Raw genomic sequence first — 72089 nt, forward strand, 5'->3', positions numbered from 1 at the left:
TGAGAGCCCATGGATCCCTGGAGATTTGCCCCCCTGCATGCTCTGCAGAGCAGCAAGCTGTTGGTCCAGGGTCTGGGGGTCTCCGAGGTCAGGGGTCTCCTCAGCACAGGTTCTCTGGAGTCCACCACAGAGGGTGTCAAACAGGGCCAGGTCCTCCTGGTACTGGCTCTTGTAGAGCTCAGTGTAGAAATCAGCTGCTGCCCCCCGGATCTCCTCAGACTCTGTTAGATCCTCTCCTGTAGCCGACTTCAAGCAGTAAAAGAAGCGGCTCTGCCCGGTTCTTTTCTCTGGACCAAAGAAGGAGCTGGACGGACCAGTTGGTCCAGCTGCTTTCTCTTCTTTATGTTGTTTCTCCATTTATGCTGAGTGTGGCGACTCTGAAACTAGAGGTCATTATGGAGGAGAAGAACACCACCCACCACTACATGGCTTCATCATCTCCTCTTTGAAGGTGGTGCTTTCAGTATGAGCTTCTTCAGCCTGAACACCTCCTGGTCAGAGAACCAGGACTCTGGGTTCTCCTGATGAACCGTTCTCTGTCCGGGAAGAACTCCTCCACAACAACGCCTTTTTTATTTTTGTTTTCAGCAAAAACTCTCTCATTTCCATCACTCTGTACTTGTCATTCACCATCTCCTCCTCAGAGGAGTCACTGCTCCACCCTCCTCCACCCTCTTCAGCTAAGCTTTGATCAGCCTCAGCCTCCTGAGAACTTGCTATTTCCTTTTTATTTTGAGTCACCTTCTTTGCCGTAGGGCCTCTCTCCTCCACCTGCTTTCGTTTATCTCTGAGTACCCTCTTGTTACTCACTTCCTCCTCAACCTCCATCTCTGCCTCCACCTCCACCCTCATACCAGCCTTTACAGTTTCCCCTGCCTCTTCTTGACCTTTAGTGAGACTACTGACTCTCTAAGTCAAGCCCAGCTGCTCCACCCACGACCTCCTTCTGAGAGTCTAGCCCAGCTGCTCCACCCACGACCTCCTCCTGAGAGTGAGAAAGCTCCCCTTCCTCACCACCCATCCCCCCTCCACCCCAAACACTTCCATCTGCCTCCTCTCCACCTCCAACACCTCCACCAGCCTCCTCTCTCCCTCCTTCCCCTCCACCACTCCTCTCCACCGCTGCCTCCCCCACTATCTTCTCCCAGCTGTTCTGTCCCTCAGTCCTCTCCTCTGGCCCCTTTCTTCCTATGCTGACCCACTCCCCTCCTCCTGCACCTCCTTCTGTCCCACTGGCCCCCTCCTCAGGACAGGACCTCCTCTGGTGTCCCTCCTGTCCACACCCAAAGCACCTCATATTGTCAGTGGTGGGAAACAGGACATAGTCAAAGCCGTCCACTGTCACCTTGAAGGACAGGTTTAACCCCTGCCTGCTTTCCTACATCACCATCAGGAGCTGTCTCCTGTGAGAGATGATGTATCTGTCCTCAGGCTCTTTACAACCTTGAGGACAGCTTCCTCACAGGAGACACCACCTTTCCATATCTAGATAGCAGCTCCACCAGGGTTCCATCCTCCACCAAAGGTGGAACGTTCCCCACCAGAACTTGTTTAGCTGGTGTGCTCAGAGGCATCACCTCCACCAGCGTGTCCCTCATCACCTCCACCAGTGTGTCCCTCATCACCTCCCCCAGTGTGTCCCTCATCACCTCCACCAGTTTGTCCCTCATCACCTCCACCAGTTTGTCCCTCATCACCTCCCCCAGTGTGTCCCTCATCACCTCCACCAGTTTGTCCCTCATCACCTCCACCAGTGTGTCCCTCATCACATCCATCAGTGTGTCCCTCATCACCTCCACCAGTGTGTCCCTCATCACATCCATCAGTGTGTCCCTCATCACCTCCACCAGTGTGTCCTTCATCACCTCCACCAGTTTGTCCCTCACCACCACCCCAGCTGAGACCAAAGCGTTAGCCTTCTCCACCTCCCTCACAAACATCACCACGGCTCCATTCATTCTTACAGCAGACACAACATTCTACACCGCTAGTACGACGTTAACTACACCACAGCCTCACCAAACCAGACAAACACACACCTTCACACACTCACACCACAAACTATCACACCACAAACTATCACACCACTATCACACCATGAACTATCACACCACGAACGATCACACCACAAACTATCACACCACAAATTATCACACAACAAACGATCACACCATTAACTATCACACCACGAACGATCACACCATGAACTATCACACCACAAACTATCACACCACAAACTATCACACTACAAACTATCACACTACAAACTATCACACTACAAACTATCACACCACGAACGATCACACCACGGACTATCACACCATTAACTATCACACCACGGACTATCACACCATGAACTATCACACAACAAACGATCACACCACAAACTATCACACCACGAACTATCACACCACGAACGATCACACCACAAACTATCACACCACGAACTATCACACCACGAACTATCACACCACTATCACACCATGAACTATCACACCACTAACTATCACACCATGAACTATCACACCACAAACTATCACACCACAAACTATCACACCATGAACTATCACACCACTATCACACCACAAACTATCGCACCACTATCACACCATGAACTATCACACCACGAACGATCACACCACAAACTATCACACCACAAACTATCACACAACAAACGATCACACCATTAACTATCACACCACGAACTATCACACCACAAACTATCACACCACAAACTATCACAGCACAAACTATCACACCATGAACTATCACACCACTATCACACCACAAACTATCACACCACTATCACACCATGAACTATCACACCACAAACTATCACACCACTATCACACCATGAACTATCACACCACAAACTATCACACCACTATCACACCATGAACTATCACACCACTAACTATCACACCATGAACTATCACACAACAAACTATCACACCACAAACTATCACACCATGAACTATCACACCACAAACTATCCCACCACTATCACACCATGAACTATCACACCATGAACTATCACACCACAAACTATCACACCTCACAAACAGTCCATAATTCAATATACTTTTCTTTTTGAAGATGTTCCTCTTGCTGCTGAAGCCTGGTGGTGAGTGAAGTGTGAGTGGAAGAGTGGAGGAACGTCTTCCTGTGTTCACAGCTCTGGCAGCCATCATATCCTGAAGAGGAGTTTTGTTATGAAGAATGCTTCTGTCTGTCTAAGACACAATAAACAACGGAAAGAAAGTATTTGTTGGTTCTATGATGCCCAGTTTTGTTCTAATAAATGAAAAATACTCCTTACATATGGGTCATTTTTGTATTTGAATGTGTTTAAGCTGGCAAAGGTGCAGACACTTTTTTATATGAACACCGACACCGTAACAAATTACACTGTAAAATAACAGTAAAGTACTGGCAGCAGGGATGCAGTATTTTACTGTTATTTTACAATACAACGACTGTTATTTATTTTAACAGTATATTACCGTATTATGAACTACGGTATGTGACCTAAAATAACGGTGGCAGTTGTGGTTATTTTACAGCACATCTACTGTAAATTCTTTAACTGTATTTTACCGTATTTGGATTATGGTATGTGACCGTAGGAGAACTGCGGGTTCTGCTATATTTGCATTCAAATAAATCCTCACAAATTTAACAACAAAGTATTCAGATGCTTATCAAATACCCAGACCTGATCACTGCTCACCTGATGAAAAGTAGCAGGAAAAGTTAGTGGAGGACATGGAGGAGATAAGCAAAGAGAAGACAGTATAAAGAGCGCTCACTCCGACACAGTTTTCAGGAACCAAGAACCAGAACTCAGAGCAGAGCACTCACTCTAACACCGTTTCCCAGAACCGACAGTACAGAACTCTCACTTTAAACTTATTCAGTTGATAACTTATTTCACTTAATAACAAACGGTCTCGGCTGTGTTTGTCTCAGTTTCTATCATCAACACAGGGTTTCTATACATGAAGACACATAATCAGAACTGAATTTTATTGTTAAAGCCAATCTTTCCTCACCTCTGACCTTGAATACAACTCAGATGCAGACCTTTAGTAAGTTTGAGAGCCCTGGTATGGAACACAAGAGAAGATATATACATTGCTGTAGTTTATCACAAAGTGCTCATTTGTACAGCAGACTTTGTAAGATCGGTAACATAGAGAACATTTGTAGTACAAAAATGACAAGGTACTGCATTACCACATTTGAAGGAACTGTCTTCAATACAATCATCAGTGACAGGCTTTACTGAACCCAGAACATAACCTCAGACGCTGATTTAAAATACCACCTGGAACAGTGTAACGGAACAGTCCAGCTTGAGAAGAAGTATTTTACATGTGAACATTACAACAACAAGCAGTGAGGAGTTGACCGCAGCATTTGGTTGTTTCCTCAGTCACCGGTGACGAGTGCCTGTAAAAAAATCAATCAATCAATCAAATTAGCAACTCAAGGTCTGGAAAAATATAGAAATATGAAGGACTAAAGGAAGGAGAGAAAGAAACATCAAACTGAGGGAGAGAGCAGTTTATAGGTGCAGACTTGTCTATATGATTAAGTAAAGTTAAGGAAGCTGATTTTTTTCCTTCTTCATTTTCACAGATTGAGAACGACATGACTACAACGCAGTACACAATAACATGTGTTTGATGTGTTTTTAATGTTACCAATGGTAGGAACACACTGACACACCGTGCTTCTCCACCCGGTGAGCGACATTGGAGGTCCTCACCCTCACTCACTCCCTTCCTTCCTGCTTGTGGTTGCACAGTCAACTAACCACAAGGTAACACGGGTTAGTTATGGCTTCACACAATTGGTGATTAACTGTAATAACAGAACAATCTCTAAGATGGTTATTTAAATAGATGCTTGTTATCGCACTATCTCTGGCCTGATGGAGTAACACAGTAGTGAAAGTCCATGTATTTGCAGCGATTGTTCTGTCAAACTGCCTGTGAGCTGCTTCTGCCGCTCGCTCCACCGTCAACAAGGATCAGGTGAAACAAATCAACTGGTGGCTCTGGAAGGCCAGGTGGAAGGCCTCGTTTATACGTACCCAGTTTGTTTGTTTTTTTCAAAATGGATATTTCCCTCTCTACGTTTAATAGAAGATCTGAATATAGACAGACCCACATATCCAGCTGGTTCAGAGCTGCTATGAGCAGCCAAACCTGTCGGGGGCAGTGTAGCAAGAAGCATGAAGCCATGATAGCCAATCAGAATCCTGGAAAAAAACACCACGTCACAAATTGTGACGTAAATATCTGCCTCCCCGGGTTTAGATGCAACCAGAGACAGGGATTCTATCCAGATCTCCACTGTGGCCCGGAGTTTTCAGGAACCATCGTTTGTGGTGAGTCGGAGCTGGTAGATGTGTAAATGAGCCCAAAACGCAGAGAAATATCACAGTTTCTTCAGATACCCAGGTACGTGTAAACCTGGCCTAAGATGTGTTCCTGTCAGGTGAGCAGGAACTCAACGGCAGAGCTCACCTGGCAGCAAAAAACTTGTTCTTCTCCTGGTCCTGACAGTACTGTGGCTCGCACACTTGGATAAACAACAGTTTTTTTTACCTGAAGAACTTTCACCTGCTGTTTCAATAAAGAAAAAAGAAAAGGAATTTGAAGGTCTGGTTCTTGGAGTAAAGTCCAGTTTAAAACATCCTGTGAAGAGAAACTCTTTTCCAGTCAAGAGCAGCACAACATATTAAACCGGCTTGACGGTGATACAGTGATTATTCTTACAAACTGGATGTCAGTGGGGACTTTCCAGGGACTTCTTCAAAGACGTCCCCCAGGAGAGCTTGGTCCATCAAAGAGGGAGGACATATTAATGCTGCAGACCGACATGTGAAGCTGGCTTGAGGTGAAGCCACTACCGACGCTTTCGGCTCTATTTGGGTTTAACTGCTGAGCCACTGGAACGCCACGGAGAAAGAAAGTGACATATCAGAGATTAACTTCTTTACCGCCTGTTGTTGCTGACTTCAAATGAGTAGAAAGGATAACCTGCCTTATTTACCAAAGTATTTTCTGAAAGGCTGGAAAACTAGTGTGCAAATAAATGAAATGAATACATGATGAGATACGCGATACAAGATACACATACATTTTCCAATAGAAAACTTTATGAAGGTCAGCAACACCTGAGACTAATGGAGCTCAAGCCGGCTACAGAGCTTGATTCCCTTCGTCCTGGTGAACAACCTGAACTAGTGAAACATGTGATCCTGCAGACAAAACAACACTGGACACTAGATGATTCAGGACTTTACTGCTCGGTGGAGCTCCACATGGACCTTTCTGGTTGGGTTGACATGAAGGAGCTGTGCTTTCCAAAGTCAAGTTCAAGAATATTTAGGTCACATTTTGTCTGTAAAACTAAAAGTAAAAGGAGTTTGATCAATAAGAAGAGCTGTCATCAAAATAGAAACTTAAACTTGCAACAATCTGGAAGACGCTGATAGATAATGTCCTGGACTTGAGACGGGATGTCAGCACATGTCTCCTCTGCCTACTGAGCAAGCAACGTCCAGACACGTCCAGACACGTCCAAGACACGTCCGTCTGTCCAGGCCGTAATCTGGACGTCTGTTTATCAACAGAACTCGTGGAAAATAGATGTTTTAACGGGCCGTAATCTGGATTCTATCTGACGCCACAACTAGTTGACAAATGACATGAAAACAAAATGATGGACATCAAAGACCCAGAATCAGTTGAAAGGTCACAAGCTTCTGTTCAGTCCAACTGGCTGTAGGATTATTGATTAGTCATTAAAATATAGAGGAAGTAGATCATGACAGACAAGAGGAGACAGGATGTGAAGTTTAATGGACAATGTCTGAGTTATGACCATTTATTGTTTTGGTCACAAGGTATTGAACTTTTCAAGTGTCCATGGAGACCTGTCCACTGTGAGAACCTTTCGTCTTGTGAATACTACTCTGTTCATGAGTAAATGTTTTATCAGCACTGTCAACTGTCAAATTGTCTCATTGGTCCAGTGGTTAGAGCTCATAGTTAGAAGGTTGTGGGTTGAAATCCAGCTGGAAATGTTTGTAGAGTTTACTTGTATGAGTGTGGGTTCTCTGGTTTCCTCCCACATTCCTAAAACATGCATGTGATTGTAATTAGTAATGCTAAAGTACTCCTGTAAGTACCTTGTGATAGACTGAGGACCTGTCCTTTTTCTTATGAAATGTATTTTCATTGACGTCCAGACAAGACGTTGATACGACGTCTAAGAAAGACGTCTAAAAAACTTTCCTTCAGGCCCCTCTGAGGACGTCCTCTGGGTGTGTAGAGACGACGTCTTTTAACCTGTTTTGGACTTTTTGCTCAGTGGGTAGTCGACAGATAAAACTGTTATGTACTGTTAAATTACAGTTATCTACTGTTATTGTGAAATGACTGATTCAACGGTTAATTTACATGTGAGGGATGAATATTTAACAGTAATTTACAATTATTATAAATACAGTAGGATACTGTTGTGAATCCACTTTAGATTTACTGCAGTTTGTTACGGTGGCGTTTTTAACTCTTTGCTGAATTTCAGCATCACATCAGTGAGCTGTGGAAGAATAACAGATCCAGAAAACATGCTAAATTAAATGGGTTAAAATCAAAAATTCTATTAACCCATTAATGACAAAATACTGATTATTGAATATGATGAGTGAAAGTTTCACAGATTGTTTTTTAATTAATTTTTTTGCTGTTAGAGGTGGAAACACAAAATTTCCCGTGGAAACTGTCAAGACTTGTGACTCCATGTGCCACAATAGAAATGATGTAACTTATTTATCACACCCAATGAAAAAAAAGAAAATCCAATGTTAACTTTAACGTTAATCAAAAATGGAAAATGTTATATTCACAGGGGATGAAACGAGTTACTGAAAATTAACTTGTTTGAATCCACTGATACATTTAATAGAACTGTTTCTGAGATACAGTCACTTCTGTAAGAGACTAGTTTTAGTCTTTGGTCATAGGGGGTCTCTGATTGTTCATTTGAACAAACATACTGGTTCCCATGGTTGTTTGTCCAAAAAACGTTATGATGATAAGAACCAGACGGAGTTAATAAGAAAGATTTTGTTATTCATGACGAGAACAGAAGCTCTTGAGGAATTTTCAGCTTCTTTTAGAGCTGGATAGATAAATAGATACTTTATTGTCTGTTCTTTAGTAAAACAGAAATTTGTCTTTGACACTTTTGATGACAAATTTAACTATTTAAATAGTTAAATTTAAATAGTTAACAGGTACAGGCACAGATAAAGGTGCAGACACAGGCACAGGTACAGGTACAAGTACAAGTACAAGTACAGGTACAGGTACAGGCACAGGCACAGATGCAGGCACAGGTACAGGTACAGGCACAGGTGCAGGCACAGGTACAGGTACAGGTACAGGCACAGGCACAGATGCAGGCACAGGTACAGGTGCAGACACAGGTACAGGTAGAGGTACAGGTACAGACACAGGAAAAGGTACAGGCACAGGCACATGCACAGGTACAGGTGAAGACACAGGCCCAGGTACTGGTACAGGTACAAGTACAAGTACAGGTACAGGTACAGGTACAGGTACAGGTACAGGTACAGGTACAGGTACAGGTACAGGTGCAGGCAAAAGGCACAGGCACAGATTCAGACACAGACACAGGTACAGGTACAGGCACAGGTGCAGGCACAGGCACAGATTCAGACACAGGTACAGGTACAGGCACAGACACAGGTACAAGTACAAGTACAAGTAATAGTACAGGTACAGGCACAGGCACAGGCACAGACACAGGTACAAGTACAAGTACAAGTAATAGTACAGGTACAGGTACAGGCACAGGCAAAGGCACAGACACAGGTACAGGTGCAGACACAGGTACAGGTACAGGTACAAGTACAGGTACAGGCACAGGCACAGGCACAGGTACAGGTACAAGAACAAGTATAGGCAAAGGCACAGACACAGGTACAGGTGCAGACACAGGCACAGACACAGACACAGGTACAGGTGCAGGTACAAGTACAAGTACAAGTACAAGTACAGGTATAGGCACAGGTACGGGCACAGGCACGGGTGCAGACACAGGTGCAGGCACAGGTACAGGCAAAGGCACAGACTCAGGTACAAGTACAAGTACAGGTACAGGCATAAGTACAGGTACAGGCACAGGTACAGGCACAGGTAGAGGTACAGGTACAGACACAGGAAAAGGTACAGGCACAGGCACATGCACAGGTACAGGTGCAGACACAGGCCCAGGTACTGGTACAGGTACAAGTACAAGTACAAGTACAAGTACAAGTACAAGTACAAGTACAGGTAAAGGTACAGGTACAAGTACAGGTACAGGCACAGGTACAGGTACAGGTGCAGGCAAAGGCACAGGCACAGATTCAGACACAGACACAGGTACAGGCACAGACACAGGTTCAGGCATAGGTACAGGTATAAGTAAAAGTACAAGTACAGGTACAGGCACAGGTGCAGACACAGGCAATGGCACAGATGCAGGTGCAGGCACAGGAACAGGTACAAGTACAGGTACAGGTACAGGTACAGGCACAGGCACAGGCACAGATGCGGGCACAGGTACAGGTACAGGCACAGGTACAGGTGCAGACACAGGTAGAGGCAAAGGCACAGACTCAGGTACAAGTACAGGTACAGGTGCAGACACAGGCACAGGCACAAGTACAGGTACAAGTACAAGTACAAGTACAAGTACAGGTACAGGCATAAGTACAGGTACAGGCACAGGCACAGATGCAGACACAGGTACAGGTACAGGCACAGGCACAGGTACAAGTGCAGACACAGGTACAGGTAGAGGTACAAGTACAAGTACAAGTACAAGTACAAGTACAAGTACAAGTCCAAGTCCAAGTCCAAGTACAGGTACAGGTGCAGACACAGGTGCAGGCACAGGTACAGGCAAAGGCACAGACTCAGGTACAAGTACAGGTACAGGTGCAGACACAGGCACAGGCACAAGTACAGGTACAAGTACAAGTACAAGTACAAGTACAAGTACAGGTACAGGCATAAGTACAGGTACAGGCACAGGTACAGGCACAGGCACAGGCACAGATGCAGACACAGGTACAGGTACAGGCACAGGTACAAGTGCAGACACAGGTACAGGTAGAGGTACAAGTACAAGTACAAGTACAAGTACAAGTACAAGTCCAAGTCCAAGTCCAAGTCCAGGTACATGTACAAGTACAGGTACAGGTACAGGTGCAGGTGCAGGCACAGGCACAGGCACAGATTCAGACACAGACACAGACACAGGTACAGGTACAGGCACAGACACAGGTTCAGGCACAGGTACAAGTACAAGTACAAGTACAGGTACAAGTACAGGTACAGACACAGGCACAGGTGCAGACACAGGCAAGGGCACAGACACAGGTACAGGAACAGGAACAGGAACAGGTGCAGGCACAGGTACAGGTACAAGTACAAGTACAAGTAAAAGTACAAGTACAAGTACAAGTACAGGTACAGGTACAGGTACAGGCACAAGTACAGGCATTGGCACAGGTACAGGTACAAGTACAGGTGCAGTTACAAGTACAAGTACAAGTACAGGTACAGGCACAAGTACAGGTACAGGCACAGGTAAAGGTACAGGCACAGGCACAGATGCAGGCACAGGCACAGGTACAAGTGCAGACACAGGTACAGGTAGAGGTACAAGTACAAGTACAAGTACAAGTACAAGTCCAAGTCCAAGTCCAGGTACATGTACAAGTACAGGTACAGGTACAGGTGCAGGCACAGGCACAGGCACAGATTCAGACACAGACACAGGTACAGGTACAGGCACAGACACAGGTTCAGGCACAGGTACAAGTACAAGTAGAAGTACAGGTACAACTACAGGTACAGACACAGGCACAGGTGCAGACACAGGCAAAGGCACAGACACAGGTACAGGAACAGGAACAGGAACAGGAACAGGTGCAGGCACAGGTACAGGTACAAGTACAAGTACAAGTAAAAGTACAGGTACAGGTACAGGTACAGGCACAGGCACAGATACAGGTACAGGTGCAGACACAGGTGCAGGTGCAGGTACAAGTACAAGTACAAGTACAAGTACAAGTACAAGTACAAGTACAGGTACAGGTACAGGCACAAGTACAGGCATTGGCACAGGTACAGGTACAGGTACAAGTACAGGTGCAGTTACAAGTACAAGTACAAGTACAGGTACAGGTACAGGCACAAGTACAGGTACAGGCACAGGTAAAGGTACAGGCACAGGCACAGATGCAGGCACAGGCACAGGTACAAGTGCAGACACAGGTACAAGTACAGGTGCAGACACAGGTACAGGTAAAGGTACAAGTACAAGTACAGGTACAGGTACAGGCATTGGCACAGGTACAGGTACAAGTACAGGTGCAGTTACAAGTACAAGTACAAGTACAAGTACAGGTACAGGCACAGGTAAAGGTACAGGCACAGATGCAGGCACAGGTACAGGCACAAGTACAGGTGCAGACACAGGTACAGGTAAAGGTACAAGTACAAGTACAAGTACAAGTACAAGTACAGGTACAGGTACAGGCACAGGCACAGATACAGGTACAGGTGCAGACACAGGTGCAGGTGCAGGTACAAGTACAAGTACAAGTACAAGTACAGGTGCAGTTACAAGTACAAGTACAAGTACAGGTACAGGCACAAGTACAGGTACAGGCACAGGTAAAGGTACAAGTACAGGCACAGATGCAGGCACAGGCACAGGTACAAGTGCAGACACAGGTACAGGTAGAGGTACAAGTACAAGTACAAGTACAAGTCCAAGTCCAAGTCCAGGTACATGTACAAGTACAGGTACAGGTACAGGTGCAGGCACAGGCACAGGCACAGGCACAGATTCAGACACAGACACAGGTACAGGTAGAGGCACAGACACAGGTTCAGGCACAGGTACAAGTACAAGTAGAAGTACAGGTACAACTACAGGTACAGACACAGGCACAGGTGCAGACACAGGCAAAGGCACAGACACAGACACAGGTACAGGAACAGGAACAGGAACAGGAACAGGTGCAGGCACAGGTACAGGTACAAGTACAGGTGCAGACACAGGTGCAGGTGCAGGTACAAGTACAAGTACAAGTACAAGTACAAGTACAAGTACAAGTACAGGTACAGGTACAGGCACAGGCACAGGCACAGATACAGGTACAGGTGCAGACACAGGTGCAGGTGCAGGTACAAGTACAAGTACAAGTACAAGTACAAGTACAAGTACAGGTACAGGTACAGGCACAAGTACAGGCATTGGCACAGGTACAGGTACAGGTACAGGTACAAGTACAGGTGCAGTTACAAGTACAAGTACAAGTACAAGTACAGGTACAGGCACAGGTAAAGGTACAGGCACAGGCACAGATGCAGGCACAGGTACAGGCACAAGTACAGGTGCAGACACAGGTACAGGTAAAGGTACAAGTACAAGTACAAGTACAAGTACAAGTACAAGTACAGGTACAAGTACAGGCAAAGGCACAAACACAGGTACAGGTGCAGGCAAAGGAACAGGTACAAGTACAAGTACAAGTACAGGTACAGGCACAGGTACAGGTACAGGTACAGGCACAGGCACAGGCACAGGTACAAGTACAAGTACAAGTACAAGTAATAGTACAAGTACAAGTACAGGTACAGGTACAGGTACAGGTACAGGCACAAGTACAGGCATTGGCACAGGTACAGGTACAAGTACAGGTGCAGTTACAAGTACAAGTACAAGTACAAGTACAAGTACAGGTACAGGTACAGGTACAGGTACAGGCACATGTACAGGTACAGGCACAGGTAAAGGAACAGGTACAGGCACAGGTACAGGTGCAGACACAGGTACAGGCACAGGTGCAGACACAGGCGAAGGTACAGGTACAGGTACAAGTACAGGCACAGGCACAAACACAGGTACACGTACAAGTACAAGTACAGGTACAGATACAGGTACAGGTACAAGTACAGGCAAAGGCACAGATACAGACACAGATACAGCCACAGGCATAGGCACAGGCACAGGCACAGGTACAGGTACAGGTACAAGTACAGGTACAAGTACAGGTACAGGTACAGGTACAGGTACAGGCACAGGAAAAGGTACAGGCAAATGCAGGTGCAGACCACAGGCCCAGGTACTGGTACAGGTACAGGTACAGGTACAGGTACAAGTACAAGTACAAGTACAAGTACAAGTACAAGTACAAGTACAGGTACAGCTACAGCTACAGGTTCAGGCAAAGGCACAGGCACAGGTACAGGTACAATTACAAGTACAAGTACAGGTACAGGTACAAGTACAGGTACAGACACAGGCACAGGCACAGGTGCAGACACAGGCAATGGCACAGACACAGGTACAGGTGCAGGCACAGGTACAGGTACAGGTACAGGTACAAGTACAAGTACAAGTACAAGTACAGGTACAGGCACAAGTACAGTTACAGGTACAGGTACAGGCACTAATGCAGGCACAGGTACAGGTGCAGACACAGGTACAGGTAGAGGTACAAGTACAAGTACAAGTACAGGTACAAGTACAAGTACAGGTACAGGTACAGGTGGAGGCAAAGGCACAGGCACAGATTCAGACACAGACACAGGTACAGGTACAGGCACAGACACAGGTTCAGGCACAGGTACAGGTATAAGTACAAGTACAAGTACAGGTACAGCTACAAGTAAAGGTACAGACACAGGCACAGGTGCAGACACAGGCAAAGGCACAGACACAGGTACAGGAACAGGTGCAGGCACAGGTACAGGTACAGGTACAGGTACAAGTACAAGTACAAGTAATAGTACAGGTACAGGTACAGGCACAGGCACAGGTGCAGACACAGGTACAGGTAGAGGTACAAGTACAAGTACAAGTACAGGTACAGGTACAAGTACAGGTAAAGGTACAGGTACAGGTACAGGTACAGGTACAGGTACAGGCACAGGCACAGGTACAGGTACAAGTACAAGTATAGGCAAAGGCACAGACACAGGTACAGGTACAGGTACAAGTACAGGTACAGGCACAGGTACAGGCACAGGTGCAGACATAGGCACAGGTACAGGTACAAGTACAAGTACAAGTACAGGTTCAGGTACCTGTACCTGTACAGGTGCAGGCACAGACACAGGCACAGGCACAGGTACAGGTACAAGTACAAGTACAAGTACAAGTACAAGTACAAGTACAGGTACAGGTACAAGTACAGGCAAAGTCACATACATAGGTACAGGTACAGCTACAGGTATAGGTGAAGGCACAGGTACAGGTACAAGTACAAGTACAAGTACAGGTACAGGTACAGGCACAGGTACAAGTACAGGTACAGGCACAGGTACAGGTACAGGCACAGGCACAGATGCAGACACAGGTACAGGTACAGGCACAGGCACAGGTACAAGTGCAGACACAGGTACAGGTAGAGGTACAAGTACAAGTACAAGTACAAGTACAAGTACAAGTACAAGTCCAAGTCCAAGTCCAAGTACAGGTACAGGTACAAGTACAGGTACAGGTACAGGTACAGGTGCAGGCACAGGCACAGGCACAGATTCAGACACAGACACAGGTACAGGCACAGACACAGGTTCAGGCACAAGTACAAGTACAGGTACAGACACAGGCACAGGTGCAGACACAGGCAAAGGTGCAGGCACAGGTACAAGTACAAGTACAAGTAAAAGTACAGGTACAGGTACAGGTACAGGCACAGGCACAGATACAGGTACAGGTGCAGACACAGGTGCAGGTGCAGGTACAAGTACAAGTACAAGTACAGGTACAGGTACAGGCACAAGTACAGGCATTGGCACAGGTACAGGTAAAAGTACAGGTGCAGTTACAAGTACAAGTACAAGTACAAGTACAAGTACAAGTACAGGTACAGGCACAAGTACAGGTACAGGCACAGGTAAAGGTACAGGTACAGGCACAGGCACAGATGCAGGCACAGGTACAGGCACAAGTACAGGTGCAGACACAGGTACAGGTAAAGGTACAAGTACAAGTACAAGTACAGGTACAAGTACAGGCAAAGGCAAAGGCACAGACACAGGTGCAGGTGCAGGCACAGGCAAAGGAACAGGTACAAGTACAAGTACAAGTACAGGTACAGGCACAGGTACAGGTACAGGTACAGGCACAGGCACAGGCACAGGCACAGGTACAAGTACAAGTACAAGTAATAGTACAAGTACAGGTACAGGTACAGGTACAGGTACAGGTACAGGTACAGGTACAGGCACAAGTACAGGCATTGGCACAGGTACAGGTACAAGTACAGGTGCAGTTACAAGTACAGGTACAAGTACAAGTACAGGTACAGGTACAGGTACAGGCACATGTACAGGTACAGGCACAGGTAAAGGTACAGGTACAGGTACAGGCACAGGCACAGATGCAGGCACAGGTACAGACACAAGTACAGGTGCAGACACAGGTACAGGTACAGGTACAAGTACAAGTATAAGTACAAGTACAGGTACAAGTACAGGCAAAGGCACAGACACAGGTACAGGTGCAGGTGCAGGCACAGGCACAGGCAAAGGAACAGGTACAAGTACAAGTACAAGTACAGGTACAGGCACAGGTACAGGCACAGGCACAGGCACAGGCACAGGCACAGGCACAGATGCGGGCACAGGAACAGGTACAGGCACAGGTAGAGGTGCAGACACAGGTACAGGCACAGGTGCAGACACAGGCGAAGGTACAGGTACAGGTAAAAGTACAGGCACAGGCACAGACACAGGTACACGTACAATTACAAGTACAGGTACAGATACAGGTACAGGTACAAGTACAGGCAAAGGCACAGATACAGACACAGATACAGCCACAGGCATAGGCACAGGCACAGGCACAGGTACAAGTACAAGTACAAGTACAAGTACAAGTACAAGTACAAGTACAAGTACAAGTACAAGTACAAGTGCAAGTACAAGTACAAGTACAAGTACAGGTACAGGTACAGGTACAAGTACAGGCAAAGTCACATACATAGGTACAGGTACAGCTACAGGTATAGGTGAAGGCACAGGTACAGGTACAAGTAAAAGTACAAGTACAGGCACAGGTACAGGTACAGGTACAGGCACAGGCACAGGCACAGATGCGGGCACAGGTAGAGGTACAGGCACAGGTACAGGTGCAGACACAGGTACAGGCACAGGTGCAGACACAGGCAAAGGTACAGGTACAAGTACAGGCACAGGCACAGGCACAGACACAGGTACACGTACAAGTACAAGTACAGGTACAGATACAGGTACAGGTACAAGTACAGGCAAAGGCACAGATACAGACACAGACACAGATACAACCACAGGCATAGGCACAGGTACAGGTACAGGCACTGGCACAGGTACAGGCACAGGTAAAGGTACAGGTACAGGCACAGGCACAGATGCAGGCACAGGTACAGACACAAGTACAGGTGCAGACACAGGTACAGGTACAGGTACAAGTACAAGTATAAGTACAAGTACAGGTACAAGTACAGGCAAAGGCACAGACACAGGTACAGGTGCAGGTGCAGGCACAGGCACAGGCAAAGGAACAGGTACAAGTACAAGTACAAGTACAGGTACAGGCACAGGTACAGGCACAGGCACAGGCACAGGCACAGGCACAGGCACAGGCACAGATGCGGGCACAGGAACAGGTACAGGCACAGGTACAGGTGCAGACACAGGTACAGGCACAGGTGCAGACACAGGCGAAGGTACAGGTACAGGTAAAGGTACAGGCACAGGCACAGACACAGGTACACGTACAATTACAAGTACAGGTACAGATACAGGTACAGGTACAAGTACAGGCAAAGGCACAGATACAGACACAGATACAGCCACAGGCATAGGCACAGGCACAGGCACAGGTACAAGTACAAGTACAAGTACAAGTACAAGTACAAGTACAAGTACAAGTACAAGTACAAGTACAAGTGCAAGTACAAGTACAAGTACAAGTACAGGTACAGGTACAGGTACAAGTACAGGCAAAGTCACATACATAGGTACAGGTACAGCTACAGGTATAGGTGAAGGCACAGGTACAGGTACAAGTAAAAGTACAAGTACAGGCACAGGTACAGGTACAGGCACAGGCACAGGCACAGATGCGGGCACAGGTAGAGGTACAGGCACAGGTACAGGTGCAGACACAGGTACAGGCACAGGTGCAGACACAGGCAAAGGTACAGGTACAAGTACAGGCACAGGCACAGGCACAGACACAGGTACACGTACAAGTACAAGTACAGGTACAGATACAGGTACAGGTACAAGTACAGGCAAAGGCACAGATACAGACACAGACACAGATACAACCACAGGCATAGGCACAGGTACAGGTACAGGCACTGGCACAGGTATGGGCACAGGAACAGGTGCAGACACAGGCGCAGGCGCAGGCACAGGTACAGGCAAAGGCACAGACACAGGTACAGGTACAGGTGCAGACACAGGCACAGGTACAGGTACAGGTACAGGTAGAAGTACAGGTACAGGGACAGGCACAGGCACAGACATAGGTACAGGTACAGGTGCAGACACAGGCACAGACACAGACACAGGTACAGGTGCAGGTGCAGGTGCAGGTACAAGTACAAGTACAAGTACAAGTACAAGTACAAGTACAGGCAAAGTCACAGACATAGGTACAGGTACAGGTACAGGTACAGGTACAGGTACAGGTACAGGTGCAGGTGCAGGTTCAGGCACAGGCACAGGCACAGGCACAGGTACAGGTACAGGTACAAGTACAGGTACAGGTACAGGTACAGGTACAGGTACAAGTACAAGTACAAGTACAAGTACAAGTACAGGTACAGGTACAGATACAAGTACAGGCAAAGTCACAGACATAGGTACAGGTACAGGTACAGGTACAGGTACAGGTGCAGGCACAGGCACAGGCACAGACACAGGTACAGGCACAGTCACAGGTACAGGTACAAGTACAAGTACAAGTACAAGTACAAGTACAAGTACAAGTACAAGTACAGGTACAGGTACAGGTACAGGTACAAGTACAATACTGTCAGACACAGGAGGAGGAGCTGTAAAGGAAGGTTGTCTAAAATATACAAATATCTGTCCGGGTGCAACTTCACTATTTACACAGATCACAAACTGCCGATTTATCTGTTCAATGAAAAGAACCTATTCCCCAAATGGGATCACCGAAAGTGCAAAGGTGGGCTGTGAAACTGAGAGCATATAAGTACAACATTGTCTACAGACCAGATAAACATCACGCTAAAGGCCTCTTTGTCCTCCATAAGAACAAGAAGAAAGTTCAGCAGTTCAGGTCCTGCCGAACAAAATGACATAATTTCTTCTTCCAGCTCCTTCTGGACTAATAAATTAGTTTGGTCTGTACCAACCGTCCTGGCTGAACTATGTAGGAGCTGCTCTGCTGAAACTGCTGCTCTGCTCTGCTGTGCTGCGCATGCGTGTTCTAGTTTGCTCATGACTATCAATCATATTTTAATCATATTTAACTTGTAATATCACTACTGTACGAGCGCCGCAGCTCGTTAAAATGTCGGAGTGCAGGCTTTTACATGATGCACCTGAACGCATCACGAACAGCTGTCAGCTCCTGTAGTTAATACCGGACCAACGACTCTCTCTTTTATTACTGAAACAGTTCAGAGAAATTTATTTCTGAAAGCACTGGAGGCCAGAAATAAACTGTGCAGTTGAAAAGTTTAAATGCCGTATCACAGACGTGTGGCTGCTGTGAGGGGCGTGGCCTATCGTGAGGGGGCGTGGCCTACGAGTTCGGCAGCTTCTTATTGGAGTATGAACAGTCCTGCCGAAAAAATATAAATATATAATATTAAAAATATATAATATTATATAATATATATATATATAATAAAATATATTTATTTTATAGCACTGTATTACTCCCCGAGGGGAAATTCATAGCGATTGACCCTTTGGTAGCAGCCACACAGAGCAGCGCTCAGGGGGAGCTGGGGGGGGGGGGGGGGGGGGGTCTTGCTCTAGGACCCCCAGTGCAGGTTTTTGGGGGGAAACCAGAGTAACCGGAGGAAACCCACACACTGGATAACAAAGAGACCACAATGCATGTAAAGAGAAAAAATAACCTTCATGGAGACTTCATAACATCGAGAACGGAGACTGCTGATAAAACATGGAAGCTGTACAAAAATGAATGAACTAATATACTGAGAAAGACCAAATGTGATATTAGACAGTTTTTCTCGATTGTTTTGGCTCATTTCTTGAAACAGAAATGACATTCTCCAAGCTCGACATGCATGTGCCAAAGTAGCCTGGATGGTTCAGCACAACACCGTGGCTCGCCTGCCAAAGGGCGTATCGCTCCCAAAGCAGGGAACTCGTGTCAAAACTAAACCATTTTATCATAGAAAGAGTCAGCGGCCCCAAAATGCGAAGTCTCTTTGGCATTGTGTAAGCACTGCTGGTCAAAATGTTCAGATGTTTTGTCACTATGGCAGTGGACCATGGAGATATCACCTCTGCCACATTTCAAACTTGGTCCAGACCGTTCACTGACGATGAACGGAGACTGGAATTGGTAACTTTTGTCTCGTTACCAGAAATCAAACTGTATCAAACTGTAAGAAATGATGGAGCTCCACTGTCATGGAAATAGTTCCTGTATTTTTATTCCCAAGGATAAAGGAACTGCCAAACATCACAGTAAAAAGAAAACGTATACAGCAAAATATACTGGACTGTAAACACATCAACACAAAAAAGGAAAATTATATTGAATATCGTTCACACCAGTAACTCCTCCTCAATGGTCGTCCTCCTCATCCTCCTCATCCTCCTCACTGTCGGGGTCGTCCTCCTCATCCTCCTCACTGTCGTGGTCGTCCTCCTCATCCTCCTCACTGTCAGGGTCGTCCTCCTCATCCTCCTCACCGTCAGGGTCGTCCTCCTCTTCCTCCTCAATGTCGGGGTCATCCTCCTCATCCTCCTCACCGTCAGGCTCGTCCTCCTCATCCTCCTCACTGTCAGGGTCGTCCTCCTCATCCTCCTCACTGTCGTGGTCGTCCTCCTCATCCTCCTCACTGTTGGGGTCGTCCTCCTCATCCTCCTCATCCTCCTCACTGTCGGGGTCGTCCTCCTCATCCTCCTCACTGTCAGGGTCGTCCTCCTCATCCTCCTCACTGTCGTGGTCGTCCTCCTCATCCTCCTCACTGTTGGGGTCGTCCTCCTCATCCTCCTCATCCTCCTCATCCTCCTCACTGTCGTGGTCGTCCTCCTCATCCTCCTCACTGTCGGGGTCGTCCTCCTCATCCTCCTCACTGTCAGGGTCGTCCTCCTCATCCTCCTCATTCTCCTCATCCTCCTCATCCTCCTCACTGTCAGGGTCGTCCTCCTCATCCTCCTCACCGTCAGGGTCGTCCTCCTCTTCCTCCTCAATGTCGGGGTCATCCTCCTCATCCTCCTCACCGTCAGGCTCGTCCTCCTCATCCTCCTCACTGTCAGGGTCGTCCTCCTCATCCTCCTCACTGTTGGGGTCGTCCTCCTCATCCTCCTCACTGTCGGGGTCGTCCTCCTCATCCTCCTCATCCTCCTCACTGTCGGGGTCGTCCTCCTCATCCTCCTCATACTCCTCACTGTCGGGGTCGTCCTCCTCATCCTCCTCACTGTCAGGGTCGTCCTCCTCATCCTCCTCACTGTCGTGGTCGTCCTCCTCATCCTCCTCACTGTTGGGGTCGTCCTCCTCATCCTCCTCATCCTCCTCAATGTCGTGGTCGTCCTCCTCATCCTCCTCACTGTCGGGGTCGTCCTCCTCATCCTCCTCACTGTCGTGGTCGTCTTCCTCATCCTCCTCACTGTCGTGATTATCCTCCTCATACTCCTCACTGTCGGGGTCGTCCTCCTCATCCTCCTCACTGTCAGGGTCGTCCTCCTCATCCTCCTCACTGTCGTGGTCGTCCTCCTCATACTCCTCACTGTCGTGGTCGTCCTCCTCATCCTCTTCATCCTCCTCACTGTCGTGGTCGTCTTCCTCATCCTCCTCACTGTCGTGGTCGTCCTCCTCATCCTCCTCACTGTCGGGGTCGTCCTCCTCATCCTCCTCACTGTCGGGGTCGTCCTCCTCATCCTCCTCACCGTCGGGGTCGTCCTCCTCATCCTCCTCACTGCCGGGGTCGTCCTCCTCAACCTCCTCACTGTCACGGTCGTCCTCCTCATCCTCCTCATCCTCCTCATCCTCCTCATCCTCCTCACTGTCGTGGTCACAGATTTTCATCCACATCACACCTGATATTCTCCCCTGCGATGCAACGGGGGATGAATCTCCATGCACGCTGACACTGTCCCCTGCACTGATCTGCTGTGACATTGTCCATTGCTTCAAGAAGGGACCTCCGGTTCTCAGCCCGATGGTCATACACCCCCCACCCCCAAGCAGAGAACAATTCCTCAATTGGACTGAGAAATGTGGAGTAAGGTGGTGGGAGCAGCATGAGCAGTGAACCAGGCCCCGATGAGCCCCGATGAGCCCCGATGAGCCCCGATGAGCCCCGATGAGCCCTGATGAGACCTGATGAGCCCTGATGAGCCCTGATGAGCCCTGATGACCAGGCCGCGGTGGAAGCCGACATTGTCCCCCACAACTACAAACTTTAGTCAAGTTCTAGATTCACCTGAGTCCCTTTATCAATCAGCAGAAGATATTGATATCATGTAATGTGATGTTATACACGGTATTATGTTCCTGACTAATTTTGACAATTGAATGAACTCTTGTGCACGTGATGGCCGACGCAATGAAATAACACTGACATGTTTTGGAGAGTAAAACCATCTGACTGACAATCAACAGTTAGTGTACATCAGCAAGATATATACAATTGGTAATTGTGCTGAATGAAGGCAACTGTAATCAATCATTTGAAAAGATGTGTTCGACATTTGCAATTTGATGAAAGGAATGAGAATCTGAAATCTGTTGTGAAGAAGTGCCCGGCGGAGGGTCGTCCATGTTGTTCTGAGAGTGGAATTTGTTTCAAGAAATGAGCCAAACCAATGTGACAGGTAATAATTCGAGAACAACAGACGATGATTTCATTTGAGGTGATTGAAAACATGAATGAAGTCTTAACGTTGGGCCGAATGTGGCAAATAAGATCATGAAAAACAATGTTCAGACAGAAAGTGGCTGGAAAGGAGAAAATAAGGTGAAGCAGTCAGTGAGGTGAGTGAAAAGCAGATTATTTCTGTGGTCAAGCTGAGAGCTCAAACTATAAAACATCAACTGATGGTGAGGCTGTGGATTCTCTCCAACTCTTCAATCCATCTTTCAAAGAGTTTTAGGACCAGGGGCGACTGGTCATTAGGGGCAGGGGGCCTGAGCGCCACCTGGTGTCATCAGAAAGGACTGCATGCAAAGTATGTTATTAATTCTTTAAGATTATCTACAATATTCTCTTGTGTCTGAATAAAACTTCCTCTTATAGAGTACATAATTACTGTGAGGACTGTCCTCCCTGGTTACTGGTCTCCTCTTGCTGCTTCAGGTTGTTTCCTCCTGATCTACACTGATGGTGCATTAGTGTAGCTCGCCCCTCTCTCACCGTGCAGTGTGTATTACATTAGTGTAGCTCGCCCCTCTCTCACCATGCAGTGTGTATTACATTAGTGTAGCTCTCCCCTCTCTCACCATGCAGTGTGTATTGCATTAGTGTAGCTCTCCCCTCTCTCACCATGCAGTGTGTATTGCATTAGTGTAGCTCGCCCCTCTCTCACCATGCAGTGTGTATTGCATTAGTGTAGCTCTCCCCTCTCTCACCATGCAGTGTGTATTGCATTAGTGTAGCTCGCCCCTCTCTCACCATGCAGTGTGTATTGCATTAGTGTAGCTCGCCCCTCTCTCACCATGCAGTGTGTATTGCATTAGTGTAGCTCTCCCCTCTCTCACCATGCAGTGTGTATTGCATTAGTGTAGCTCGCCCCTCTCTCACCATGCAGTGTGTATTACATTAGTGTAGCTCGCCCCTCTCTCACCATGCAGTGTGTATTACATTAGTGTAGCTCTCCCCTCTCTCACCATGCAGTGTGTATTGCATTAGTGTAGCTCTCCCCTCTCTCACCATGCAGTGTGTATTGCATTAGTGTAGCTCGCCCCTCTCTCACCATGCAGTGTGTATTGCATTAGTGTAGCTCTCCCCTCTCTCACCATGCAGTGTGTATTGCATTAGTGTAGCTCGCCCCTCTCTCACCATGCAGTGTGTATTGCATTAGTGTAGCTCGCCCCTCTCTCACCATGCAGTGTGTATTGCATTAGTGTAGCTCGCCCCTCCTTCACCATGCAGTGTGTATTACATTAGTGTAGCTCGCCCCTCTCTCACCATGCAGTGTGTATTGCATTAGTGTAGCTCGCCCCTCCTTCACCATGCAGTGTGTATTGTATGTAGTAAAGTGTTCATGCTCAGGCTCTGTTCATTTAGATCAGGTAATTTGATTCCTTGTGGGGCTTGAAACATGAAGCCCCGCCCACTAACAACGTCAATTAGATGCTCAGAGCTGATTGGCTGGTGCTGATAGAGGCGGCGCTTCACAGAACTGGAGCGAGTCGAACAAATACCAGCTTGTTAGCAGCTAAAGCTAACAAACAGTTAAGAAATTAATCAAATTAATTATGTCGTTTATTTACAAGGACGAGTTTGAAACTCTTACTTTAGCAGAGAAAGTTAAAGTAAGTAGTTGTAAACTGTGTGACGCAGTGAGGAATACTTCTGAAGAATCTCATTAATTTGGAGCTGTACTGGTGGTCGAGTGGCTGAGCTGCGTCTTAGAAACATCATGACCTGGTTTGAATCCCATCATTGATATATTTTTTTTAATAGAATCTTTTTTCTTTTTTTTTTTTTTTTAAATGAGCTATTTCCAAGGCTCAACATTTTTACGGAATCAACACTGATATGGTGGTTATAATGTTGTGGCTAATAGGTTGTGCACACACTTTACTTTGAAATTCAGTGGAGTCACTAGACCTGAAATTAAATCCTGCCCCACCATGGATTAGGATTGTGGCTCAACAAGATTTGCAGAATAAACTGGGTGTTTTTATAAGTGCTTGGATTTTCAGTCATTAATAAATATATATACATTATATACACATAGCTTATTGTTTGATTGTTGGTATAAACATATTGGATATTATTACAGTTTATTTATCTATTTATTTTCTTGCTCTGTTTGTGGAATGGGGCGGGACCCGAGCGCCCTCTATTGGCCAGCAGCCACTAGTGACGTGGTGTTTCCAGCAAGTCGCTATGAGGATTAATCCACTCAGCAGGTAGGATGAATGGATGATGATGATGATGATGATGATGGCTGTGTTGAAGGTAGACCTAACAGTAGACAGAAAACAAGAGATTTCTCATTATTGGACTGACAGGATCTTTCATTCAACTTTGTGTAAAGGACATATGGAAATTTCCCTGCTGGCCACGTCACAGAGGTGGAAACACGTCACGAGCCGCAACCAACCTGCAGGCTGAGAGAAGAGAGAAGAGGGTCTGCAGGCTGGACCACAGGGGGTCTGCGGTCCGCTGAAGCTGCGTGTCGGAGGTTGAGGATAAGACACAGGTGACGTCCTGCTCGGTTCGGCTCGGCTCGGCTCGGTTCTGTTCGGTGCTCCACATCACTTCAGGGGCTCTCAGGTGAGGAATGCTGTCAGTGCGTTTATCATGTAAAGGTTGTTACTGCGGGTTTTTACAGCCTTCCTGAGCGGTTTGTCAGGTTGGGGGCGCGCCTCTCCTCCTCTCCTCCTCTCCTCCTCTCCTCCTCTCCTCCTCTCCTCCTCTCCTCCTCTCCTCCTTTCCCCCTCTTCTCCTCCTGTTCTCCCATTCTCCTCTCCTCTTTCCCCCCTCTTTTCCTCCTCTCCTCTCCTTCTGCAGAAGTGATAGAGAAGAGAGAGAGAGAGGGAGAGAGAGAGAGAGAGTGAGAGAGAGAGAGAGAGAGAGAGAGAGAGAGAGAGAGAGAGAGAGAGAGAGTCTTCCACATTGGATGTTTTCAGGAATGTGTTTTAATCTCTGCACAGTATCAGATTACAATCAGTAACGTGCTGAGAGCAGCAGAATGGATTATTTGTTGAATATGCACATGCGATGTAGGACCAGCAGGGGGCGCCTTAGAGCTTCTCCAGAGCGTCACTGATGTCTCTCTCTGAGTCAGCCTCCAGTTTTAATGTCGTTAAAGATGATTCTTCTCTTCTGATTTGCTCAGAAATCTGTCACAGCAGTTTATCACATCCACAGAGAAAGAAGGCCTCTGGTACTGGCCTCCAGGGGGCAGTAATCTCTCTGTATTGACCCTGTCCTGCTCACACTGGGAGCACAGACCTGCTGCAACGCTGCAGCACTGCTGGAGGTCAAAGGTCAGGCTCAAGGTGAACCGTGGGATTTGAACCTGAGTCCTCTGAACACATTTCAGCCTTTCCGTGAAATCTGTGACCTGCAGTAGTTACTGATGGAAACTGGAGTGAAGAACGTGTGTGTGTGTGTGTGTGTGTGTGTGTGTGTGTGTGTGTGTGTGTGTGTGTGTGTGTGTGTGTGTGTGTGTGTGTGTGTGTGTGTGTGTGTGTGTGTGTGTGTGTGTGTGTGTGTGTGTGTGTGTGTGTGTGTGTGTGATATAACACTTACTACATGTAGCTCATCTCATCTCCAATGATGGTTGGAACGGTGTCGTCAATCTGAAGAAAGATCAGACAAGAGTACAGAATGAGAGGAGGAGGAGGAGGAGAAGGAGGAGGAAGAAAAGGAGGAGCAGGAGGAGGAACAAGAGGAGGAGCAACAGGAAAAACAGCAGGAGGAGGAGGAGGAAGAAGAGGAGGAGTAGCAGAAGCAACAGGAGCAAAAGGAGGAGGAACAGAAGGAGGAGAAGGGGGAGGAGGAAGAGAAGGAAGAGGAAAAGGAGGAGCAGCAGGAGGAACAGGAGGAGGAGGTGGAGGTGCTCTGAGGACAAGATGATGTAATAATCACCCACAAACACTGAGGATGTTTATTCTTCAGACGAGTGATTCGTCACAAAACATTCTCATTCTTCCATTTTGAACAAAACTACAATCCACTGCAGTAAAACTGTGATTAGTTTGAAGTAGAAGATGTTTTTATTTAAATACAATCCATGATGTGGGGGTTTGAAGCTGCAGTACAAGTTGGACCAGTTCTGGGCCACATCCCTCATGTTGGCCCCCGTTAGAGGAGGACCTCACTGAGCTCCATCCTGCCACGTTAGTAAAGCTGCTCTGGAGACGCTGGAGGAGCTCGGCTGGAACCTCAAGGATGGGAAAACATTTCTTCAAACATGGATCCTGAAAGAAGGACCGATGGGAAACTTTTCAGACGTCTGGACGTCTCTGGAGCCGGACTTGTCCTCTGCAGGAGCTTCGTGTTCCTCTGAAGCTGGACGCCTTGGAGCTCCTGAGGCATCAGAGAGGAATCCTCCAGGAGCTCAAAGTATGGATGTGTGTGTGTGTGTGTGTGTGTGGGGGGGGGGGGGGGGGGGGGGGGGGGTGCAGTATGGTACAGTAAGGCAAAGTACACCCAGAACCAACTGAGTGGCGCCTTCCTATCACAGGGAATACGGTAAAATGTAGGCAGGGATGTAATGTCTTTACGGTAGCTTCAGAGCAACCAGGCACCAAGAGCATCCTTGTTGCTGTTCCTTGTTGCTCCGTCACGTTGCTGTTCTTTGTTGAACTTTTACGTTGCTCTATCATGTTGCTTTTCTTTGTTGCTGTTTTCACGATGCTGTTCCCTGATGCTCTTTCATGTTGCTGTTCCGTGTTGCTCCTTCATGTTTCATTATCTTGTTGCTCTTTCACGTTGCTGTTCCTTGTTGCCCTTTCACGTTGCTGTTCCTTGTTGCTCTTTCACGTTGCTGTTCCCTGTTGCTCTTTCATGTTGCTGTTCCCAGTTGCTCTTTCATGTTGCTGTTCCGTGTTGCTCTTTCACGTTGCTGTTCCCTGTTGCTCTTTCATGTTGCTGTTCCTTGTTGCTCTTTCACAATGCCGTTCCCTGTTGCTCTTTCACGTTGCTGTACCCTGTTGCTCTTTCACGTTGCTGTTCCCTGTTGCTCTTTCATGTTGCTGTTCCGTGTTGCTCCTTCATGTTGCTGTTCCGTGTTGCTCCTTCATGTTTCATTATCTTGTTGCTCTTTCACGTTGCTGTTCCTTGTTGCTCTTTCACGTTGCTGTTCCCTGTTGCTCTTTCAGATTGCTCTGTCAGATTGCTGTTCCTTGTTGGTCTTTCACGTTGCTGTTTCTTGTTGCTCTTTCAGGTTGCTGTTCCCTGTTGCTCTTTCACGTTGCTGTTCTCTATTACTCTTTCATGTTGCTGTTCTCTATTACTCTTTTCACATTGCTGTTCCCTGTTGCTCTTTCACGTTGCTGTTCCCTGTCTCCTCCATGTGTTCCAGGATGGATGGAAACCTCTCAGTGTGGTCTTCCTCTCCGGTCTCCATGTCGCCCAGTGTCAACTCCTCAATCCCTCCATCCTGGGAGGCTCCGGCCTTCACCGTGGCGGCTCGTTGCCGGGTTGCTGCCACTCTGGTGTTGTTCGTCTTCGCTGCCATCAGTAACCTGTCGGTGTTGATCAGTGTGCGCTGGGGGCGGGGCTATCGACTGGCGGCCCACCTGCGGCCGCTCATTGCCAACTTGGCGTGGGCAGATCTGATGATGACCTTCGTGGTGATGCCTCTGGACGCCGTGTGGAACATCACGGTGCAGTGGTACGCTGGAGATGTCCTCTGTAAGCTGTTGTGCTTCCTCAAGCTCTTCGCCATGCACTCAGCAGCCTTCATCCTGGTGGTGGTCAGCCTGGATCGCTACCGGGCCATCCTCCATCCTCTGGACTCCCTGGACGCCGGGCTGAGGAACAGACGCATGCTGCTAGTGGCCTGGATCATGAGTCTGCTGTTGGCGTCTCCTCAGGTACCGTCCATCTTCACTTCCTCACTCAGCTCGTCATGACCGACGTCTTCTGTCATGAATGAACGTCTATTGGGTTCTGAATGATCCCACACTGCTCTCTACACTTTCATCTGTGATGATGATGAGGAGGAAGAGGAGGAGAAGAAAGAGGAGGAGGAGGAGGAGGAGGAGAAAAATTGTTAAGGCTCTTTTCCTGCTTGTGTCAGATTTTAAATTGACCATAACTGTGGTTGAACTGAAGGTTATTTTATCATTTAAATCCAGTAATAAAAATGTGTGGTTGGATAAATGATATCACAATTCCAGATGTTTAGGAGTGTGTGTTGAGAGCGGTGTATTTGTGTTCACCACATGCACACAACTCTTCATATACAGATAATATCACAGATACGATCCTGTGTTCTACACTGGGGTCTGGTCCTCCAGAAAGAACCAGGTTCTAGTTCTGGTCCAGAACCAGATTTAGCACCAGTTCTTTGTCTTTCCACCACCAAAGCTCCGGCCAATCAGGGGCTAAACTGGTGCTAAGCTGGTCCCACATCGTTGCTTAGCCAGAGTGGAGCCAGAGTGAAGCCAGAGTGGATCCAGAGCGGGGCCAGACCCGTCATCAGCAGGGGGCGGAGTTATCTCTGGAGTTATCACTACCTACGAGGAGGAAGAGACTCTGAACCAGCTCTCTGAAATCTACAGTGAACATGGAGCCCCGGAGAGGTTATAGAGAAAAAATAATAATAACATGGGAAGGAGATAATAAGATGTTCCCTCAAGTTAATGATACTATGGAAGGAGATCATTTCAAGGCGATGGAGGAGCCGTGGCTCTAATTGAAGTGTTGAGCTGCAGAGCTCCTGCTGTCACACTACGTCAGCTGGTGGATCTAGAATCAAGAATCAGTTTTTTTCAGGCTTTTCATGGTGACATCATTGTAACTAACTTCACCTCCAGGTCTTGTACGGCGTTCTGACCGCAGGCTGAGGTCTGCATGAGGCAGCAGGGGGCGCTCCGCTATGAGACGCTCCACAGAACTTCTTTATAATGAAGCCAGACTTCTGGTTCCTCAGGAACTACTAAACAAACTACAAACTACTGGAAATGAAAACTTGGAGTTTTTAGACATAAAATGAGCCTTTTAATGGCTTCATGTGAAAGAGAACTTTAATCAGAGTGTTTACCTAGGTTACCATGGAAACGGCTGTAGAGCAGTTCTATCATTCTACACCTCCATTCCTCCATGTTGAAGCTTTTGATTCAGACACGTCCAGAAATAAAGTGAAAGGAGCAGAAAGTCACTATGGAATGTTGGAATGGTGAAAAATAAGACCCAAACTCATTCAGGTTATTATTATTATTATTATTATTATTATTATTATTATTATTTTCTCTATGGCCACTCCGGGGTTCCAGGCTCTCACTGGCTCCATGACAATGGAAACATAATCACTTCTTTGGAGCTGCTCATTAAGAACTGAACTAGAACCTGAACCTGAACTAGAACCTGGTTCTTTTGGTGGACAAGCCCTACCAGAGTATTGTAAGTCCCTGCACTGTTTTATCACTCCATAGAATCACATAACAATACACACACACACACACACACACACACACACACACACACACACACACACACACACACACACACACACACACACACACACACACACACACACACACACACACACACACTGCTGGATCACTTTTTGCAAGTTGACCTGTTTTCATCTTTTCTCAGCAAATGTAACAAAACTTTCAGGTGTTTGTGCCGCTTGGACGCCATGTTTTCTGCTGACTGGACTGGTGTATGACATCATCAGGCACGTTGCGTACTTCGCGTAAGTTATGCAGCGTGTGTGATGATGTCATTCGCACCCACTGGAATCGAACCAGGAATCCTTCGCAAAATTAGCAAACGATTCAATTTAATCGAATCATTGGGAACCGGTTCTCAACAAAAAAGGTTTTAAATTCCCTTCCCTACTATTTAGAGTTGTGTGTTTAGAGGTGTGTGTTTAGAGGTGTGTGTTTAGAGGTGTGTTTAGAGGTGTGTGTTTAGAGGTGTGTTTAGAGGTGTGTGTTTAGAGGTGTGTTTAGAGGTGTGTGTTTAGAGGTGTGTGTAGAGGTGTGTTTAGTGGTGTGTGTTTGGAGTTGTGTGTTTAGAGGTGTGTTTAGAGGTGTGTATTTAGAGTTGTGTGTTTAGAGTTGTGTGTTTGGAGTTGTGTGTTTAGAGGTGTGTTTAGAGGTGTGTTTAGAGATGTGTGTTTAGTGGTGTGTATTTAGAGTTGTGTGTTTGGAGTTGTGTGTTTAGAGGTGTGTTTAGAGGTGTGTGTTTAGTGGTGTGTTTAGAGGTGTGTTTAGAGTTGTGTGTTTAGAGGTGTGTTTAGAGTTGTGTGTTTAGAGGTGTGTTTAGAGGTGTGTGTTTAGTGGTGTGTTTAGAGGTGTGTGTTTAGAGTTGTGTGTTTAGAGGTGTGTTTAAAGGTGTGTGTTTAGAGGTGTGTTTAAAGGTGTGTGTTTAGAGGTGTGTGTTTAGAGGTGTGTGTTTAGAGTTGTGTGTTTAGAGGTGTGTTTAGAGATGTGTGTTTAGTGGTGTGTATTTAGAGTTGTGTGTTTAGAGTTGTGTGTTTATAGGTGTGTTTAGAGGTGTGTATGTAGAGTTGTGTGTTTAGAGGTGTGTTTAGAGGTGTGTCTTTAGAGTTGTGTGTTTAGAGGTGTGTTTAGAGGTGTGTGTTTAGAGGTGTGTGTTTAGAGGTGTGTTTAAAGGTGTGTGTTTAGAGGTGTGTTTAAAGGTGTGTGTTTAGAGGTGTGTTTAGAGGTGTGTTTAAAGGTGTGTGTTTAGAGGTGTGTGTTTAGAGGTGTGTTTAAAGGTGTGTGTTTAGAGGTGTGTTTAAAGGTGTGTGTTTAGAGGTGTGTTTAGAGGTGTGTTTAAAGGTGTGTGTTTAGAGGTGTGTGTTTAGAGGTGTGTGTTTAGAGGTGTGTGTTTAGAGGTGTGTTTAAAGGTGTGTGTTTAGAGGTGTGTTTAGAGGTGTGTTTAGAGGTGTGTGTTTAGAGGTGTGTGTTTAGAGGTGTGTTTAAAGGTGTGTGTTTAGAGGTGTGTTTAGAGGTGTGTTTAAAGGTGTGTGTTTAGAGGTGTGTGTTTAGAGGTGTGTGTTTAGAGTTGTGTGTTTAGAGGTGTGTTTAAAGGTGTGTGTTTAGAGGTGTGTTTAGAGGTGGGTTTAAAGGTGTGTGTTTAGAGGTGTGTTTAGAGTTGTGTGTTTAGAGGTGTGTGTTTAGAGGTGTGTTTAAAGGTGTGTGTTTAGAGGTGTGTTTAAAGGTGTGTGTTTAGAGGTGTGTGTTTAGAGGTGTGTTTAGAGATGTGTGTTTAGAGGTGTGTTTAGAGTTGTGTGTTTAGAGGTGTGTGTTTAGAGGTGTGTTTAGAGTTGTGTGTTTAGAGGTGTGTTTAAAGGTGTGTGTTTAGAGGTGTGTTTAAAGGTGTGTGTTTAGAGGTGTGTGTTTAGAGGTGTGTTTAGAGGTGTGTGTTTAGAGGTGTGTTTAGAGGTGTGTTTAAAGGTGTGTGTTTAGAGGTGTGTGTTTAGAGGTGTGTATAAAGGTGTGTGTTTAGAGGTGTGTTTAAAGTTGTGTGTTTAGAGGTGTGTGTTTAGAGGTGTGTTTAGAGGTGTGTTTAAAGGTGTGTGTTTAGAGGTGTGTATAAAGGTGTGTGTTTAGAGGTGTGTTTAAAGTTGTGTGTTTAGAGTTGTGTGTTTAGAGGTGTGTTTAAAGGTGTGTGTTTAGAGGTGTGTTTAAAGTTGTGTGTTTAGAGTTGTGTGTTTAGAGGTGTGTTTAAAGGTGTGTGTTTAGAGGTGTGTGTTTAGAGGTGTGTTTAGAGATGTGTGTTTAGAGGTGTGTTTAAAGGTGTGTGTTTAGAGGTGTGTGTTTAGAGGTGTGTTTAGAGTTGTGTGTTTAGAGGTGTGTGTTTAGAGGTGTGTTTAGAGTTGTGTGTTTAGAGGTGTGTGTTTAGAGGTGTGTTTAGAGATGTGTTTAGTGGTGTCTATAGCTGTGCGCACACACACTCACACACACACACACACACACACACACACACACACACACACACACACACACACACACACACACACACACACACACACACACACACACACACACACACACAGATAGAGGATATGGAATTGTATTGACAATCTGTCATCATGGATTCCAATCTGTGTTCTTGTGATGCAGAACGTTCCTGAAGTTCTCGCAATGTCCAACTCACCAGAACAGGTTGACACTGAATCCACAAACATTCCGGTCCTCACATTGTAGCAGAATGCAAATGATCAGAACGTTACAGAATGCTACAGAATTTTACAAAATGTTACAGAACGTCATAAAACGTTACAGAACGTTCTAGAACGTTCTAGAACGTGTGACTATCAGACTGACATCACCTCTGATCAGAAATGAGTAAACAAACGTGATAATACGAACCCTTACACGGTTTGTTGTGTTCATGTCACTTTAATATTTTGAAGCTTGTGAACATCCTGTCAGGTCTGTGTCTGTCCCTGTGTGTCTCACCTCATGTCCCCAGTTAGCCAATGCCCTGTGTGTTCACCCGTCGTTGAGTTCCACCCGTGTTCTCCCCTTCCCAGTGTATTTAAGCCTCCCGTTCTCTGTTGTCTGGGTCAGTTCTGGTCCCGGTCCTGGCTCCCCAGTGGTTTTTTGGGGATTTTGACTTTTATTTCTTGATTTCGACTATTGTACTGCCTGGTGAGTCTGTCTGGTCCGCCTGCGATTCCTGACACCAATGTGTAACTAAGAAAATTGTATCACCAAATCAATTTTCTAAGCACGTTAACTTCCAAAGCTACGTTTTAGATTTCCACACGTTGTGTTCCACATTTTTAAAATGATGTTTTGAGAGAACCTTGAAAGCACATCATGAAGTCAACCTGTTTCTTTCTCTGTGTAGTTTGTGTTATTACGTCACAAACGCCTCATTTGTGACGTAAACACAAACCACAGTGTGTGTTTGACTGTGGCTGCATGAATCCTTCATTGCTCGTGTGTTTCCGCTCTCTCCATCCTCAGCTGTTCATCTTTCGGACCATTAAAGCTGAAGGAGTGGACTTCACTCAGTGTGTGACTCATGGAAGTTTCCGGTTCCGCTGGCAGGAGACGGCGTACAACATGTTTCACTTTGTGACGCTGTATGTCTTCCCCCTGCTTGTCATGACTTCCTGCTACACCCGCATCCTCACCAAGATCAATGGACAGATGCACAAAAGCAAAGGTGGAGCAAACATGGAGAGAACACACACACACACACACACACACACACACACACACACACACACACACACACACACACACACACACACACACACACACACACACACACACACACACACACACACACACACACACACACACACACACTTCTAGTAATTTGAAGGAGTTTGGAGGAGAGGAGAGGAGGATGTTTTCATCCTGAACTGAAAAGGAGAACAGATTCTCCTCAGTCCCGTCAGTAAGTTGAGATGAAGTCACGACCAGCAGCTGATCTCCATTAGTGAATCACTAAAAATCCATTCACTTGTTTTCTGGAGGAGGAAGAACAGAAGCTTCTGCTCTTTACTCACTAATTCATCCACTTTCACTCCGTCTGATCGTCTTCCTGCTCGTGCTGCAGTATCAATACTGAGCAGACAGTATTCCTCTTCCTCCTCCTCCTCCTCCTACTGTACTGTACTGTACCATACTATACCACAATGCACCCTACTATTGTATACCATACTATAGCGTACAATAATGCTGTGTACCATACTGTAATGTAGAACACCATGTACTGTACTTTACCATAGTATCCTGTACTACTATATAGTAATATACCGTATTGTGCTATTCTGTACTACATGACACGCTCAGTCAAACTGATCAGTCACTAAATCAACCAGAGCAAAAGTCTTCATCTTGATCACAGACTCGTTGAGTAGAAATCTGGTTTCTCGTTACCATTCACTACTTTTTGGTGAAATTCATTTTGATCAGAAATATTTTGGCAAATGAGGACATTACGATATATTTGACCTGACACACCTCTTGGTGATGTAACTTGTCTTTTTGAGTACAAAACCAATGTTCTAAGCTCTTACAACATTGACGAAGAGTTGATAAAATTATGCGGCCAATAAGAATTCTGGGAAAGTTATTTATCTATTTGAATTTGCTTTCTATTTAAAATCTGAAGTACATTACTGCAGTTGCTTTGCAGCAATTTGAAATCTTTTTTTTTTCAAGCGCACTGATTTCTTCTTTGCGTTATTTTTTATCAGGTCAGGTGTTTCCTGACCATTTTCAACTGGACTGGCTTCATTTGTAGCACAACAAACAGTGGAGTCTCTAACCGGATCCTTGTTGTATAAATTCAATACTTAAAACTAGGGATGTCCCGATCAGATCGGTAGATATCGGATCGGGGCCGATATTAGTGATTTGTGAGTGATCGGGGATCGGCAAATCCAGCCGGTCACCCCGCCGATCTAAAAAAAACAAAACAAAAATAAAACACGGTCCGCAACGTCCCTAATAACCAGAACAATCAGGGACTAGAAGCTCGGGTGGAGCTGCAGAAGCTAGAAGCAGGCGGAGCGGGGCCATAGACCTATAAAACTAGAGTTATATATAGAGGTTTATGTGTTTATGTGCAGAAGTCTACTTCTAAATTTCTATGTGGTCTGTCTTCTTCTGCTATTTTATTGTGTTTGGTGAGTCACAGCGCCCCTAAAGGCCTGGCATGTGTACTACATGCCCTGAAGCCTCGTGTTGAGCCGTGTTCATACTGAGGTGTGGACGGAGGTTTTTTGCGAGAAGGCCAGGGAGGACAAAGATAGTTTTTTCGTCGTGTGGATGTTCCCTCAGTTTACAACAACAACTAAAGAGAAAGAGAAGAATTTTGATTCAATAAGTGAGTTTTACAATAATTTCTAGGTTAACAAAGCTTCTGCCAATAGTGCTTCTAGCTTCAGATGTCTTAGTTGCTCCAAAAATAGACTATTGAGTAACTTTGCAATAGCAATGTAAGTATCGGATCGGGAAAGTATCGGAATTGGCCGATACTCAATTCTGAAAAATTAGATCGGTATCGGGGGCAAAAAAGTGTGATGGGGACGTCCCTACTTAAAGTTCTTCTACCAGAATCCACATGACAAAAATGTAGGAGCCAGTTTTTCTTTTAAAAACCTTCCTGAAGGATATTCCTCTTCACACTCAGACTAACTGGTATTTCCAGCATTTTATTTTGGCGGGACATCCCCGGTTTGTTGACGTCTCAGCGTCACAGAAACTCCTGAAGGTTCCCGAGGCTTCGTGTCACAAGATCCCGTTTGTCCACTGGATCTCTGCACATCTGGATTCTCTGTGGAAAAACTTTCAGTCTCACTACATCCAGACTTTCTCCAGGATTCAAGACTCTTTCTTTGACAAAGTCTGGAGGTTTTTCAAATGTTGATGTTCTGGCTGGAGCTGCCGCCATCTTCGATATCCCACAATCCCTTGGGGCAGGTTTCCCAAGATGGCGTCAGTCAGGAAACATCAACAGTTTTATGGTTTGTCTGGAAACTTCTGGTCCCAGTTGTTTTAAACTGGACATCGTTTAACCAGACGTTAAATACTTTTAACCGACCGGTAACTTTAACAGCACTGTTATCTTGTTGTTCAAACTGGGTTAAGTTTAACCAGGTGTTATCTTGTTGTTCAAACTGGGTTAACTTTAACCAGGTGTTATCATGACGTTAAAGTGAACCTCCACTAGCTGTTTACCAGTGGTTAACTCTCACCATGGTGTTCATGATACCAGTTGAACAAAGGAAGGACAGGGTGGAGCGAGGACTGAACTTTGATAGAGTCGCTACTGGAATGAAGAGTTCCGCCTCTATGGAGCTCCGGAGTGGATATAGGGAAAATATATATATAATAACGCATGGGAATGAGATAATAATGAATAACTGGAGACACTGAGTTACTATCTCCTTCCTCGTATTATATTTTTCACCAATTTCGCCTCCATCCCGTCATATTTGCTGCTCTGGAGCTTTAAAAGCCTCGTTTCCACGGAGCTCATTAGATCTTGGTGTTTTCTAACTAAAGCATGTGAAATACAGACGTGTTAAACTCTCCTTGGTCCAGAAAGAGAAGATCTCATTCTCATGTCTCTCCTCTTTATCATTAGTAAATCAGGCTGGGGCTTATTTTCACCATTCCAACATTCCATAGTGACTTTCTGCTCCTTTCACTTTATTTCTGAACGTGTTCAAAAGCTTCAACATGGAGGAATGGAGGTGTAGAATGATAGAACGCTGCTCTACAGCCGTTTCCATGGTAACCTAGGTAAACACTCTGATTAAAGTTCTCTTTCACATGAAGCCATTAAAAGGCTCATTTTAGCTCTAAAAACTCCAAGTTTTCATTTCCAGTAGTTTGTAGTTTGTTTAGTAGTTCCTGAGGAACCAAAAGTCTGGCTTCATTATAAAGAAGTTCTGTGGAGCGTCTCATAGCGGAGCGCCCCCTGCTGCCTCATGCAGACCTCAACCTGCGGTCAGAACGCCGTACAAGACCTGGAGGTGAAGTTAGTTACAATGATGTCACCATGAAAAGCCTGAAAAAAACTGATTCTAGATTCTAGCTCCACCAGCTGACGTAGTGTGACAGCAGGAGCTCCACCGTCACTACAATATTACTAAAGGCAATTAATCTGTGACCATGAGTAAAGAATCTCTCGGTCAGAGATTAAATGATCTCGTTCCCACGTTCTTATTATTTTCCTCTCTGGCCACTCAGTCCACTTTCTAGATGGTTCTCTCTGGATGGTTCTCTCTAGATGGTTCTCTCTAGATGGTTCTCTCTAGATGGTTCTCTCTAGATGGTTCTCTCTGGTCAAATTAAAAAAGAAGAGGCACCATGAAGCCTCTGATCATCCAACTCATCTTCCACTTTAACATCCTGGCAGCAGCGTAGTTTGTCATGGTTTATGGTAGTTTAATAGAGCAGATAAAAACACTGGCTGCCTCCACCACTATGTCATTTTCACTAACCGGTAAGGCTTAAGACATAATGTGGAAGAACGGAGACCTGAAAGTGGGCGGAGCCTTGGGCGGAGCCTTGGGCGGAGCGGCGTCAAGCTAACCAGTGACGTTAACCTCACAGTTAGCTTTGATGGCGACGTTAGCTAATGAGATGACTAACCATGTTTTAAACCGCGTATTTAACAGTTGGTCAGCCAACGGCAGGTTAAGGATTTAACCGTCTGAAGGAAATGAGAGGAGATGGTCTGGTTTTGTTTTATTCTCTGAGCAGAATCACTCCTTTATGGAAGGACAGTTTCCTGGCGGAGTAACTTTAATGTTAATTGCTCCAGTTGTAATTGAGGCCAGTGACCCTGAACCAATCATGAAGCCAGCATGTCGTCAGTCAAGAAAATCCCAAGTGAAAACTCAGGAGGAGACAAAGCTCAGAGAAATCAGATTGAGAGCAATTGAAAAGATTAAAAAGGGTTAATAAGAAAAGACAGGGGAGCAAACAGCCTGCAGGAGCAGTGCTGGTGTTCTCCCAGAGGTTTTCTGTGCAGTCCAGTTTGAAAGGGAGAATACACAATCAGACACAGGACGGTTGTAAATGGAACCTCTGGTTAAGTAATCATAAAAACTCCTCAGCTCTTGTATTTTCCTCTCAGGTTCTTTCTTGCTTATCAAGCACATCATCTTTTAACAAGTGAAAACTTTGCCTAGAACAGTCTAACGTCGTCCCTGCACTGAGCTGGATTTGTGGAATATCAATGTAAATAAATCAAAGTAAAGAATCATAATTTTTAACTTAGGTTCAACAAGTCCATTGTTATTTAATTGACAAAAGTGCCCAATCCTAAAACAGCTGATCACACATGAGTTGAGGGTGATGATTACTGGTTCTGAAATGCTTGTGTCTGTTTGTGTAGATGGGGAACCTGGCCTTCGACGCAGTGGAACCGACATGATTCCTAAAGCTCGAATGAAGACGCTCAAAATGACCATAGTGATCGTGAGCTCCTTCGTCATCTGCTGGACTCCATATTATCTGCTGGGGATCTGGTACTGGTTCCAACCAGACATCATCCAGAGCATACCGGAGTACGTGCACCACATACTGTTTGTCTTTGGTAACCTGAACACATGCTGCGACCCAGTCATCTACGGATTTTACACACCGTCTTTTCGCGCGGACCTTGCTGACGTGGCGGCCTGCTGCTGGCGCCGTAGGGCGAACGGCACCTCCCCTCGCTCGGTGGATCGTCTGTCTGGGAGATGTGCTGGAGCTGCTGAAGAGATGGAGTCTGATCTGAGCTCAAACCCACAGAGCAGGAACCCCTGATGGGAAAACGTTCTGTGAAGGGCAACTTGCTGCGATGGCATTGCTCACTCATGGAATCTACACACACCGAGTTCCTGATGATGACCAGGTGTGAACGATCACACCCACCATCACTTCAAAATGTTCTCCAGCTAATACCCAGGCTGTTTCCTGTGGCTCAGGCAGGTGACCCTTCTCATCCTCGTCCTGTTGAGTTCTCCTGGTTTGGTTTTTCCACTGGCTCCAGAGGAACTATTGACACAGGTCATGGAGGAGTGACCGTCTGCTTTACGGCAGAAAGGATCAGTGCTCCAGGGACATGGGACCAGTAGGAAACACTGGAATTAACTCACTTAACTCAGAGAGCAAAGTGGATTAATGACAACAACATCAACAACTTTGCTGATGTGTGAATTTTCTCCAGATTTCTGTCCTGTGACTCACAGAAGAAACAGACGGATCCAAGTGTGTTTGGACCCAAAAGGTGAAAGGACTTCGCTATGCAACGTGCTCACACACCATCAGAACACTGTGACTGATATTGGATATATGATATGTGACATTGGAGATGGAACGTAGCTTGGGATTGGAAGATGACCTGCTCTACCAACTGGTTTTACATCCTCACTCAAGTCCAGGCCCGTGATCTTGGTGAAGACCTCATGACCAGGTGAGTGACGGCCTGGTCATGTGGTCTGGACCCTCTCCGCTCACAGAGCCTCACCTGGATCACCTGACTCTTTTCCGTGAACGTGCTGAGATCGTGATGGGAAACCCTGGATTGAATTACGTCTGGCTTTGTCAATCCACATAACGGAGAGATATCCTGGATATGTTAAGCCGGGTTGGTTGCAGTGCCCTCTGGTGGTGCAGTACTCATTCACGTGTTCTGTTTACAGTGTTGTTTCTCTTCCTGCTGGATTGAGGAGTGACTCGAGTGATACACTACATTGAGGTACAGAGTGATATTATGGGATTAGATAAAACTGTGTTTAACTTTCTAACAGTAGATATTGAAAGAGCACAATACCCTGACCTGTTTGAGATGTCAATATGATTGTTGTGACTTTACATTCTGGTAATTTAAGTCTCAGCAAAAACATGACATGATATTGCCTTTATGGAACTCAGGAGAACAAGAAACTTTGTTGGCCTTTGGAACAAGTTGATGAACCTTGAAACGATGACTCTCAGAAGTTTTTCAGTTAGAGTATCTCCATCCATCCATCCATCCATCAATCTTCTTTCCCTCTCAGTCCACTAGGGGTCAAGGTGGCAGTATAGAGTGCAGAGAACTGTCCAGAGTCCTGGGGTACCTTTGAATTGTCCCTCCTGTCTCCTTAACTATCCACTTGTCCTTCACCCCAGAAGTGTTTGTGTGGCGGCCACGATAAGGACTGTCTGAATTCCCAATAAGCAAAGGAAAGGAGGCTCGTTGCTTCCTTTAGAACCTCCTTTAGCCTACATACCACTGATGCATCCTTTAGAACCTCCTTTAGCATAGGAACCACTGATGCTTCCTTTAGAACCTCCTTTAGCCTTGGAACCACTGATGCATCCTTTAGAACCTCCTTTAGCCTAGGAACCACTGATGCATCCTTTAGAACCTCCTTTAGCATAGGAACCACTGGTGCATCCTTTAGAACCTCCTTTAGCCGAGGAACCACTGATGCTTCCTTTAGAACCTCCTTTAGCATAGGAACCACTGGTGCATCCTTTAGAACCTCCTTTAGCCGAGGAACCACTGATGCTTCCTTTAGAACCTCCTTTAGCCTAGGAACCACTGATGCTTCCTTTACCAAAGGAGACCAGCTCATGTTCCCCCACAATTCCTTGCGGCGGCAACATTTAAAGGAACCCGCTCATCGGAGCGTTCAGGGAAACTCAGGATGACTGAAAAAGGAGCAGATCATGTAAGTTACCAAAGCAATAATCTGCCTAGAACAACTTGAAATCATCTAGAACCCAGATGAGCTTTTTGTAGTTCATTTTCAGAAACTTGTAATTCTTTCCCCACCATGACAGACGTCAGTGACTTGAGCCGCCGTCGCATTATTATGACGTCACTAAGTGAAAGTCTGACTGCCTCACCACCGTGATCACCTTTACTAACTCCTTTAGGAAGCCTCCTAACACCTTTCCTTAACTCCTTTAGGAAGCCTCCTAACACCTTTCCTAACTCCTTTAGGAAGCCTCCTAACACCTTTCACTAACTCCTTTAGGAAGCATCCTAACACCTTTCCTTAACCCCGTGACGTCATCCAGGGGTTAAAGGTAAAGTCGATAGTTATGGAGTTAGGAGACAATTCGGACGTACCTCTGGGCCCCCCTCGGTCATCTTCCCAGTAGGACCTGCCTGGTCGACCTCTAAAGGGAGGACACCAGGGGACGTCCTGATCAGATGAACCTCCTCAACTGCCTCCTCTCAGGGTGGAGGAGCAGCACAACTTTGAGTCTCTCCTGATGGCTGAGCTCCTCACTTTATCACTATTACTCATCACTCTACCACTATCAGTTTATCACTATCACTCCATCACCCCATCATTCTCACTCCATCACTCTGTCACCATCAGTGACACCACCTTGCAGAGAAAAGTAATTCCAGCCGCTTTTACCCGCAATCTCATTCTATCAGTCATGACCCAGAGTTCCTGACCACAGTGAGGGTGGAGGTGAACCACAGTGAGTGTGGATGTGATCCACAGTGAGTGTGGAGGCGATCCATAGTGAGGGTGGAGGTGAACCACAGTGAGTGTGGATGTGATCCACAGTGAGTGTGGAGGCGATCCACAGTGAGGGTGGAGGTGAACCACAGTGAGGGTGGAGGTGAACCACAGTGAGGTAAACCACAGTGAGGCGATCCACAGTGAGGGTGGAGGTGATCCACAGTGAGGGTGGAGGTGAACCACAGTGAGGTAAACCACAGTGAGGTGATCCACAGTGAGGGTGGAGGTGATCCACAGTGAGGGTGGAGGTGTAGACAGCCGGTAAACAGAGAGCTTTACTTTATAGCTCAGCTCCTCTTCTACAGTGACTGTTACTGCAACAGGAACCTGTGGACCATCTCTTCAACCCTCCTACATCACTCCTCCATCACTCCTCCATCACTCCTGAATAAGAACCCGAGATACTTAAACTGCTCTCCCTGGGGAAGCTCCGCCCCCCTACCTGGAGAGGTCCATGACTCAGATCTGGAGATTCTGATCCGCATCCCAACGCTTCACACTCTGAACCGTTCCAGTGAACCGTGGAGGTCATGTGACGCTGCCAGAAGCACGATGTCATCCACCCTGAACAAGTCAAGTTAGACTATCTTCACAAAATAATGTAAATCAATTATAAAAACTCTATTAGTTAAAAAAACAAACTATCTGAAACCAAGTCCCTTCCCAATGAATGACACCCTTCCTGCAGCGGGTGAAGTCACACTGGTTTTTAATGTTTGGTTCAATCCAGGACCTTCACCTGAACACGGCGACATTCACCTCACGGTTACCCTCCTTTACACCTCCATAATTCAGTATCTTCATCACAGAGGCGGCAGCAGCCCCTCCTCCATGTTGAGGAGAAGAGGGTTCAATTCCTTGTGTCTTCATAAGCAAACATGAGTGGAGAAAGACTCTTATTTATAGTTTCGGCAGCAGAGAGGAGCTCAGTGTTTTCCAGAGTGTGTGTGATCGCCGTGATCGCTGGAGGTTTGCTCTTTAATTCAGGCCACAGAGCGGGGTCACAGTCAGTGACCTCTCAGCTTGTGTGTGTGTGTGTGTGTGTGTGTGTGTGTGTGTGTGTGTGTGTGTGTGTGTGTGTGTGTGTGTGTGTGTGTGTGTGTGTGTGTGTGTGTGTGTGTGTGTGTGTGTGTGTGTGTGTGTGTGTGTGTACACTATAGCACTGGATATATTTCAGATCATGTGTCTGAAGTTGAAGCACATTCGAGTCAGATGTGAGTTTGACTTTGCTAAAGGGAAAATTTTAATCCCCAATAGATATTCAATGTGAAAGGCGGAGCTTTGGGTATAATTAGATTTAGTTCACTAAATATTTTTTTCATTGAAACTGTTATTCAATAACTGTAGACATTTTAAAACCATGATCACACAAACATCTTTAATTTGCCTGAATTCTGCCTCTGAAACTCAGAAAAGTCCAACAAGTAGCCGTGATTCTGAGCTCTAAAGCAGCACGTTAAACTAAAGCATTCCTTCTTTTATTGGCAATATTAAACAACCTCAATTGTCAGTGTCTTCTGCATGTTTGTAAAAGCTTAGTATGAGTCTATATGCATAGAAAGAAATCATTCAAATTGATGGGAATGCTACAAAATATGCTCTTTGTAAATTTAACCTCTGAAAAACGTATATTTGAGATGAATGAAATAAAGTATTAAAGGAGGAGCACTCCTCGCAAACTGGAGTGTTTCAACAGAAGTGTAAAGACAAAGACACAGACGATTGTTTTGGTCTGGAGCTGCCTGACAAGCTTCAGCAGATTCACTGTAGAAGAGAAATAATCACACGTTTCCAATAAAACAGTGACGTTTGTATGTACCAGTATCATGTGTGTATTATTTCAGTTCAATAGTGTCATTTGTATTACTTGAACCAATGATTGTACAGTTAAAGGTGTTTGAAAGGGAGCGGCTGTTTTCATGAGAAGACTGACGGTGCTGTGGAGCCTGAGGTTCTGTTTGCCTGCAGTCTTATCTCACAGAGCTTCAATCAGCCTCCACCTTCTCCAGGGAGACACAAAGCTCCTCCGTCCTCCATCTGATCACAATCTCCTCTTTCACTGTGATCAGGATCCATCTCTGGGCTGAAAGCTGCAGGAGGCAGACCCCCCTTCACTCTGGACCTCACTGCTTCCTTCTCTCATGTTTCCATGGTCGATCTGATATTCCACATTTCTCTCCTGGTACTGGAGACAGTTCTGCATCCGGTCTCTGATCCAGTATCGGGCCTTCTGAACCTTCAGGCTGTGGAAGAAATAAACCGGAGGTGGAACCACATTTAAACCATCAGACGGACCACATGAAGACCATCACGTCACAGGAAATGCAGTTTGAACCACATCATGTCTCTTGTGGAGACGGCGACATTTGTGGAGTCCAAACCTCTCCAGGCCGTGAAACAAGAGAAACAAGCTGCTTTACTCTCCTCAGTACTCCACAGATTACAGTGGTGGTGCCATTCAGTGCTCCTCACCATTGTGCACTTTTCTCATTGACCAGTTTAAGCCCTGAAACATAAACAATATTCTGTCATTAAACCAAATCAGCCCTTCACACATCCAGTCTGCATCATTTCTAATCAGTAATTGTAACTAGAGAGTCCACTGCTTCTGGCAACAAGGTCAATTTACTGACTCAAAGCACACAATGTTCACTAAAACAAGTGTGAGACAACTTACCAAATGTTGCTATAGCAACTTCCAGAACCTTCCACACTCCTCAGTAGCGACAGCGTTGAAGGCAGGATCACTTCTGAATGTTTCCCAAGCACTTAAATGGTTGAAGTGTTTCCTGCCCTCAATGTAAAGACCAACAAGTGTGGAACGACCATGAAGTTACGCCGACGTGCCGATGTGCCGACATGCCGACGTGAATTCAGAAATAGAAAAACCTTTTCCGACATCACAGTCGCATGACGATTGGTCAAAATTGGGGAGAAGTTGTGAGGATTGCTAAAGGTGCAGCCAATACATGACGGGGATCTGTTGAATTTGCATTAATAGTTGTGACGGCAACATTACGGGATCCTGGAGGCTCTGCAAAATGCTGCAGCGAGAGAAGTCACATCGCTCCGATAGGAGCTTCTCTTCTTTTAACCTCTGGAGCTCTTAACGACCAGGCTGCATCCCATCTTAAAGAGCTGTTAGTCCCTGGAGGTTCCTAGGTTCTCTACCAGTAGAATGGAGGTGGAGCTTTCAGCTCTCAGGCTCCTCCCATGAGGAACCAGATCCTGGCAGAGGCTCTACTCTGGAGGTTAGGCTGATAGAGCATACACTTAGAGCTGCTTCAGGACCCTGAACTGTTTTCAGACCGCTGGGGGACCGACACAGTGTCACGGAGCGCAACAAACCCAAAAGCATACTCACAACAGGGAAGGCAGAAGTGTCCATGGGGTAATCCATAGAATCAACGTGTAAAGAAGGAAGCATCTAAATGTTTTCTGCTCTTGGTCTCACCAATCCTCATTTGAATCCAGAGCATTCTGATCATATATTGACCCATCATGTAGAAAACCAGTGATTTCTGAAGCAGCTGAACACTTAATAAAGAGTGTGTGACTGGCTTCAGTCTGTGTGCAGAGGATCTGCTGATGTTCTGTTGGTTCTGCTCCTGAAGATGAAGACATGAACATGCTGCTGAGTACGATCACATTATTACCATTTCCCAACTTCTTCCCCTCTCTTCTGCTCTTGAAGTGTTTCATGAGTTTCTCTTCTGGTTCCATGATGTCAGAGGATTCAGATGTTTGAAATGATCTGCTCAAACAAGCTGAAATCAGCTCAGGTCATGTGAAGTCCAGTGGATGGTATTGTGCTCTGGAGCGCCCCCTGCAGAGCCTTTCAGATGTTTGTGAGTTCTGCTGCAGTAATAATCTCCCCTGAGGATTTCTCTGGACGGGTTCGGTTTGAAGCACAGGACACTTCAAGTTGTCATCATTACTGTTATTATACAGGAGGAAACGCTTCCATTTTCTTTACCGTGTTGTTGCTCCATTTCAATCAATATCTCCTGTTACTTTCTTTTTTTTTTTTTAACTCCTTTTTTTTCTCTTTCCCTTGTCCTGTTCGGCAGCTTGGGCCAACAATATGATGTGATTGAGAGCCTTCGGAGTCAGAACAGTTTTTGGTCTTGCAACAGGGAGAGACCTGGAGTCTCCTCCTGTTGCCTTCTCCGTCAGAAGCTGGCATGGCTGCCGTACACGACCGGGGGGGAACGCACAAAGAGAGAGAGAAGAGAAGAGAGAGAAGAAAGTCGAGGGGGGAGGGGTGAGGGGGGAGGGGGGAGGGGGGAAGGGGATAACATACAATGTCCTTGTTGTGCTACATATATTATTTGCAATAATCACACTCATCCAAATACTTTCCAACTGTTATTAGATTGAACCAGCCTGAGCAGCTCTATCTAGACAGTAAGATGATTTCCTAGATTAACCAGCCTGAGCAGCTCTATCTAGACAGTAACGTGAAGCAGGAACATGAAATAACAAAGAGGCAACAACAAAAGAGGAACATGATTTTTAAAGTTTGAGCAAATGATGACAGACAACAAGCAACTTCAGAAACACCTTTCGTGAGGAGTGAAAGTGTGTGTGTGTGTGTGTGTGTGCGTGTATGTGAGTGTGTGTGGCTTGTCCACTGGGTGTGGCCGGAACTGTTGTGGGGGGACCCGTGGTGACACCCCGGTGTCCGAGGCCACCGCGCCCGGACACCGCCACCCCAGCAGACAGAAGCCCCCCAGGCCCGGGGAGACCCCAGCGAACCACCCCAGAGAGCCCCGCCCCCGCCCAAAAAGCACCCGACGGAGAATGCAGAGAGGAATCCCCCCCAGGCAAGAGGGGCCCACAAGAGAAGGACAAAGGGCACAGGGCCCCAGGCCCCGACCCAAGCCGCCAAGCCGAGAAAAGGCCTGAGCAGGGCCCCCGGGCCGAGCGGGCCGAGAGCCCCCCAAACCCCGGCGGCGAGTCCCACCGCACCCCCGGGAACAGGCCCACCCACCGCCCCCCCCAACCCGGTAAGGCAGAGACGGCCCCAGCCGCCGCGCCCCGGACCAGCCCCGCCCCCAGACCCAGGAAAGCGAAGCCCGGCGCAGGCCCCGGTCGGAGAACAGTCAACTCTACACCCCCAGGAGCCTCATAATCCACCCGCCCCATAACCCCTCCCCCCGGGTCTTGATTGGGAAACCCAACCCATGACCCACCCCGCACACACACACACCCACACACACCCACACACCCACACACACACACACACACACACACACACACACACACACACACGGAACGGGGGGGAGTGATGACTCTCGCACCCTCCGGCCGCCGGCCGGGCCCCCTCCCGGCCACCGCGGTATCCCAACCTCCACCAATCCAACAGCAAGTGGAGAAGGAGCACCGCACCCCAGCCCCCCCACAAGCGCCGCGCCCGAGGGAGCGCGCCCCCCGCACTCCAGCCGCACTCACCCCGGGCCGGGGCGGGACCCCAGCGGGAGGTGCTGGGGGGAGCCACGTCTCCCGCCCTTCCCCTGCCCTATATGTGTGTTGGATGTATGTAAGGGTGTGTTTTTGTGTTTTGAAAAGGTGGATGCGATGTGTGTGTCTATGGTGCGGTTTAAAATTGGGGGGTAGCGGGGCCCGGGCGTTCTACCGCTGACAAGCGGCAGAACCCCGAAAGCGGCTTACCCCCTCAAGACCCTGCATGACTAAGTGTGGTTAAAATTGTGGGTGGTGCAAAGTCGGGGGAGGACCCAGACCGCAATTAAGTAGCCTGGACCCCCCACCTAGGCACCGCCCCACTGTTCCCTATTGTGGGGTAATATAAGGTGAGGTAAGGCAGGGAGGGTTCTGAGGGAGGGGGTCCCCCCGTCGCTAGGACCTTGGCCCAGCTGGACCCCCCGCGCTGCCCCACCCCACCCCCCGAGCGGCCGGCCTAGGACCCGGGGGGCCACACCCCCCCAAACAAGGCGCCGCAAGGGGACCCGGGCAGGGAGCCCCCACCCCACCCAACGGCCAGACAGCAGAGTCCGAGACCCGCAGGGCCCAGTGCGAGCCCAGCCGGAGGCCAGTGGCCAGGGCACCCCCCCTCATTCGCCCACTCCACACAGCCCCACACCCCAACCCACACACCCCAACCCACACACACACGCACACGCACACGCACACGCACACCCCTATCAGGCCCTGGAGGTCACTCTCAGTTAACCGTCCATCCAGAACCCGGAGCCCCCCCCGTACCCCGCTCCCCCCAATCCGGGAACGAGGCAGACCCGGAGCGCGGCAGCAGGGGCCAACCCGCCCCACCGGGGGAGGGGGCCAGAGGGAGGACCCACCCCCAGCGCCGCAGCGGGCACCCCCACCGGGAAGGGGGAGGCCCCGCACCCCCAGGGCCCGGACAACCCGCCCCCAACCCCCCCCCAGTCGACAGCCCAGCCGGGGCCCGACGCCCAGCCCCCCCACCCCACCCCAGCGGGCCCGACCCCGGCCCAGAGCAGAGCCCCCCCCACATCCCCGCCCAGGACTCCCCAGGCCAGGCCGTAACTCCCCAGCATAGATGCCAGGACACCCCCGAGCCCACAGAGCCACCAACCACCAAAGCCACGACGCCCCAGCCACGGACGGTCCCCAGAGCCCCGGGGTGGAGCCACTACCCCCCCCCACAGGGCTACATGGTGTATTTAATTATTGGGGACCATGTGGACTCAAATTCTGTCAAATGATTTTTCCTACAAGCAGACATTCTCTCCAATGTGATGTGGTCTAGAAGTAAGTTTTTAAATAACTTTATATTCAAATTACTTTTGGATTTCCAGTTCATGAGGATCGCCTTTTTTGCGACGCTTAGGGAAACCAGGAGCATGCAGGACTCATTTTTTTCTCTTTTAATTTCTGTGAGATCTCCTAACAAGCAAAGTGAAGGTGAGACTGGAATAGGGTGGCCCAGGCATAACGATAAATCTTCACAAATCTTTTGCCAGAAGGTTTGGACTGGCGTACACAGCCAAAGTGCGTGTAGATAAGTATCTGGGAGATCACCTGTGCAGTTTGAACATATGTTAGTGGGAGTGAGCCCCATCTTGAACATCCTTTGTCCCGTGTAATGAACTCTGTGAAGGATCTTGTATTGTATGAGCTGTATATTGGGGTTTTTGCTCATTTTGAATGTATTTGTACAGATTTCTGACCAAAACGTTGGGTCTCTGTTGATGTTGAGATCTTCTTCCCATTTGAACGTGGGAAGGGATATTGAGATATTTGAACCTGACAGGATTGAGATAATTTTAGAAAGAGGTTTAGGTGCTGAGATCTTCAGGAGGTTTGTCACTGTCTGAGGTAAGTTCAAGTTAATCTGTTCTAGTTTGAACTTAGTTTGTATTATTGACTTAAGCTGAAGATATTCCAGATAGTTGTTTTGACTGATACCATATGTTTCTATTAGCTCATTAAATGGAATAAAAGAGTTATTGGAGATAAGTTGTTCTAAGTGTCTTATTCCTTTATTTTGCCATCTTGGGAAGTTTATTGGTTTTTTTCTTTGCAGGATGTCGGGATTGTTCCAGATGGGTGTGAGTTTGCAGGGAATGAGTGTAGATCCATTTATTTTAAGAACTTCCCACCAAGCTGTCAGCGACGTGTTTATATTGATGCTTTTGAAGCAGCTGTGCTTTTTGATGACAGGACTGAAGAAGGGAAGATCTCTGACTTGGAGATCTTCACAGAATGTTTTTTCAACGTCTAGCCAGCCTTCATCTAGGGGTTTCTGATTGATCCATTTTACAACATAAAGTAGTTTATTGGCCAGATAATAATTATAAAAATTTGGGAGTTCTAAACCACCTTGGTCCTTGGTGTTCTGGAGTGTTTTTAAACTTATACGTGATGGTTTATTTTTCCATAAGAATTTTGAGACATGAGAATCAAGAGTGTTAAACCAGGTTTTTGGTGGTTTTGCTGGGGTCATTGAGAAGATGTAGTTAATTTTAGGCAAGATCATCATTTTGATTGTTGCTACTCTCCCCATAAGTGAAATTGGGAGTGTCCTCCATCGAGTGAGGTCCTCCTCTATTGCTTTAATAAGGGGGGTGTAGTTTAAGTGTACCAAGTCTGAGAGTTTGGCTGAGACGTTAATGCCGAGATATTTGATGTTCCCTGGTTTTAGTGGGGTGTTAGGTGTCTGCTGAAATGTAGAGTTGATAGGCAAGACTACTGATTTGTTCCAATTTATTTGTTACTTTCTGTACCTTATTCTATTATTTGGACCTTTTCTTTGCATCTTTATTAAAGTCACTCTTATTCCACTGACCATCTTATTCAGGCTGTACGGTGGGTTCAGCACAGAGGACAGCCAGAACATTTCTCAAAAGACCTGCTGGATTCAGGAGAAAAAGAGAGAAAGTACTGAGACTAAAGAGGCCGAGACGTTTCAATTCATCTAAATGTCTTTATTTGGTTTGAGGCATTTCGGTGTATGATGAAGAAGAGAGAAAAGGCAATAACCAGTCCAAAGATTCCTGCAGTCAAACAGAGACCAAGCTGCTGAAAAACGATCATTATTCAACTCAAATTTCAAAGTTAAAATGTTTTCATCCTGTATTTGAGAGCATTTTGGAGACTAAAGTGAAGTGCTGGTGTTATCACATAAATACACAAAAACAAAAAGAGCTCCCAGGAATTAATAAATAAATAATGACTTCAAAGGTCCGCTCAAACTAATCAGCAGAAAGATTTTCCCGGCGGGTTTAATCCCTGAAACCAGCTAAACGGCTGTGGAATGTGTTCAATCTGCGAGACTGGAAACACCACACACACTTCCAAAGCTGTGCCGCCTCAGGAAAATCTCTTTTAAATGAGTTTGGACTGTCTGCGAGCGACGGGCTCAAACATCCTTCACTTCTCATGAAACCATCATTTTTATTCCTGAAGTTTTGGTTCCAGCTCGGTCTCTGTTTGTCCCGCAGAAGTTCTGCACCTCTTTATGTCAAACCTCTTCGTTCTGAGTGGAACGCCGCGACGCCGCGGCGGAAACAGGTTAAAGCTTTCGGTTCACAAGTGGCCCGAACACAATGGATCATTAAAGCGTCTTCTACTGCCAGCTTCTACTTCTTTCTGCTTGTTTTTTCTTCTAGCAGCAGTTCAGAGCCCAAAGAAAGTTTGGCTTCCAAAACTCCCATCGGCTGGAAACTGCTCTAACAAGACACTCCCAACAAGGTGTGAAATGTCTGCAATCAAAGCTAACAGGGCTACGAATAAGAACAATAATCAAAAACTTCCAAAACATTCATCGAGGCAGCATCTCCTGAAAACCAGGATAAAGAAAAGACTCAAATGAAAAGAGGTAGAAACATGTCCCTTCATAAAACTAGTTTAACGCTACACGCACTAACAAACTCACAGGTACTTTCAGGTTTTTCCTTTTTGGTTCCACATTGGTTCAACAGCTTTCAGTCGTCTACAAAGGAAAGGAGTGTGAAGTCACCTTTAACACTCGGAGTCAAATCGCAGGACAAATCCGCCCCAATTCCTTCATTATACTCAGAAAAAGATGCACAAATTCAACTTTAAAAAATATAGTGACACTTTAGGTACATCTTTCTGTAAACGTCCAGTATTTTATCTGTGGTGAAGGTAAAGGTCTGAACTCCATGTTGATGGGATTCATTTACTGGATGGAATGAATATGTGTCACTGTATGAAAGGAGAGTTTAGTTTGTGGAGTCCTCCAGGATGACCTGCAGTTTCTGTGCTTTGGTTGAGGGGAAGTGTAAAAATAGGAATGTTACAGGTATTTGGTCACATAAACTTTAGGACAGCTAAATATTTGGCAAAAGTTTCATCTAGTATAGAAAAAGAAAGCTGTTATTATTTTTATAGTATTGACATAAACATTCTTCAAAATATCAAACTTTTTCTTTTTCTTTTGGGGGACAACCTTCAAAGTTTAAAGTTGCAATAAACAAAATAATAAAGAGGTCCGTGTCGATGGGCGCACCGTCAATGACTCCAAACTAATATTCTGTATGGGAAGGGAAAAGAAATCATCATGAAAATTCATTTGGTTTGGGTTTAGTTAAAGCACTTTACACTCCGGTGGCCCATCTCCAACAGAACCATCTCCAACAGAACCGTCTCCAACAGAACCGTCTCCAACAGAACCATCTATAAACTGAAAAGGAAACTATATCATATGAGAAAAACTGAAAACGTGAACATCTTTGGGTATCATTCAGCTTGGTTTTCAGTCATTGTGTGACCCCTTCAGGCCCGGTTCAGCACCGGTTCAGGCCCGGTTCAGGCCAGGTCCAGGCCCGGTGCAGGCCAGGTCCAGGCCAGGTCCAGGCCCGGTTCAGCACCGGTCCAGCACCGGTCCAGCACCGGTCCAGGCCCGGTTGAGCGGCCAGCTCAGGGACCTTCAGGTCCCAGGTGGACTGGTTTGGCTTCTGGAGAGTGGATCTGGCAGCGAGTCTTGACACACAAACTCTTTTTGGCTCCTGTTGTCTTTTCGGGACTAAGGTTGACTTTAAAAGCTCCACGGTGCAGCTGAGGTCCATTTTGTCCAAGTCCTCTGCACCGACACCACTTTGGAGACGATCACATGAGAGCCAGAAGCTCACTGAGGCTCTGCCACCGTCAGAAGAATGAGGATTTCCACCAAACACAAGGCATCCTGGCTTCAGGAGGAGGTTTTTAAGGCTAACTGGATCTCTGGCAGACCCCCTGCAGAGCCAGTGCTCCCTCATGGGAGCTCTGGACGGGCCGGCCGGCATCCGGCACGGTGCACCGGGCAACACTGGTCAGGAAGGCAGCTACTGAAAACATATGGTGGTTTTCCCTTTTGGTGGAGCTGGGCGAGTCCCAGCAGCAGCATCAGACTATGGCTCAGACCTTCTGCTCTCTTTGGAGGGAAATGAAGCCTGACGTGGCTCGGAAAGGGAAACTTCTGGAAGGTGTTTACAAAGGCCGCTATGTTTCTTCCCTTTCTTATTGCAGAGAAAATGAAGGCAAGGGTGACGTCCCATCATTAAATACTTTATGGAAACGTCTCAGAAGAGAATATTTGGCTTCATTTTGGCTTGAGGACCATAGCCAGAGCTCTCCACGAGTCCCTGAGCAGAGGAATCTGACAAATACTGTATTTTGGTTAGAGATCAGATTCCCTCTGCAAAGGCAACATGTGTGTGGAGAGATTCTGGAGTATCACTCTTCTCGAAGGCTTTTTACACACACACACACTCATGTGTGCAGGTAATAAAGGCAATATGCTTTGGTTTGAGGTAGAACTTAAACGAACAGGAGTCTAGTGGGACACAAGATCAAGAGGTTCTCCTGATCTGCATCAATGAGGCTGCATTTAAAACTGCACCATGCAGGTACCATGTAGTACTCAGTAAATACTGTAAACTGCATGTCGTTTACAGTAATCACTGAATACTGCATGTTATTTTCAGTAAGTACGGTGTACTACCCGTAGAATCCAGTAAAGACTATGAACTACATGTAATTCACAGTCTTTACTGCATTAGTTTAGTATTTATTGAATTCTAAATGTGGGTTTTTAGTTGGTAATTTTTGTAATTTCTCAAAGTTATAAGATGTTTTTCAAGTTTCCAACAGAGACCAATATTTACCAGTCCTCAGACTCATTGACTATTATAGTAAACAGTGGTTCTTCCAGGTTGGACTGGGCTGACGGACGCTGCACAGCTGTTCACAACGTGAATGCTGATGTGTCGTCTGCAGCCTGCAGTTTTGAACGAAGCCTTCAAGCTCCATCTGGTTTTCCAGCAGCAGGTGGGGAATGAAATACAGCAGCACCCGGTCTGTGTGCACAGAACCCGAGTGGACATGTCTCCTTGGTGAGTAGCTGAGTGTTGGGGGGAGGGGGGAGGGGGGAGGGGGGGGTGTATTGACCAGTGTTATCCGGTGCCCGTGCCAGGTAAGTCTGCCGAGTGCTGCTCGATGATCACCTGACACTGAGCCGGACGGATCACCTGCACAGACAAACACATCATTAGACGTCTGTTCAGTAACATGGATAATGATAAGAGAGAAATTATAATAAATAAAGTGTCTCCTGAAAAGAAAGTCAAACTTCTGACATACTCTGTGCAAAATGTCCCTTTATTCTGATAGTTTATTAAATATTCCCTCAGAGATCATTGAAAACCAGGTATTATCATGGAATCAAGGGATTACAAAGGGACAGGATGTGATAAGTGGGTATGCACTGAACTGAATTCTAATTAAATCATGAAACATCCCACAGATAATCAGTGTTTTAACTCTGAGCTCTGATATCTGGTTGTGTGTACTTCTCTGTGAAGACCTGACCCACTGGAGGTCTGCAGTGTGACGACAGAGGAAAGGAAAGTTCCTCTCTTTTCTGTTGGAAGGATGAGGACGATGATGTGACGTCAGTGAGGAGCCTACCTGAGGAACAGGCTCCATCCGGAGGTGGTTGGCTCCTTCCTTCGGGAGGCCGTTGTGTTCTGTGCTGATCCTCGGTACAAACCAGCTGTCCTGAGCTCCTTTACAGCAAAACACACTGCAAACAGGCGCCTGGAGTCAGTTTCTGTCCACATGGCGCCACATCCCAGAGAACAGGCGCTGGAGATACGTACCTGCGGCGGTATCCAAACATGAGGAAGAGGACGCAGAAGATGATGCAGGCGGTGCCGATGTGGATGCCGATGACGATGCTGCCCAGAGAAGCTCCTCCTTCCGTGCACTGACACAAACTACTTCCTCCTGGAAACAAAACACATTTCATTCAGCCTCCAAATGGAAAAGTACTTCAAAAATCCTCACAGGACTTTCTCCCTGTGTTTCACGGATGAGATTATAATCTGGCAGGACAGTTTGGAGCACCTGCCCTGCCCTCCAGGGTGTTCCCACCCTCCAAAGACTTTCGTGCTCATGTTCTCCGATCTCTGAGAGAACATTCACACCAGGATAGTCTGGACACTCCGTTCCTTGGAGAACGTCACACAATTACATTCACAATCCCGAAACAAACCAGAGAGGAAGAAAAGTGTGACTAAGTAGAAACTGGGTCATTGATTGGTCCAGACAAAAAGCGGGCATCCTGCCACTTTACCCACCACCAGCTAATTAGCTTGTGGCTAATTGGTAACCACAAGCAACCGCGATAGATATTCTTCAGTCCAGAAATCAACGAGACTCTTCCTCACTGCTCCATGTTTGCCCAACAGATATTTTCCAACTTTTTCTTTCTGTGTCTGCTTCTTCAAATTTGCGCTGTTCACTTTGTTTACTACCCAGAATGCACTGCGCTCTACCTCACGTCTTCTCGCTCAATCGGCTGGGAGTCCCGTTGACACGCGTTGACGTCGTCCGTGAACCGGACCTCAGTTCACTTCCAATTGAACATTGGCTAGTCCGGGACTCGGTTGACTCGGTCCATTTGGTTCGGTGCGTTCACTTTCAGCTTTGAGACCCGTCTGAGAAACGTCTCACAATCAATTACACCAACTGCTAGTTTGGGGGCGCTGTCGCTTGACACAAACGCTGACCAGAGAGGAAGTAAAGAAGAAACACGGCTCATTGATTGGTCCGGACCAGAAGTCCCGCCCCTTTAGCCAGTGGTGGCTAGGCTAGTTAGCCCGTGGCTAATGGGTAGCTCCAAACAACTGCGATATAAAATCTTCAGACCAGATATCAATATGCGCCTTTTTCACTACTTCTTCCTCACTACAATATGTCCGCCCACTCAAAGGTCCATTTCAAAGAGGACTGAGACATGGTGTTTCGACGGGGATCAGGTTCCGCTTGTATAATCTGTAACCGAGTTTGGGGTGCGTTCACATTTCCCCAAACAAAACAGACTTTCCCAGAAAGTCCTCGAAGAGAACTCTGGTCCGCATCAAACAGGGGAATGTGAACGCACCCTGAGACCCACAGTTTCAGGTGGACCAGAGTTCACTTCTTTCATCCGGATCGAGGAGTTTCACACCTGCCCAAACGAAGCAAACTTTTCTGGAAACGAATTCTGGTCCGGCTCCAGCAGTGCTGGTGTGAACGCGCCCTGAGTCAGCGGCTGGTCCTAATTACACTGCATCTTAACGTTGAGATTGTTTTACTCCCCGGATCTGCCTGTCCAACAAAAACCTTTCGTGGACAAAAATAATCTGTGTCTTTGTGGACAGGTCCTTACTTCATACCTAAAGACAGCGAAGAGATGACAGGCTACCAGGAAAGTGGTCCAAGGTAGACTTTCTTCAGTTTGGGGCTCACATACTTGACCTTGACCTCTGTTAAACACGCTGGTCACGAAGCCTGCTCAGCCTGAAAATACTTCTCCTTTCCTGTGGGCTGATTCTGATCCACATGCTGCAGGTTGGACGCCCCGGCTTCATTTCAGGAATAATTGAGAGAATTGTTCTAATTTTCCACAGATTAAAAGGTCAGCTGCTGTCAGATGAGCACAGGTCTGAAACAGGAAGTGACGTCCTTACCGTTGGACTGGCCAATCGGTCCGTCCTCTGCCAGGGACACCAGCCTCTTGGAACAGTCACTCTCTCCATTTCCATTGTAGGCCACCAGCTTCACTTCATACACTGCTCCAGACTCTGCAACACACAAACACTCAGCAGGTCCAGAAACGTTGGGACACAATGGAAACAAACTGAAACCGTCTTCATGTCTTTAACAAACAAACATAATTAAGAGGGGAAAGTGACCATACAATAACAACAAGACATTTTCAGTCTGGTTCTCACAAACACACACTCTTACCCAGGTTGGTGAGGGTGTGTGCGTTGATGTGGCTGGGCAGCTGGATGGGTTCCTGGTACTCGGGCAGGGGAACCCTCCGGTAGGACAGCCTGAAGCCCTCTGCCTTCCCGGCCTTGCCGGGCAGCTCCCAGAGGACCTGCACCGCGCTGCTGTTCAGCACTTTGGTGAAGTAGGTGGGTGCGTTGGGCACTGAGAGGACCAGAGACGAAAAGGTTGCTCAGAAATGAAAGAAAAGTCTCACAATGCTCATGACTGAAGGTGAAATCCTGAGATGAGTGCAACAATAAAAGTTGCATTTATTTTGTAATCTCACTGTATTCATCCCCATGGGGAAATGTCTTTACTAAACTGACCAGTCGATAGCCAGCCACACAGAGCAGCGCCCGGAGGAATGGAGAGGGCTGAGGGTCTGGCTCAAGGACTCACGGTACTTGTTTTTGGGACAGTGGGAGGAGCTCCAGTACCAAGAGGAAACACACACATACGGGGAAAACATGCACACTCCAGCCAGTATTTAAACGGCTTCATGTTCCTGCTCCTAACTGGATCCTGTGGCTCAGGGGAGTGGCAAAGATCCACCGTCAGCTGCATGAAACAAGATTTTAGCTTCACCTGTTCATGCTGCAGTGACAGGAGGAAGGACGAAAGGTCCAAGAAGCTCCCCAGCAAACAAGTGTCTTCCAAGCACAGACTATCTCCACGGTACCATTAGAACTCACGGTAGAACTCCCAGTCTGGCTCATCTCCTTCTTACCTCCGCCTAGTGTTGTAGCGACCACAGCCTGGGACTGCTGGCTGGCTCCCAGCGGAGAGTAGGCCTTCAGGTAGAGCCAGTAGGTCGTCGCTGCTTCCAGGTTGGTCACATCATGACGAAATGTGCCTTTACTGATGGCTTCCTGCAGCTCCAGGCTGTCAGGCTCTGTGACACGCACAATGTTGTAAGTGACTCCCTACTTAAAGGTTTTACTCTGTGTGTGTGTGTGTGTGTGTGTGTGTGTGTGTGTGTGTGTGTGTGTGTGTGTGTGTGTGTGTGTGTGTGTGTGTGTGTGTGTGTGTGTGTGTGTGTGTGTGTGTGTGCGGTCTTACCTCCGATCTTGCGGATGTGCAGGACGTATCCGATGATGTTGTCAGTGACGTTGGGCGGAGGCTGGCTCCAGGTGATCTGCAGGGTGGTGGTGGACAGGGCGGAGGCCACCAGGCCCTCAGGGGCCTCTGGGAGGTCTTTAACGTGGGACACAGCCAGCCGGGCGCTGGCCTGGTTGGTCCCAGCGCTGTTCTCAGCGATGCACTGGTAGATGGCTTCATCCTCAGAGCTGATCCGGGTCAGAGCCAGAGTACTGCACAGACATGGTCCATCACATCACTGAGGCTCTGACACTTCTCATCCTGGACCTCACTCCAGGGGAAGAACCATTTAGCTCAACAACTTCTCATCACTTGGTCCAGTCAGGTTTTAGATTCATCATAGCACAGAGACTCTCTGGTCAAGAATCTTCTCATGGCCTCAGACAAAGGACAGGTCTCTGTTCTGGTCCTGTTCTGGTCCTGTTCTGGTCTCTGTTCTGGTCCTGTTCAGGTCCAGTTCAGGTCTCTGTTCTGGTCTCTGTTTTGGGCTCTGTTCTGGTCTCTGCTCTGTTCTGGTCCTGTTCTGGTCTCTGTTCTGGTCTTGTTCTGGTCTCTGTTCTGGTCTCTGTTTTGGTCCTGTTCTGGTCTCTGTACTGGTCTAATTCTGGTCTCTGTTCTGGTTTCTGTTCTGGTCCTGTTCTGGTCTCTGTTCTGGTCTTGTTCTGGTCTCTGTTCTGGTCTCTGTTCTGGTCTTGTTCTGGTCTTTGTTCTGGTCCTTTTAAATCTCAGTGCTGCAGTGATACTATTGATCAGAATAGTTCATGAGATGATTCATGTGTTCTCACTCTCATCATGATATGCACTATATGAATAATTGATCTTTTTTAATGTATTCAAACAAAAAATACTGTTAAAATTTAGGTTGTCTGAACTTAAGGCATGAATAAATTAAATACATTATGTGTGATAATTTAAACTTTAGGTGTCATTGCTAATAAATACCTGGGCAGATATAATATTACATCTTGAATTTTCTGGTAGGAAATAGTAAACAAAGGAATCTATGGAAGAGTTTTAGGGCTACTGAAGGAAAAAAAAATCGGAGGCAAAAAACCCCCCAAAAAAACCTTTGTGGCTTCAGAAAAAGTCGAAAATCAAAGTCGCGATTTTTTTTTTTTAAGAGGGTAGACTGATCATTTGAAGATGCTGGTTGTTCAGGTTGCTGCCACCTTGTGGTCAAATCCCATAATGCAGGTCCACACAGCTGCAGCAACATGAAAAATTAAAGTGTTTTCTGCTCATCATAGAAAACCATTTAATAATATAAATATTGTCACGTCAGACGGGGTTTAATGTCACCCAAAATAATCAGGAAATAAATACATTTATTCTGACGTTAATCTCAGAATTAAGAGAGGAAAGACTAAATAATGTTTATAGAAATACCTTTCTTCTCTCAATATGTAAAGAAGAGAGCATCTCGACGCGAGTGGACCTACACTTGTGACAGAAACACCTACGTCTGAATTTTCCCTCCTAACTCCTTAACTATCGACTTAACCTTAACCCCTGGTTGACGTCACGGGGTTAACAAAAGGTGTTAGGAGGCTTCCTAAAGGAGTTAGTGGAAGGTGCTAGGAGGCTTCCTAAAGCAGTTAGTGAAAGGTGTTAGGAGGCTTCCTAAAGGAGTTAAGGAAAGGTGTTAGGAGACTTCCTAAAGGAGTTAAGGAAAGGTGTTAGGAGACTTCCTAAAGGAGTTAGTGAAAGGTGTTAGGAGGCTTCCTAAAGGAGTTAAGGAAAGGTGTTAGGAGGCTTCCTAAAGGAGTTAGTGAAAGGTGCTAGGAGGCTTCCTAAAGGAGTTAGTGAAAGGTGTTAGGAGGCTTCCTAAAGGAGTTAAGGAAAGGTGTTAGGAGACTTCCTAAAGGAGTTAGTAAAGGAGATCACGGTGGTGAGGCAGTCACACTTTCACTTAGTGACGTCATAATAATGAGACGGCGGCTCAAGTTAGTGACGTCTGCCATGGTGGGGAAAGAACTACAAGTTTCTGAAAATGAACTACAAAACGTTCATCTGGGTTCTAGATGATTTCAAGTTGTTCTAGGCAGATTATTGCTTTGGTAACTTACATGATCTGCTCCTTTTTCAGAGTTTCCCTGAACGCTCCGATGAGCGGGTTCCTTTAAATGTTGTCGCCCCAAGGAATTGGGGGAGAACATGAGCTGGTCTCCTTTGGTAAAGGAGGTTCTAAAGGAAGCATCAGTGGTTCCTAGGCCAAAGGAGGTTCTAAAGGAAGCATCAGTGGGTCCTAGACCAAAGGAGGTTCTAAAGGAAGCATCAGTGGTTCCTAGGCTAAAGGAGGTTCTAAAGGAAGCATCAGTGGTTCCGAGGCTAAACGAGGTTCCAAAAGAAGCATCAGTGGTTCCGAGGCTAAACGAGGTTCTAAAGGAAGCAACGAGCCTCCTTTCCTTTGCTTACTGAGAATTCAGACAGTCCTTATCATGGCCGCCACACAGAACTCTTCTGGGGTGAAGGAGAAGTGGATAGAGAAGTTAGGAGGGACAATTGGGACGAACCTCTGGTCTCCTCCTACCTGTTGTTGTTGGTCAGCTTCACATTGTGTCCAGGCATCAGGACCTTCCCGTTCTTTAGCCAGATCAGGTGAGGCTCCGGGACTCCCTGGGCCACACAGGTAAACACAGCACTGCCCCCTGCTGGCTTAGAAACAGACTGCGGCCACTGCAGGAACTCAGGAGGAGCTGGGGAGGAGCAGAGGAGGAGGAGGAAGTGGAGGTGGAGGGATAGGAGGGAAGAAGAGAGGAGGAGGAGAGAGGAGGGAAGAGGAGGGGATGAGAGAAGGAGAAGAGAGGTGGAGAGAGGAGGAGGAGAGGAGAGGGGAGGAGGAGGAGGAGAGGAATAGCACACAGGGAGTCATATCAACATTCAGATTCTCCATGTCGCAGTTTGATTGAAGTGTGATGAATGAATGAATGAATGAATGAATGAATGAATGAATGAATGAATGAATGAATGAATGAAGAGACACAAGAGATAAAACCGTTTTTCTCCACGGCTTTCTTTCCCCCTCGTGGCACCATAAAAATGACTCAAAACGATGTAGTACATATGCCAGGCCTATAGGTGGTGCTGTAACTCTGCCACAGCAGAGAAGAAGAAGGCCCAGAGCACCATCTGGCCTTGTTAAAGCCACGAGCATCGGCTGCTTGTGCAGCTCCACCTGGAGCAGGTAGTTGTGGCTCAGTGATCTGGATCCTGGAGTTTCACATGAACAAGTAATAAACTTTACAGGACACTTTCACACAACCGCTGAACGTTATAACCTGCAGCAGGGGATGAAGGCTTCCTGCAAGTTTTTAAATTCAGTATGAAGATACACCATTGCATTAAATTACAAAATGAACGCTCCTATAAAAGGGTCTAAAACTGATTAAAAATTATCTTAAATGCATCAATCACCTGCATCGACTCAGTAAAACAGATGATTAAAAGCAAAGACGTCCCACTCTCAGGTTCTTATGCCATTAGTAAAATTTACTGCAAAAAGAGCAGCTGGCCTAATAATTACAACAACTCTGCTGTTTCCTTGGTTCCAGTGGAGAGAGGTGGGTTCAGGACTCTTATATAACAGCAGTGAAAGGTGAATATATTTTAGTCTTTAAATGATAAGACTTTCACCAAAATTCACTTAAAATGAGTCGTTTGTTCTTGAACCTGTTCCAGACGTCTCTGTACGTCACGCTGGAGGCTGGCTGACCCCGACACTCCTGGACAGACGCAGCCTCCAACCCCCCAGCAGTTAAACATCACAAGCACAATGGACCCCCCCACACACACACACACACCCTGAATGTAATTGATCTGCTGACCTCCACCCTCAATATGAAGCCACCCACAACCCCCACCCTGCTCCCAGAGGGGATGGTGTGTGTGTGTGTGTGTGTGTGTGTGTGTGTGTGTGTGTGTGTGTGTGTGTGTGTGTGTGTGTGTGTGTGTGTGTGTGTGTGTGTGTGTGTGTGTGTGTGTGTTTCAGAGCATCATAAACTCGAACTTTCTCCAGAAAATGGAAAATGCTTCTTGAGCTCTTTGACTCGTTTGATCAAATGTAAAAATAGATCCTCGGGAGTGAAGAGCAAACATCAGCAGATAAAGATGAATTTTATTATTTAAAAAGATGTTTCTCTCAGTTAGGAACGGAGAGAAAAGAAAGATTCTAATGTTAAAATGGTGAGTGGAAAGGTTGACAAATGAAGCAATCAGAGTGGTTGGCTGTCATGGTGTGTTTGGGGGGATGATGGCGTCTCGGGGGACTTCCTGTCACCCTGGTGTGTCCTCCACTGAGCTCTGGTCAGTGGATCAATACTGAGTATTGATCAGGCTTCAGTTGACCTTGAGTCTCACCTTGTGCTTCAGCTGAGCCGTTAGTCTGCAGCCTGAACTGTCACGTTCAGACTGTTAGACCTGCTGATGATGCACGGCTGCATCGACACGATGAGCGTTGTTCATATAACTACTGTATATCTACTTTAATAGTGGAAAACAATGTTTTCACACTGTTGAAGCAAACAGAGCAGGTCAGTCAGCCAGAAACCAGCGAGGTGGTCGGCAGGTCAGGAAACCAGAAGTTCTGAGTTGAAGCCACTTCAGAACGCTGACTGGAGATACAGCAAGACTCTCACAGCACTCCACTGCATGTTACTCACATGTTGTACAAAGCTGTTGGAAAGTGTCAAATGGGTCAAAATGAGATGGTATTTTACAACTTGTACTTTAAGAAAGTCTAATTAGGTTTTGATCAGAAAAGCTGGAAGTGACAAACTTTGGTGAGTTTCTCTATGAATGGTTGGATGGATAAAGCAAATTAAAGCTGCAAGCAGCGCTGACCAGGTCCTCACAACCTGGCTGGTCAGTGAATGGAAGCACGTCCTCCAGGTGGCGCTGGACTGATGTATTTTGGCCTGATGTGATGATCATACATGCGAAGTTTCAGGTCCAGGCTGCGTATGCAGCACTTCCTGTTTCATGGCGAACCATCAGACTGTTGTACAAACTTTTGGCAAAAAGGATGGCGTCACCAGTCTTGGAGGTTGTTCATTCAGTTGTTTAATTTTGTAGAAGAAAAGCAGATCACAGACACGCCACAGAACTAAAGGCATCTAAAATAGCAACGTCCTGGCTTTAAGAAACACTAAAAGCAATCAAGAAAATAAATGGTGGTAGTCAATAACAATTGCCTTTTTAGATCAAGCAGAGGAAAAAAATTATGGAATCACTCAATTCTGAGTGTCAGTGACTTCCTGTTGAGTTTAGAGTCAGAGTGTTGGTGACTTCCTGTTGAGTATAGAGTCTGAGTGTTGGTGACTTCCTGTTGAGTTTAGAGTCTGAGTGTTGGTGACGTCCTGTTGAGTATAGAGTCTGAGTGTTGGTGACTTCCTGTTGAGTTTAGAGTCAGAGTGTTGGTGACTTCCTGTTGAGTTTAGAGTCAGTGTTGGTGACTTCCTGTTGAGTTTAGAGTCTGAGTGTTGGTGACTTCCTGTTGAGTTTAGAGTCTGAGTGTTGGTGACTTCCTGTTGAGTTTAGAGTCAGAGTGTTGGTGACTTCCTGTTGAGTTTAGAGTCAGTGTTGGTGACTTCCTGTTGAGTATAGAGTCAGAGTGTTGGTGACTTCCTGTTGAGTTTAGAGTCAGTGTTGGTGACTTCCTGTTGAGTATAGAGTCTGAGTGTTGGTGACTTCCTGTTGAGTTTAGAGTCTGAGTGTTGGTGACGTCCTGTTGAGTTTAGAGTCTGGGTGTTGGTGACTTCCTGTTGAGTTTAGAGTCAGAGTGTTGGTGACTTCCTGTTGAGTTTAGAGTCTGAGTGTTGGTGACTTCCTGTTGAGTTTAGAGTCTGGGTGTCAGTAATATTTTCCTGTGGACCAATGTGCTGCATATGTCTACCAAATTTCTTGGACTGAGGTGAAACACGTTGCCCCGACCCTCCAGGATTCATAATGTCTCCATCACAACTATTAAAGCAAAATTCAACAGATCCTCGCGATCATATCTCAGCCTGCAGCTTTAACCAATCCCTGCAACGTTTCTGCTATTTTGACCAGTCACGGTGCGACTAAGACCATGATGTTCCGACGTTATGTCTATTTTCTCATTCCCGCCGGCCATTGATGGACCAAGATCACGGCTAAAGACAGAAAAACCGTTTGTCACAAGAGTCCTCCACCAGAGAGGAGGGAGACTGTGTTTTCTGCTCTTTGAGGCTGGATGATGTTCCTGTATGAACGTGTGGCTTTATGCTCCACCAGTCTGCTGCTCCCAGACTGCAGGGGGCAGTGCAGAGCAGTGGTGTGTCGGTCGCAGATGGACTGGCTCTTCAAAAGGGGAAAGAAGCTTTAATAATGGGAGGAACGAATCTAAACGGCCTCAGAAGTGATTCAGATGTTCTGTCCTGTGGCCAAAAGACTCCAGAACTCCTCCTGGTAAATAGTGTTTGTTGTGTTTTGGTTAATTTCCTCCTCTGTGCTGATCTGATCACCTTAAGTGTTGTAGGCTCTAATATTTAAAATGACTGATGTCATTTCTATCCTGTCCTTTTTTATATTCAACTTTCTTTGTATATATTCTGTGTGGAACAGTGCTTCAAGGAATTTCCCTCTGGGATTGATGAAGTATCTCCATTCTATTCTATTCTATTCTATTCTATTCTATTCTATTCTATTCTATTCTATTCTATTCTGGCAAAATTGTCTGAAACATTCTGGAAAAGAAGGATGAAACCACTAAAATCAGGTATAAACCAGCTGAGTCTGGTTCTGCAGGTTTCTTCTTGCTCCTGGTAAATAGTTGGTTTTCTCCGTAAAACTGCAGTGAGGTGATTGTGTTGTGTTTGTCGCTGTATAAATAAAGTTGATGGGGGGGGTCTTTATGATGGAGGGGGGTCTGGATGATGGAGGGGGGTCTGGATGATGGAGGATGGGTGTGCATGCTTTGTTACTCTCTACATGGTCACACGCTGCTCGCCTTCAGTCCTCAGCTGGGATGCTATCCATCTTTCAGTCCTTCCAAATTAACCCTGGAACTACGCCTCCTCCTCCTCCTCTTCCCCCTCCTCCCCCTCCTCTTCCCCCTCCTCCTCCCCCTCCTCCCCTCCTCCTCCCCCTCCTCCTTCTCCTTCTGCTCAGCTGTTTGCACCCACATGTGCCCTTAATCAAGGTCAGAGGTCAGAGGCTGGAGGTCATTCCTCATCCTCATAACCCCGCCCCCCACAGGCACCTCCACCCACCGTCTCTCTCCTCAGCCCTCTTTTTGTCTCTCCGATGTCTTTGTCCCACAGAACAGATTCAGTGTGAGAAAGTTCTATTCTATTATATCCTATTTTAATCTAATCTAACCAGCAGCCACATCGCTTTCATTCTGAACTCGACTTCAGCTAAATTAGTGACAAAATACTGTGTGTGTGTGTGTGTGTGTGTGTGTGTGTGTGTGTGTGTGTGTGTGTGTGTGTGTGTGTGTGTGTGTGTGTGTGTGTGTGTGTGTGTGTGTTTGTGTGTGTGTGTGTGTGTGTCACATTCACACACTCACACTGTCACATTCACAGTCAAACTCACACTGCCACATTCACAACGCCACATTAACACTGTCACATTCACACATTCACACTGTCACATTCAGAGTGCCACATTAACACTGTTACTCTCACACTGTCACATTCACACATTCACACATTCACACTGTCACATTCACACATTCACACTGTCACATTCACACATTCACACTGTCACACATTCACACTGTCACATTCACACATTCACACATTCACACTGTCACACATTCACACTGTCACATGCACACTGTCACATTCACACTGTCACACTCACACCTTCACACTGTCACATTCACACATTCACACTGTCACATTCACACATTCACACTGTCACATTCACACATTCACACTGTCACACATTCACACTGTCACATGCACACTGTCACATTCACACTGTCACACTCACACCTTCACACTGTCACATTCACACATTCGCACTGTCAAATTCAGAGTGCCACATTAACACTGTCACTCTCACACTGTCACATTCACACATTCACACTGTCACATTCACACATTCACACATTCACACTGTCACACATTCACACTGTCACATGCACACTGTCACATTCACACTGTCACACATTCACACTGTCACATGCACACTGTCACATTCACACTGTCACATTCACACATTCACACTGTCACATTCAGAGTGCCACATTAACACTGTCACTCTCACACTGTCACATTCACACTGCCACATTCACACATTCACACTGTCACATTCACACATTCACACTGTCACATTCAGAGTGCCACATTAACACTGTCACTCTCACACTGTCACATTCACACATTCACACTGTCACATTCACACATTCACACATTCACACTGTCACACATTCACACTGTCACATGCACACTGTCACATTCACACTGTCACACATTCACACTGTCACATGCACACTGTCACATTCACACTGTCACACTCACACCTTCACACTGTCACATTCACACATTCACACTGTCACATTCAGAGTGCCACATTAACACTGTCACTCTCACACTGTCACATTCACACATTCACACTGTCACATTCACACATTCACACTGTCACACATTCACACTGTCACATGCACACTGTCACATTCACACTGTCACACATTCACACTGGCACATGCACACTGTCACATTCACACTGTCACACTCACACCTTCACACTGTCACATTCACACACTCACACATTCACACTGTCACATTCACACATTCACACTGTCACACATTCACACTGTCACATGCACACTGTCACATTCACACATTCACACATTCACACTCACACATTCACGCTGTCACATTCACACACTCACACATTCACACTGTCACATTCCCAGATATCATTGTGCTCCAGGCTGAGCAGTTTTCTCCTCCTGAGTCTGTCCTGAACATCCTGCTGACTCTGAGCTTTTCACATGAAAGTAAAGACAAGTGGCTGCTCCACCTCCAGTAGCTGGAGCTGACGGATCTGACGGAGGACCTCCACCTCCAGTACCTGGAGCTGATGGAGTAATGGAGGACCGTCAGCCATGGCTCATCACATGACTGCAGCTGCTCTGCACGGCGCTCACACACCTCGACCAGGACCCTCTGGCTCATGGTCAGGTAGAGATGGGAGCCACCTGGAGATTGAAAGACGAGCTGCTCCAGCACTCCAGGCTCACCTTGCACCACCAGCCGGCCCAGTGCGGTCCGTCTCATCCTGGTGCCGGGTCGGTTGGCAGAACACACGTAAACCCCGGAGTGCTGCAGGGAAACGTCAGAGATCATCAGGTTCCCCGTCCCCAGAACCTGGATACCCTCCACACCGATGGAGCGCCCATCTGATGGAGACACACACACACACACACACACACACACACACACACACACACACACACACACACACACACACACACACACACACACACACACACACACACACACACACACACACACACACACATACAGATGATACAGAGAGTATTTTTAGTCTCCCAGCAGAACAGATACTGTCAGAGTACCACGGGTACCGAGTCTGCTCCAGGAAACAATAGGCTTCGGATTTCCTGTGGCGATACACTCCAAGATGGCGGTCTGATGGACGGTGATGGTGAGATTCTGGGGTCCTGATAAGATGACTGGCTCCTTGTAGCTTCTGGTTGCTCCACCTGAAACACAGTCGAACAGAGTGGCTGTGGATGAATGGATTACTGAAGCTGACACACCATCAATGTATGACAACAAACAGAATCTATCATTATAGACTTTACACAGCGGCTCCCCTTTAAAAATCTGTTGTTTGTAAAGTGCATTATTCTGAAGGTCTGGGGAGAGGATGCTCTATGCCACAGAGCTTCTTGTCCCTCGTTATTTCTAACGGCTTCGGCATGTTTTCAGTGGCGTTGATGCTAATGCTAGTTAGCTGAGAGTTCAGGTGTAAAGCCGTGTTGATTCTTGTTGCTTCTTCAGGAGTTTGACATGTTGTGGTGTGGTGGGCTGGATTGGACCTTTGCTGGACCAGTTTGCTTTGGTTCGTCACTGCGTCCCAAACGCCGAACATTGAGCGTGACTTCACACCCGGTACGTGTCTGCTGATGTACTCTAGAAACATTCAGCTCGTTAAACAGCTCACATTGATGGAAACACACTGAACGGACGGTCGTTCACGCACACTTGTACTGTGAGTGCTGAGACTGGAACCTGATGGATTAACTAAACCAAATAATCATAATTAATTAATCTCCTTGGGGAAATTCCTTTTGTGCACTGATCAATCCTATTTCTAGGGTGCAGCGGTGCAGCTGCATCACGGTCCTCCTCTCTAACCTCCGGGCTGCTACTATCACAATATAAAGGATCAGTAATGTTAGATAAATACGATTTGACCGAGACTTCTGACATTTCTGACAGTTCTTTGAACATTTATTAGGAATTCTGAAGCCAACAAGTCAGCGTGGCGAGAAAAGAACAGGTGAAGGTGAACTTGAAAAGCGTTCAGTGAAGAAGACGAGAGCGATCAAGACTCTGGCGACCGTTCTCCTACCCGTGATGTTGAGCGTGGCGTCATGGCTGTAGCGTGTGTTTGCGATGTTGGCGGCAACGCAGCGGAAGACCCCGGCGTCCGCCTGCCTCACTCCTGTGACCTGGAGGATGCCCATGGGGAGGAGGGTGTACCTGGAGGAGGGGAGGCGAGGCTGCAGGTGAGGCTGAGTACATCAACAACCATGTGATCTACCATGTCAGAGCCTGCTGCATCACCGAGGCTACGCTCATGTTTCTCCTCTTTCCTTCCCATGCCTGCCCTGCCCTCTGTTACTCGGATTACAGTGTCCATGAGTAAACGGTGTCAGATTAGCCTCAGCTGCTGTCCTGCAGGGGACTGATGTGAAATGCTGCCTGGTTTCTGGCTGGTTTGTAAAATGAAAACATCTTTTCATGCTTGTCTGAGAGGCTTGTGGTTGGTGTGTTGGGTGTTACCTCCTGTCGCTGGTGTCCAGCAGCACTCTGTCCCTTTCCCAGGTTATTTGGGCCTCAGGTACTCCATTAATCTGACACTGGAACCGAGCCACCCCTCCTTCATCGACTGCCATGGACGCTGGGTGTGTGTAGAACTTAGGAAGAGCTGAGAGGAGAAAACACACAAAAGACAAGCTCTGAAACTGCTGTCTGCACACACACACACACGCACACACACACACACACACACACACACACACACACACACACACACACACACACACACACACACACACACACACACACACACACACACACACACACACAATTTCTAATAACCAAGTGGCCATAATCAATAAGGGTTTGTATTATATAAAGAGGCCTGCAAATGAGACAGCGTTGCCACGGCAACACATCACACAGACTCCCCAGGAAGCCATAACTTAGCAGGATTACCCATAAACCTCTGCTTTTATTAGTCCGAGTGATGTGAGGGCCAGTACGGGTCATAGAGCAGGGTGTGTGTGTGTGTGTGTGTGTGTGTGTGTGTGTGTGTGTGTGTGTGTGTGTGTGTGTGTGTGTGTGTGTGTGTGTGTGTATGTGTCAGTTCGGGGTTTGGGTTCCTGTTCCAGTTAAATCCACCTACTGTATAAATCATCATCATTAACCATTTATGTAAAGATGATGAAGATGATGATAATAGTGATGGTGATGATGATGATGATGATGATGTGCTGATGATGGTGATGATGATGATGAAGAAGATGATGATGATGATGATGATGATGATGGTGATGATGATGATGATGATGATGATGATGTTGATGATGATGATGATGATGATGTGCTGATGATGGTGATGATGATGATGATGATGATGATGATGATGATGATGATGATGATGATGATGATGGTGGTGGTGATGATGAGTTATAGTTTAATCAAAAAAACTTATCATTAAATCTATGTCAAACAAATAATATGATGTCTGGAAAATGTAAAATAAATAATCAGACTGAAGTACAGAGAGAGGGTGTCGCTATAGAAATGGTGAATCAAAAGTAGTTTTTAGGAGTTTTTACTGATTGATGACAAACTTAAATAAAACAAGTTGAAAACTAAATATCCAGAAACATCTCCGTCCCGGCCAAACCTGGAATCTCTTCATAATCTGTACCACTCACTGATACTACCTTAACTTTATTACTGTGTGGAAGTACGGGGAAATACTAAGACTCGTTATACTGCAAAAAAGAGCAATAAGAATTGAACACAGTGTTGGCACTAGGGAACACACTAATCCACTGTTTTCACAATGAAATGTTTTTAAATTTATGGATCTTGTGGAGTTTAAAACTATTCAAATAATTCATAAAGCAAAGACTAATTCATTACCAGGTAATATTTAAAACAGTCTGCACCACCCTTAAAGGTTTTTGTGTCACAAACTGGCATAAGATTATGGAATAAACTGTGTGTGGAGATTAAACGACTGTTAAATACCAGTTCAGAAGGAGGTGTAAAGAGTTGATCCTGGTGAGGTGCACTGCTCGCTGATGACATGAGGATTGTTTGTTCATACAGTCGAGCTGTTTGATGATTGGTGTGTTAACTGTTATAGTAGATTGTAGGATTTAATGTATTGAGAGTGATGAAGACATATTGTTGGAAATTAAGATAACGGCAACGATGTGAAGAGGTGGGATTAAATAAGTACGTCTTCTTCTCCTTATCATGCATGTGAAAAACACGGGCACATGTGGTGTTAACCTTTTATATTGATTATGGAATTAGATGTTCTGGTTTTGTTTTGTTTGTTTTTTACATGTTCGAAATAAAAACTTCAAATCAAATCAGATCTTGGTGAAGCAGGAAGGAGACTGATTTAGTCCTCTGCTCAGTCGGAGGTCTCGGGATGACGCTGAAGACTCTTCATCCTAAATCATCTTCACCACCATCAGCTGGAACGAGACTCATCAGAGAAGAAAAAAGAAGCTGAATTCGTTCTGGGGATTAAAATTATGAACTAACAATTGAAGTTCACTGTGAAAGCCATCTACCAAGCTTAGTAACGGTGTGACCAACATCTTTTTATGATGTTAAATTGGAAATGATAATTAAATAAAGATGTTTGTGAAGATTATCTGGAGCTGAAGTCACTAACAAGGCCTCATGTCGACGCTACAAACCTTTGTTGTTTTCAAGTTGAATTCTTATTAGAGTGAGATTGTTTTTATAAATCGTATTTTCAGGAAAGTGGAGAAGCTGTTTACTTTAAATAAAGTCTGAATAAACAATATTTAAAAGAACTTGCTAAAAGTCAGATGATCAATGAACTGAGTGTTATTGGTTCCCTGCGGTTCCTCTTGAAGAACAATCCCAGGAGGAGGTGACGGTGACCTGGACGCAGTACTCTGGATGTAGTTGTAGGAGTGAGTGTACTTCATGTGTGCTGGTCGCTCAGCGATCACCTCCCTGCTCCGCTGCATGAGGTGAGAACACCGTGCTGCTTTCACTCACATGCCAGGAGCACTTTGGCCTTGCGGCTGAGCAGCATGCCGAAGCGGTTCTGGGCGGCGCAGTCGTACTCCCCCATGTCGGCGTCGCTGCCCTCTTTGCGTTTCTGGAAGCTCTGGATCAGCAGGGTGCCGTTGAGCAGGACCTGGAGCCGCGAGCCGGTGGGTAGGGGCGCGCCGTTCTTCCTCCAGGTGATCACGATGGGCTCCTCGCCCTGCACCTGGCAGTGCAGCATGAGGGGGCGCTCCCGGACCGCGATCACATCGCTGGGCTCCTGCAGGAAGGACAGCTCGGAGGACCGGCAGCCGTCTGCACAGAGAGACACAACATGAAGCTCCAGAAGGAGGTCCTGCTTCCTGCAGCCTCTGCTCTGTTTACTTTGTCTTTTCAGAGCACGTCTCAGGGGTTTACTCTTCCCTCCATCATCATTGGCACTTCATTGCTATTTCTTACTGGATGAATCAGAGTAACTCATTGTATGAAAGTAAAATTAGGGAATTCATGGTAGTATTTATGGTAGTATTCCCCCCCCACCCCCATTCTGTTGATTAATACTGATTATTAATTCATTAACTAAATTAACTATGAATGCCTTTCAGTTAAAACTAAATCCTAATTATTGTTGGGTGAATGTTGGGATTACAGGACTTCCAGTCTTCAATTAGGATTTGTGATGTTTAGTAAGTCCTCATTCACGTACTGGTCTGTTCCTCATAAACTCTCTTTGTTCCTGTTTTTGTGGTCGAAAAACCTCTTTGGGGTTGAATCTCTATCAGATCAGAAGAGTTTGTCAAATCAGAATAATTCCAGTGCTTTCCCTCAAACCTCCCGTGTCTCAGAGGACAATGGCTACAAGGGCAGGTTTTTCAGTCAGCCAGCAGATCTCGGTGAACTCTACTAGAATCACCACAGAATCCGCCGTCATGCACAGACTCTCATTGGGTAGATGAGGCGTTTGAGGCCTGTCATGGTTTTACTGACGGGGAGCCACAATGGAGGCTGAACGCCACTGAGCCAGAGAGGGGGAGGAAAGACTGACAGAAGAACCTCCATGGAACCAGAGGTCAACAGTGACAATAGTATTGTCACTCTGCTTATTTACACCCAACCCCCAAACATCTCTGCAAGATCTTTGGTAAGCCATCAAGGGCACCATCTGCCCCTTCATATGCATCCACTCCAGCCTCCCGTCTCCATGGGTCCTTTCAGATCCATCGCCGAGGTTACTTTCCCATGCCACCAGATCGCTCTCTGCTGCCCCTGCCCCTCTCCACCCTGACCTTGGTGACAACCCCCATTTTTTGTCTCAGTTCTTTTTGGTGCTAATGTCCTTGAATGCAAATAACCTTGAAACCTTGTGGGAGCAGCTTTACATCGCAGCTCTGAAACCCCCAGACTGCCTTTACACTTGAACTTGTACGATGTCTCATCTGTGGGGCCTTCAGCATCTCCGCCTGCATACACAACGTCAGTCTAAAGTGTGTCTGACCCAAACATGACTGGAAGTGAACCTTTTGATCGGCCAATATCTGTGCTTTACACAAAACACACAGTTTGAGTCATTTCTTCCACACTTTGATGCCACCAATAGGAG

General features: G+C 46.5%; 2 protein-coding genes across 2 annotated transcripts; one reads left to right on the forward strand and one right to left on the reverse strand.

Annotated features, from left to right (window-relative positions):
• Window positions 1-9554: 9554 nt before the first annotated feature.
• gnrhr1 (gonadotropin releasing hormone receptor 1) lies at window positions 9555-38424 on the forward strand (the record flags this gene model as incomplete). The annotated part of the gene is made up of 6 exons (XM_080485682.1): window positions 9555-9587; window positions 26501-26575; window positions 27334-27341; window positions 27537-28050; window positions 33112-33313; window positions 38012-38424. 6 exons carry the CDS (start codon window positions 9555-9557, stop codon window positions 38422-38424), a joined length of 1245 nt encoding a protein of 414 aa, XP_080341808.1.
• A 14605-nt stretch (window positions 38425-53029) lies between these two features.
• On the reverse strand, window positions 53030-70787 carry LOC308123273 (immunoglobulin superfamily DCC subclass member 3; the record flags this gene model as incomplete). The annotated part of the gene is made up of 13 exons (XM_080485683.1): window positions 70499-70787; window positions 68000-68144; window positions 67566-67696; window positions 66553-66690; window positions 66205-66363; window positions 59524-59689; window positions 56955-57205; window positions 56623-56787; window positions 55869-56057; window positions 55589-55702; window positions 53735-53861; window positions 53544-53658; window positions 53030-53104 (listed from the first exon to the last, which is right to left on the reverse strand). Exons 1-13 carry the CDS (start codon window positions 70728-70730, stop codon window positions 53030-53032), a joined length of 2007 nt encoding a protein of 668 aa, XP_080341809.1. The 5' UTR covers window positions 70731-70787.
• Window positions 70788-72089: the final 1302 nt, after the last annotated feature.

Source organism: Lipophrys pholis (assembly GCF_963383615.2).
Source record: "Lipophrys pholis genome assembly, chromosome: 17".
In the NCBI taxonomy this organism is placed as follows: Eukaryota; Metazoa; Chordata; class Actinopteri; order Blenniiformes; family Blenniidae; genus Lipophrys; species Lipophrys pholis.